Source organism: Mytilus galloprovincialis, chromosome 1 (assembly GCF_965363235.1).
Source record: "Mytilus galloprovincialis chromosome 1, xbMytGall1.hap1.1, whole genome shotgun sequence".
Lineage (NCBI taxonomy): Eukaryota > Metazoa > Mollusca > Bivalvia > Mytilida > Mytilidae > Mytilus > Mytilus galloprovincialis.
In genome coordinates, this window is record NC_134838.1 from 125,930,840 (window position 1) to 125,997,438 (window position 66,599).

At 32.9% G+C, this 66,599-nt stretch overlaps 3 protein-coding genes across 4 annotated transcripts; 2 read left to right on the forward strand and 1 right to left on the reverse strand.

Moving 5' to 3' along the window:
- The first annotated feature begins 4,510 nt into the window (after positions 1-4,510).
- Positions 4,511-12,179, forward strand: LOC143057871 (all-trans retinoic acid-induced differentiation factor-like). The gene is made up of 7 exons (XM_076231320.1): positions 4,511-4,618; positions 8,384-8,502; positions 8,935-9,006; positions 9,692-9,763; positions 10,366-10,481; positions 10,999-11,099; positions 11,681-12,179. Exons 1-7 carry the CDS (start codon positions 4,562-4,564, stop codon positions 11,786-11,788), a joined length of 645 nt encoding a protein of 214 aa, XP_076087435.1. The 5' UTR covers positions 4,511-4,561; the 3' UTR covers positions 11,789-12,179.
- A 6,986-nt stretch (positions 12,180-19,165) lies between these two features.
- On the reverse strand, positions 19,166-48,830 carry LOC143066338 (uncharacterized). The gene is made up of 9 exons (XM_076239323.1): positions 48,788-48,830; positions 47,910-47,990; positions 45,824-46,630; positions 42,340-42,369; positions 41,404-41,543; positions 38,426-38,707; positions 23,770-23,801; positions 21,478-21,580; positions 19,166-19,531 (listed from the first exon to the last, which is right to left on the reverse strand). Exons 3-9 carry the CDS (start codon positions 46,596-46,598, stop codon positions 19,352-19,354), a joined length of 1,542 nt encoding a protein of 513 aa, XP_076095438.1. The 5' UTR covers positions 46,599-46,630; positions 47,910-47,990; positions 48,788-48,830; the 3' UTR covers positions 19,166-19,351.
- A 44-nt stretch (positions 48,831-48,874) lies between these two features.
- Positions 48,875-59,804, forward strand: LOC143057876 (uncharacterized). 2 transcript variants are annotated; one of them, XR_012972848.1, is made up of 3 exons: positions 48,875-48,937; positions 54,166-57,252; positions 59,201-59,801. XR_012972848.1 is itself a non-coding variant. In XM_076231332.1 (3 exons), the coding sequence occupies exons 1-3, from the start codon at positions 48,893-48,895 to the stop codon at positions 59,351-59,353; spliced, it is 345 nt and encodes a 114-aa protein (XP_076087447.1). In that variant the 5' UTR covers positions 48,881-48,892; the 3' UTR covers positions 59,354-59,804. The 2 variants fall into 2 exon arrangements, 1 of the variants encoding a protein (XP_076087447.1); XM_076231332.1 differs by having other exon boundaries at positions 48,881-48,937; positions 54,166-54,312; positions 59,201-59,804.
- The last annotated feature ends 6,795 nt before the right edge of the window (positions 59,805-66,599 follow it).

Below are 66,599 nucleotides of genomic sequence, written 5' to 3' on the forward strand. Positions count from 1 at the left end.
TTGAACTTTAATAAAAAAAAAAAAGACGAAAAAAAATGACATCAAAAACGATTCAGACATAAAATTAAAAAAAAAACCCAGACGATTTATTACAGAAGAAATAAAAAACGGACATACCATTTATAAAAACCATACAACAGAGGATAAACACGGAAATAGACGCAAAGAACGAGAACAGACATAAAATCTATAAAAGGAGTGAAAAACAGACATAAAATTAAAAACCAGAAGTTTTAAAAAAAAACCAGACAACCGAGAGAATATGAAAATAGACTCAAAGAACGAAAACAGACATAAAATTTAAAAAAGTGTCAATTTAATATTGCTAACATAAAAAAAGGAAGCAGACATAAAATTAAAGACCACACGTTAAAATGCAAAACGAAACAAACATATTAAAAAAAAAAAAAAAAAAGACGATGAAAAAAAAAAGAGGTCAAAAACGGAAACGGACAACAGTGTACAAAAACGAAACCGACATAAATGAAAAAGGCATCAAAATAAAATTAAGCACACACCAAAAACCAAAACAGAAATTCTTTTTTTGGACATTAATTATGTCGTTTGTTTTCTCGTTTGAATAGTTTTACATTTGTCATTTCGGGGTCTTTTATAGTTGACTATTCGGTATGGACTTTGACTCATTGTTGAAGGCCGTACGTTGACTTATAGCTGTTATTTTCGGTGTCATTTTGTTTATTGTGGAGAGTTGTCTCATTGTCACTCGTACGTACCTCTTTTTCTTTTTTTTTCATGTAAAAAATTGTTTTATGTAAAAAAAAACAAAAAAAAAAAAAAAAAAAAAAAGATTTAAAGAACGAAAAGTTAAACAGACATGAAATTAAAATTTAGATGTTAAAAAGTCTAAAGCAAAGGTAAAAAACGAAAACAGAAAATATACAAGAACTAGTGTCTATGTCAACTTGTAGCTTTATCATGGCAAACAGGGAGTCGTGACACACTTATTGATTTAAAACACTGTCATGTTCATTAATTTCAAAAAAAAATCTATTTATATATGTTCTAAAAGGTTGTTATGATTCACTAGCGAACACCCTTCATTTCTCCCCAACCGAAAAAATAAAATACGTTACTGCGGTCTCACTAATTAGCGACAAGAAGAATTTTAGCGACAAGAAGCGACAAGAAGCAACAAGAAGAATAATTTTAGCGACAAGAAGCGACAAGAAACTATTTAGCGACAAGAAAACATTTTTTTTATTAGAATTACTTATTCCAAATAAATATTAAAAGAATATATGCAAAACAGTTTTAGTGACAAGAAAGTTAATATTGATAGAAAAAAAAAAAAAAATGAAACATAGATCTAATTGCAACATTTATTTACATGATATTTTATTATTTATGTATAACAGCAAGTATTACGTGTAACATGTCGTATTATGATAGTACTTTTACTTGTGTTTTAGAACAATAATATATCTATCTGAAAATTTGTTTTTTAAAACTCTCTTTGTACAATATATAATAAACTTGCAAAATGCATTATTTGTGCATCATTGTCCAGAAAATACAGACACAAATTGTGAAATACAAAGAACTGAAATCAAACAAGAGGAAACAAAATTAAAATGTGAATATTTTTCATCATTTTATTGTGTGTATTGCATCATTTAACGATATTTGTAATGTTTATGCATATTGATTGAAGATTAAAGGAAATTAATGACAATCTTGAGTTTTCAACAGAGTGATAATTTACCATGATTGTATATTATGGCGCGTGTAATTATATAGTCTGACGCGTGTACAAAGTTGAAGGTGTTAATTGGATGTTAACGTTATTGTAGCAATAAATCAATGGGACACGCGCCTCGTCAGTAATCTCATTTGATGTTCCACATTGTGTGTACCTTAGGGTGAAGCAAGGACTTATAACTAACATAATATACGTCCTTTGGTGAAGCCACATATAATGTTGTTCCTATCAAGAACAATGTATTGTAAGATAGGAAATCAATATTTCATGTTTTTGTTTCAATATATCCTTCAAATGAAAGTGCATTTCCTTTGCTCTACCAAGCTGACTGAAGCCATCAACTTTTATGTTTTGTATAAAGTAAATTGTCAGCATTTCAGTCTTATATGTGCTCTGTGCAATTGCTTCTTGGTTTACCTTTAATTAATAGAGTTCTATAAATAAAGCATCGCATTGACATAACAACAGTACAGTTAGAGCATAGCATTAAGCAATTGAAACAAGAGAGTATATTCTATAATGCCCACTCTATATTTATCTCCATTCGTTTATTCATACTCTGACTTTGCTGAAAACAGATATACATTATGATATCTTAAACATATTCTTTATATTTAATAAAAACTACACAATCCCTTTCTTCCTTTATACAAATGTTTAATTTCTTCACCTATCAATATAATAATGAGGGCCCTCATGGGGTTTTTGATTATGTGATTACTTGGCCGTTTTTTTAATGATTATTTGATTATTAAGCCAAATATTTCATGATTATTTGATTACCTAGGACTGTATTTTTAGTTTATGATTATTTGATTACTAAAGATAAGCAAATATTTAATGATTATGTGATTATATTGGCAAAAAAATGGTGATTATGTGATTACTAGGACCCCCCCATGAGGGGCCTCAATAATAAGAACTACACAATCCCTTTCTTTTACACCCAGCACAGTCTGGGTTTCGACAAGAACACTCTTGCCAAACTGCCCTTATCAATATCATAGATAAATGGATACAGGATATGAATGATGGTAATATCAACTTAGCATACTGTACGTTAGTGTACAGGTATCCGGTCGTTCCGGCCCCAAACCGATCCGGCCTCAAGTCAATCCGGCCCAAAGTCGATCCGGCCCAAGTCGATCCGGCCCCATAATAAAATAAGAAATAACTATATTGATCTTGGAGGAATTTGTGACACAGTATACATGGAATTTGCAAAAAGTGTCCGATGATGGATGACAACAGGTAAGTGAAGTATTGGAGTACCAGTTAAAGAACTATTTTAAATCGATACGAAAGTGATTGTTATTAATTGTGTCGTTGGTTGTATAGCAGCTTCAAAATATTTTAAAATATGAAGTTATTTTCCATGATAACTTTAACTTTAACTCATGGCGATTTCATTTTCTTTTTGTTCATACACAGAATATCTAAATAAATATTTACAGTCCACTGGAACCTATTAAATTTAACTCATCATAATGACTTGATTAATCAAATCATTAGTCTATAATTGGTTTATTTATTCAACAGTTGTCTGATGATTGTGAACTAAGGTAATGCCACTTGTAATCACTTAATTAAATCAAATCCTGATTAATTGATCTTCTGGTTTAGGTTGGTGTATATAATAATTATAAATTGTATTTTTTTCAGGGAACATCACAGGCTTCTATTTACTTGTTTTTTTTTTATAATATCAACAGGGTCTTTATAGATTGATATTTTGTTTGGTGTATATAATAATAACCTATAATGGTTTACTTTTATAAACTGTTATTTGGATGGAGAGTTTTCTCATTGGCAATCACACCACATCTTCCTATATCGATATATTTTTCATAAATTTGACAGTATTTTGAATAGTTGTGTGTAGAAAAAACACAAGTTATATGAGTATCCATTATTCTTTATTGCAAGAAAATAACAAAACAATGACACTGAATGCACGTTTTCACACTCTAAAATGTAATATCAGCACTACTAAAATATAACAATAACATCATACATACTAACTATCTCTGACTCTCACATAAATATATATAACTTTTAAATCATTTACACTAACAGTTTTACACTGTCACTTACTTAAAGGGGTCACACTTGCAGCACTACAATAACATGATATACAGCAACTTTCATACGCCGTACAAATGTAATATTTGCTCATCAAAAAACAAATGCACTATATCATTCTACAAATATACATGTATAATATTGCTCATCAAGAATAATAAATAAATGTTATAAAAACATATAGACAAAAGACATATAGGTATGGTAGGGCTAACACCTTCTTGATGAACACGTTGACGGCTTTGTCTGCAGAGTATGCTGTCTTTAATCCAAGGCTTGTACCGTTGTGTATGTAACTATTTGTTATTACACAAGATGAAAGACTTGTTAGGATCACAGTCAATTGAAAGAAAACGCTAATTACTGCTGATTAATGTTGATGTCTGAATTGTTTTAATATAATTATACCCAATAATCTTGAAAACTTGTAATAAAAACATAATCAACCTGGATGTTTTATACTCATCTGAAGAAACTATTTTGTTTTTTGTTTTTTACCGTACACCTTTAACATTATAATAAAAATCATAAACATTTATGAATTACTTCAATATATATCTTTATTTTTATTCCTTATAAAAATATTTTTTTATTGGGGCCGGATCGACGTGGGACGGATCGACTTGGGCCGGATCGACGTGGGGCCGGATCGACGCGAAAGCGCTGTACACATTTTTTATAGGTTTATGTTGGTTTTAGGTCATATTACTAGAATAGAGTTATTTCCCTTCTCACCAGGAAGAAAATCAACATTGAACGATGTTGGTCTACATAATAATCACATGTATGATAATACCGTTGTTTGAGAGTGAAAAGGTAACGATGAATATTATGTATATAGTTTCAATAACTCCCATAACATCATGAACTCCGAGGAAAATTCAACCGGAAAGTCCCTAATCAAATGGCAAAATCAAAGACACTTGGCTTCTTACGGAGAAATCTTGGTAGGTGTACTCCAGCAACAAAAGCCACAGCCTACTCTACGCTCGTAAGACCAACCCTGGAATATGCCTCCCCAGTATGGGATCCTCACCAAATCACCACCATACGCGACATAGAGCAGGTACAAAGACGAGCAGCTCGCTTTGTTTATAGTTGCTACCAGGACAACTCTCCTGGATGTGTAACTAAGCTACTGGACCAACTTCAATGGGAATCACTGCAACACAGACGATGGAAACAGAGTCTTGTGCTGTGTTACAAGACTCAACATCAGATGATTGCCATTGATCCAGCCAAATACTACACGACAGGAGACAGTAGGACCAGGGGCAACCACAAACTTAGACAAACTAGAGTGAAGAGGGACGTATACTACCACTCATTCTTCCCACGAACAACTAGAGAATGGAATAAACTCCCCGAATCTGTAGTGGAGTCCGGATCCCTAGAGGACTTCAGGGCCAGAGTGAATACCATCCCCAGGACCCAGCCACATCTGAAATAGACAGCAGGATAACCAGTGTACATAGATGTAATTAATATCATATTTTTATTGTAAATACTGTCCAGATTATTTCCTGGACTTTTACTTTTGGCCAGAGGAGTGGCCTCCTGTCTGTTTGAGATGCGCCCGAGTCAATTACACTTTACTACAGAGTTCGACTCGTAACGGGAAGAAGAAGAAGAAATGACAAAACACATCAAACGAATGGATAACAACTGTCATATTCCTGACTTGGTACATGCATTTTCAAATGTTTAATTCACTGGCAAATTTGGTTCTTTTTTCTAGTGATTGGCCACGATTTGCTTGGTAGAAGCCTTTTAAGAAGAAGAGGGAAACTTTTTTACCAGATTGATTTATTGGTGTATCAATATTTTTTATACGACCGCAAATTTTGAAAAAATTTTCGTCGTATATTGCTATCACGTTGGCGTCGTCGTCGTCGTCGTCGTCGTCGTCCGAATACTTTTAGTTTTCGCACTCTAACTTTAGTAAAAGTGCATAGAAATCTATGAAATTTTAACACAAGGTTTATGACCATAAAAGGAAGGTTGGTATTGATTATGGGAGTTTTGGTCCCAACATTTTAGGAATTAGGGACCAAAAAGGGCCCAAATAAGCATTTTCTTGGTTTTCGCACTATAACTTTAGTTTAAGTTAATAGAAATCTATGAAATTTTGACACAAGGTTTATGACCACAAAAGAAAGGTTGGGATTGATTTTGGGAGTTTTGGTTTCAACAGTTTAGGAATTAGGGGCCAAAAAAGGGCCCAAATAAGCATTATTCTTGGTTTTCGCACAATAACTTTAGTTTAAGTAAATAGAAATCAATGAAATTTAAACACAATGTTTATGACCACAAAAGGAAGGTTGGTATTGATTTTGGGAGTTAAGGTCCGAACAGTTTAGGAATTAGGGGCCAAAAAGGGACCCAAATATGCATTTATCTTGGTTTTCGCACCATAACGTTAGTATAAGTAAATAGAAATCTATGAAATTTAAACACAAGGTTTATGACCATAAAAGGAAGGTTGGTATTGTTTTTGGGAGTTTAGGTCCCAACAGTTTCGGAATAAGGGGCCCAAAGGGTCCAAAATTAAACTTTGTTTGATTTCATCAAAATTGAATAATTGGGGTTCTTTGATATACCGAATCTAACTGTGTATGTAGATTCTTAACTTTTGGTACCGTTTTCAAATTGGTCTACATTAAGGTCCAAAGGGTCCAAAATTAAACTTAGTTTGATTTTGACAAAAAATGAATCGGTTGGGTTCTTTGATATGTTGAATCTAAAAATGTACTTAGATTCTTGATTATTGGCCCAGTTTTCAAGTTGGTCCAAATCGGGGTCCAAAATTAAACTTTGTTTGATTTCATCAAAAATTGAATAAATGGGGTTCTTTGATATGCCAAATCTTTTAACTGTGTATGTAGATTCTTCATTTTTGGTCCTGTTTTCAAATTGGTCTACGCGCATTAAAGTCCAAAGGGTCCAATATTAAACTAAGTTTGATTTTAACAAAAATTGAATTCTTGGGCCTCTTTGATATGCTGAATCTAAACATGTACTTAGATTTTTGATTATGGGCCCAGTTTTCAAGTTGGTCCAAATCAGGATCTAAAATTATTATATTAAATATTGTGCAATAGCAAGTCTTTTCAATTGCACAGTATTGCGCAATGGCAAGAAATATCTAATTGCACAATATTGTGAAATAGCAAAAATTTTTTTAATTAGAGTTATCTTTCTTTGTCCAGAATAGTAAGCAAGAAATATCTTATTGCACAATATTGTGCAATAGCAAGATTTTTTTTTAATTGGAGTTATCTTTCTTTGTCCAGAATCAACTTAAATCTTTGTTATATACAATATACAATGTATATTCACTTTTTACTACCAACTGATAAATTAAAATAATCTTTACCATTCAGTGATAACAAGCAGTTTTTTTACATCTTAATATTTTATGATGTATTTAAATGAGTAGTTATTGTTGCAAACTCCATTAGAATATTTTAATTGAGATTAGTTTTGGAATAATGGAAAGGGGGATGTGATTAAAAAAATTGGGTTCAATTTTTCTCATTTGAAATTTCATAAATAAAAAGAAAATTTCTTCAAACATTTTTTTGAGAGGATTACTATTCAACAGCATAGTGAATTGCTCTAAGAGAAAACAAAAAATTTAAGTTCATTAGAACACATTCATTCTGTGTCAGAAACCTATGCTGTGTCAACTATTTAATCACAATCCAAATTTAGAGCTGAATCCAGCTTGAATGTTGTGTCCATACTTGCCCCAACCGTTCAGGGTTCAACCTCTGCGGTCGTATAAAGCTACGCCCTGCGGAGCATCTGGTTATCAATGTCCAGTGACAAATATTTCAAGTCAGAATATAAACAATCAATATTTTATATATAATTACAGGTTATATAAGAATGCCAGCTTTTGATTGGTTGGTAGCCAGTGTATTTTTTGCATATTCTAAAAAAAAATCCTCATTTCAAACATATTTGCCTGTTTCGAATTTCACCATTGCCGATGAATATTCCTGAAATACCTTGGTTCAGCATCCTCCTGACAAAATTTAACATAGCAAAAGCGAGCTAACGCACATAACTACATGTATAATTCCCTACGGTTCTATGATAATATCCACTTTGTCTCAAAATTATGCATTTAAACATGTGTAATACAAGTTATTTTTTTTTTAACTGTACCTGTACAGAGAGATTCTATCCAAATTTATTCGATGTAATTAAACAGAAATATAATGTTATGGTGAGGTTTGCCAAAAATACCGGTCTTGAGACAGAATTTCACTGGACTTACAGCTTGTGAAATTTAACAGTCCCTTGACTCGTATTACCCTCCATAACATTATATATCTGTTCAAAATAAATTCAGGGGGTAAGTTCTGTGAAATAGGTTGACCATGACTAAGGATTTATGACACTTGGTTCCTTTACCTTTTCCCCATCAGTTTCATGCATTCTGGAAGCTTTCGTCATCATGAATGTTATATTTCATTTTGAAATGAAGGTTAATTTCAGAATGACACAAGATTGCTGTTGACCAATCAAAATAACGTATTATAATGAAGCATTTATGTAATGTAATTATTTCAGATAGAATTATGTCAGAAGAATTGTTCCTATCCTATGTCATTAAACTGCTCTATACTCAACACTGAAGAATTGGGAAGATGTTGTGTTAATAAAGGAAAAACAGAATCATCAGTTGTTGGGTAAGATTTCTAACACTAGTAAGTAAAACATTTATGAAAAAAAAGTAGATTTGCGAGGTACTGTAATGAGACCGCCAGTGGCAGATCCAAAGGGGGGAAAGGGGGGGGGGGGGGGGGGGGGGGGGGTCCCAGGTCAGCAACAAATTACTAAAAAGATCAACATATATAAGGACATATAAAAAATTGCTAGTGATAAAGTTCTTTGGACTTGCTCGAATAATGGTTATGTGAATAGACAAGGATACATAACCTGAGTTTATAATTTTTTTTTAGAAAAAATGAAATAAAGAACAATGTAATGAAAAAAAATTCACCAGCATTCCTGAATAGCAGGCTTAGTGTTACATGTAATGTTTTTTTCCAGCTTAGATTTGTCAAGATTTATGACTATTGTGACTCTACTCATTTTATAGTTATTTTACTGTATTTCAGCTTAGATTTGTCCAGTTGTCATATCACTTCTATTGAAGATATGTTCATCAGTTTCAATAACTTAAAGTTTTTGTAAGTATTATAATCTGCCTTATAACATATTGTTCATACATCAGTTTCAGTTTAATTTACTACCAAACAGTACGTTTCATACTAAATTTGCAATATTGGTTGTTTTAAAAATGTTTAAGGTAAAAATTAAGGAGCAGTTCACAATAAAGTGTATATGATCATCCAGTAGAATAGGAAAACTGGATCAGACAAGTATATGACAATGTATGCTTATCCAATGGGACTTGAATGACTAGTGAAATATTATCATGATGAATATTATGAAAATGTATATAATATATAATTATACATTGTATGATAAAAACAGGCACAAAATTAATAGAAAAAATGAAAAAATAATGCAAAGTAAAACTAATGGTTTGTGAAATTGTAATCTTTCAATATCAGATAATGGTTCATCACATTGGACAGAACAGATTTGAAACCAATATTAGGCACACTGATCTAAATCTTCACAGAATAAGATTTTTCTAATGCAGGAAAATTGATTTCATGATTTTTATTGAATGTTTTCTGCAGCATTGGAAAGAACAAGACTATTATTTTTAATATGTATTCACATGAGATTCTCCTAACATTTTAAGAGGTTCATCATTTTTAAGTTTCTTAAATCTAAATTGTAAAATTTGATCATTCATTGATTGCCTACTGATGAGGTATAAACAGTGTTATTTTTTATTTTCAGATATTTACAAAATAATTCCATACAAGTGCCAACTATAGAAGCATTCCATGGTTTAACACAGTTACAAACTTTGTGAGTTTGTATTTGATAGGTCTTGTTAGTTTATATTCTAAATCAGATGTGGTATGCTGACACAACTAAAAACCAAATCTTTTGAAGACCAGAATACATACAAGAACATGCATTAACCTGGTTATGAAAACAAAAATTTTACAAAAAGAAATCAGTATAAGATAGGTGGTAAAAAGGAACTTTGTTTTGTTGATCAGTTGCAAGAAATATACACAAAAAAAAAGAAAACAAATTAGGTTTTCCAAATTCTTTAACGTGATGGTTAAAAATGGCATTCCAATGTCCTAAATAAATAGAAATTATTTGTTTTCAGGGGGGTAGGGGGTAGGGTTTACCTGAATCCCTTTATTTGTTTTCAGGGGGGTAGGGTTGAGTTTACCTGAATCCCTTTGTTTTCAGGGGGGGTAGGGTTGAGTTTACCTGAATCCCTTGGCTACTATTGTGTACCAAATGTAAAACATATGAAGTAGAGTGTTTTGTACATCGTTGAAATGAAGTTTAGTATTTTTGTTGTACTGAATCCCCTGGCTACTGTTGTATACTATATGTACAACATATGAAGAAGAATGTTTTGTACATCTTTTTAAATTTTTGTTATACAGAAAATTGCCTCCCAAGATAGATTGTCCAGGAGGGAGTGAGTTATGGAATGAAACAAAACATACAGAAGATGCTGTTATTTGTACGGGTGAACTAAGTTCATGTACTGTTTATAATGGTAGGTAAAACAATTCAGTGCAATTTGTCAAATCAAGTGCTAAACCATGCTATAAATAAATCTGTAAATATCAATTTAGGCCTTGTTATATTGAATAGAAAACCATTTCTTGATGCAGGTTGTAAATGAAAGTGATGTTTTGCCAATTGGTAAATACTTGAAAAAAAAATTGGAAATGTTTTCTTTAGATAATATTCTGAAACAAATAGTAACTGGGGATTCATTATTGGGATGCTAATTTTTCGTGGATTTTGTGGTTACAATTAAACCACGAAATTCAATCTTCAAGAAATGACGAATTTTCTTAAGGTTTGTATACAGACTTCAGCAAAACCACGAAATTAAATATCCACAAATATGCAAGTTTTCCTTAATCCAAGAAAACTAGTAACCACAAAAATTAATGAATCCACAGTATATTTTATTTTTTTTTAAAGAATTTAACTAAAGGTATTAGAATTAATAAATAACTTGTTAATTATTATGGTATTTTCAGGAAATTTTCTTTTAATTTCAGTAACCTGTCCTAATGTTAACAGTTATTGTGTTGATGTTGGACCACAAGTAACAGAATGTTTATGTAAACCTGGTTACCATGGTTATAAATGTTTACGTCAGGTAAGATGTTTTTGTCTCACATGACAACAACAGCATTACTTAATGATTTCCTTGAGTATATGTTAATTATACTCTAGTATTGCCTCAAAATTCTAGGCTTTATTTATTTTGATTTATGTCATGAAACATTTTTTTTCATGGACAAAATGTTTAAATTTAATGAATTGTTGTATATTAGTTCTGATTTTTGATATTTGGTTAAAGTTAAGAAAGGACAACACTTGCTGTTATTTAAGATTGACAGTCAAATGATTGATTTAACAGTTTCCATTATGAATATGATATTAAAGATTATCAAATTAGATTATAACTATTAAAAAGAGGAGGGAAAAGCACCTGTTTCAATCCTTCATTAACCTCTTTTTAAGGCAAAAGAGGATTTATAGTTGCAAGCTACATTTATTATAAAGTGTCAGATTTTTTATCCATCCTAGGTATTATTTAGGTTTCAAATGTATCCATACTGGATTATATAATGTTACCTTTATATGAAATGTTCTACTTTCATAATATATGTCTTTGTTAAAATAATATTGATAAAACACACTAATAGTTAAAGCATGTTATTTGTTGTTTTCCAGGGTACATTTCCAACAATGACTTTTGTAATAGGACTTGGAGTAAGTACAGTGGTGATATCAGGACTTTTATGGGTTACACAGAGAAGAAAGGCTAAAAAACAAGTGTAGAATTTATATATTGTCTTGAAATGTCTTGAAATTCTCCACAACAGAGGCTAGTTTTCCCTTGTGAAATCCTACGATTATATATTTAAAGTTACTTATTATTGGGTATGTTCTACTTAGTAGTAGCAACCAAGAGACAACCTAATGTTAAATATGGGCTGTTAAATAGTAAACCTATTTTTCTCAATACATTATATAACTTGCTTCATACCAGCTAACATTAACATTATTTTATTAATTTTGACTTTTCAACGTTGAACTGAAAAGTTTATGTTTTTGTTGCTGCCTGAATTTACTGACAGTAATTTATATTACTTAATAATGCAACACTTATTTATATTACTTTATAATGCAACATTTTGATAGAATCATAATTAATGATCTGATATAAGATTATTAGCTCACCTGGCCTAAAAGGCCATGTGAGCTTTTCTCATCACTTGGCGTCCGTCGTCGTCGTCGTCGTTAACAATTTTTCAAACATCTTCTCCTCTGAAACTACTGAATGGATTTGAATGAAACTTAGCATGATTGTTCCTTAGATTATCCTGCACAAATTGTGTGTGCTTCGATTTTTGATCCGTCAAAAAACATGGCCGCCGTTACTTAAAATAGAACATAGGGGTCAAATGCAGTTTTTGGCTTATATCTCAAAAACGAAAGCATTTAGAGCAAATCTGACATGGGGTAAAAATGTTCATTAGGTCAAGATCTATCAGCCCTGAAATTTTCAGATGAATCAAACAAACCATTGTTGGGTTGCTGCCACTTAATTGGTAATTTTAAGGAAATTTTGCAGTTTTTGGTCATTATCTTGAATATTATTATAGATAAAGATAAACTGTACACAGCAAAAATGATCAGCAAAGTAAGATCTACAAATAAGTTAATATGACCAAAATTGTCAATTGACCCCTTAAGGGGTTATTGTCCTTTAATGACAATTTTTCACAATTTGTTCATCACATTTGCTAACTTTAAAAAATCTTCTCCTCTGAAACTACTGAATGGACTTGGATGAAACTTAGCATGATTGTTCCTTAGATTATCCTGCACAAAGTGTGTGCTTCGATTTTTGATCCGTCAAAAAACATGGCCGCTGTTACTTAAAATAGAACATAGGGGTCAAATGCAGTTTTTGGCTTATATCTCAAAAACGAAAGCATTTAGAGCAAATCTGACATGGGGTAAAAATGTTCATTAGGTCAAGATCTATCAGCCCTGAAATTTTCAGATGAATCAAACAAACCATTGTTGGGTTGCTGCCACTTAATTGGTAATTTTAAGGAAATTTTGCAGTTTTTGGTCATTATCTTGAATATTATTATAGATAAAGATAAACTGTAAACAGCAAAAATGATCAGCAAAGTAAGATCTACAAATAAGTTAATATGACCAAAATTGTCAATTGACCCCTTAAGGGGTTATTGTCCTTTAATGACAATTTTTCACAATTTGTTCATCATATTTGCTAACTTTAAAAAATCTTCTCCTCTGAAACTACTAAACCAAATTCAACCAAACTTCAACTGAATGATCAGTAGGGTGTATAAAATAAAGTTTGTGCTTTATTTTTTATTTCATCAAAAAACATGGCCGTCATGGCTAAAAATAGAACACAGGGTAAAATGCAGTTTTTGGCTTATATCTCAAAAACTCCAGCATTTAGAGCAAATAAGACAAGAAGTTAAAGTGTTTATTAGGTCAAGGTCTACCTGTCCTGAAATTTTCAGCCGAATTGGGTAACTGGTTTTTCAGGTATAATGCCCCTGAATTGATGATTTTAAAGAAATTTTGCAGTTTTTGGTTATTATCTTGAATATTATTATAGATACAGATAAACTGTTAATAGCAAAAATGTAAAGCAAAGTAAGATCTACAAATAAGTCAATTTGACCAAAATTGTCAATTGACCCCTTAAGGAGTTATTGCCCTTTAAAGACTTTTTTCACAATTTGTTCATCATGTTGACTTACTTTAAAAAATCTTCTCCTTTGAAACTGCTGTATCAATTTCAGCCAAACTTAGGCTAAATGAGTTTCAGAGTATCTAGTATAAATTTTATATTTCATTTCCTTGTATGGCTAAAATAGAACATAGGAGAAAATGATTTTTTTTTTGCTTTTGAAGAAAATAGGACGATTCAAAGAACATTTAAATAAATTGAAAAGCCAAAATAATCATTGATGAGAGATTTAACCAAAAAGATTAAGGTGAGCGATTCAGGCTCCTGAGAGCCTCTTGTATAAACTATTTTCACTTCAAATGACTTTATGTTAGATCAGTAAAAAGTATTTTTCTCTATGATGATTTATTGTCTAGAATTGACAAAGTCGAAAGAGCAAGACTTGAGTGTGCTGTTTCTGTTGTCTTTTGCAGCAGCGTCAACTATGTATGTTTTTATGGGTACCATTAGTTGTAGGTCAATGGTTAATGATACTTGGTATGCTTTTGTATTGGTGCATCTCATTTTCATGGTGATTATTTGCCTCAGTCCTTCACTCATGGCCTATTGTCTTTGAAACTTTTGCTAAGTTTACATTTATTAGTTTGTGATAAGGTCAGTTTGAGGGGAACCATTAATGGTAGGTCAATGATATATTTGGTATGAAGATGTATAAGAATATCCCCATTTGTTAATTTAACTTTTCCCTAATGCTTTCTAAATAATTTCGTGTTTTTAGTATGTTCTTTAAGAATCAGTTATTAATTTTTACCTTCAAGTGCATGTTTTGGTTCCATTCTTTCCTGAAAGTTGTGCCCTTTGCACTTCATGGTGATTTGCACTGTTTATTCTTTAGTTACAAGTATGTCCAATTGTGTACACAAACTCACAGTGGTATGCTAACTTTCTTTGCATCTTACTCCTAACTCAGATTGTGTATTGAAGAATGAGTTAAAATTTGGCCTGGATCTGGATACTGTTGTGTTTTATAGAGTTAGACATTTTCAATACTACCAGGCAGTCACATCCAATTTGTTGATACTTTGAGTTTTTATTTTACCTACTGAACATGGAAGGGTTTTCCAATTTACCTGCAACTTCTTCATTACATCTACAAATTCTATATGAAGCATTTGGTTTAGAAAGGATGATGGGAAGTTTTTGATTTCAACCATCAGAATTATGATTTATGGATCTTATTGTTTAAGACAACTTGTATGCAAAATACTTCAGAGCTTTCATTAGTATGTACAAAGGTAAAACAAGACAAATCAGCATATAGAGGTGTAATTTAAATGCAACAAACATAAAGTTGTATTTTTCATAAGTATTTATAATATTGTTAGTTTGTTATATATATTAATTTTCTTAAAATACTCATTTTACCTAAATCAGGTTAATTTGTTAATAAAAGCATTACCTTCTTTGAATTGATTATTGTTTATTAGTTTGATCTAATATGCCAAATTTTATTGTATTTCTCTGAGTAAAATAAAACACTAATGTTTGATATTTGAGCCTCACAATATAAAATATTTGACGTCTCAGATGAAAAATAATTGTTAAAGGTCATTTGGACAATTTTGAGGTCTCATAGTAAAATTGTGGAATTTAAATTGTATATTACGACCAAGGACCGTAGAAGCCTACATTAGTGCCATCACTTGAGTTTGTTACCATCATCGTTAGAAATTTTGATTTCATAACATTTTAAACAACAAAAATATTACATCAGGGAACATTCTCTAAATGTCAATAATCACCAAAATTGTTATGCAAGGAATTGTTGTCCCCTGTAGAAGACGATTTTGGTTGAATTCCATCTTTTTGTCTATTATATCAAATACTATGTAGAAATATTACTTGCACACATCCAATAGGACTACAACTTTGGGATGACTCCTTAAATATGTTCTTATGATTTGGATTTTTGTCAAATTTTACCGGTTTCGTCTATTATCTGTATAAAAGATAGATGGAAACTAAACAGCGAAGATAATCAGCAATACAAGATCTACAAAATGACTAATATAACCTTATCCGAATTTGAAAAAATGCAAATTTTATTTATCATTAAGGTACTAATAATAGATAAAATGTTACCCCTGTCAGCATTTTGTAAGCCATTTTAAGGAAAGTAATGGAGATGGAAGCGGATGAGATTCTCGTGCACCGCTTGGCCGATTCAGTCTTTGTTTCGAAAACACACTACACATATTAGTTGATTGTACGACGATTTTGCGAATAATAAAAGGACTCTTTACCATCTGACAGCTTTCAAATCATCGGGTAATTATTCAAAAGTAGAGTATTGTCAGAAGATGTTATTGAATAATTATGCCTTGATGACACGGTTCTACAAGAAAACAATATTGGAATAATATAAAAAAGGCTGCCTTTTTTTCGCAGATAGACAAATTGGAACCATGCCATGGAACAGTTAATTCATCTCTTGTTATAGCTGAGTTATAGTTATTGAGCTGGTAGGACGTAAATTTTAAGAGACCCCTTGCAAACCGTCCTCTATGTAAATAAAGGCAATAGTAGTATACCACTGTACAAAAATCGTAAATCGATTGAGAAAAAACAAATCTGTGTTGTAAGCTAAAAATCGAGGAAACACATCTGCTATAAGAGGAAAACAACGGAATGACAGATACACCTAATTACAACAAAACCAGACGCCAATACAACTTGCATATAAACGAACGATTTGATAACAACTGCAATTTTCCTGACTTGGGGATAGGACATTTTAAGAAGAAATGGTGGGTTGAACCTAGTTAAACCACCCGCTTTTATGATATTGTGAGATAATATCGCTAAAATGACATCACTACGTGACAGAAATACAGCAAAAACATTCAGCATAGAGAAACGCACAAATAAATAACATTATAGTCGTTACAACATGTTATACGCAGAATAACAACGAACATCTTCCATTAACGACAGCACAGGACATCAAAAACAGCGATGTATTTTTGAAACGAATATGTAATGGATATAATTATTTGCAGAATACTAGTCCAAAAATTATGATTATGAAGGTATCGAAAAGCTATTTTGAATAAATGCTGTGACGACGTCATAATTTTTAAGACTAACAATAATTTATCCATGAAAAATTGAAATTAATTCGTCTGTGAATAAGACGTGAAATGTTCGAAAATACAGAATTCAAAGCTCAAACGATTAGCAATAATACACTATACAACAAAAATCACAACAGAAACAACATAAATAAACACATGAACTATAGATGCTATACCGAGACACGTCGTATAGCTATGCAAATTCACACTCGGCTAAACAGTGATATTCGGGAATAGGTCACGTTTGGTACATAGAAGACAGAGAAATAGAAGTAAAACTACGATCTACGACGTGGAAAAAATGTAATTAGTTAGTTTAGAAACAGACACATCGTATAAATCAACTAATTCGTGATGGTGTATATTAAATTTACGGAGTGTCATAATAGATTTTTCTTCCTCATAACTCTTTTGGAGCAGTTTCTGGTTAAGAAGCACATTCCTTTCAATGAATCCGTATAGTGACTGAGAACATGCACGAGCAGAACGTATGAATTGAGATATGTAAACACCATACGACAGAACAGAGGGTATGTTACTGCTGGGAAATGGAAAGTTGATAATTGGAAAGTTGAAATCATCCAGTTTGTCATATATTTTAGTGTGACGTCGTCCATCTGTGTCAATACTCAATTGATATAACAGGAGCCAAATGATCAGACTGTATATTATGATTATCCAATATATTTTCCTTGGTAAGTATGGTGGGCATTTTTGTTGGGTTTCAAATGAATCACCAACACCTAATTAGTTAATAATACAACAGATTATATAATGTGATATACAAACAAAAACGATGTTGTTTGTGGATCATCCGTCGACTGTTTGTGTTATTTCCCTTCGATAACGATTTTACTAACCTTTTGAATTTTACAAAATCTATACTAGGTAAAAACATGTATAAGATTATAAACAAGTCGACACAGTAATCGACCGTGTTTATTATTTTTGACGTAATTTGTTACTTTCTGGACAACTGTATAGCTAGAGAGAAACTGTAAACAATTAAAAACATTGAGGGTTCCAACGTACATAACGCCTCCCCTCCAATTGCTTATATCAGTTAAAAACGAATGTTGAAAATTGTAATGACTCCACCGCATTTTGCGTCCCGACACCGATTGCTGCTGTCAATTTAAGATGTTTAGATATTTTTTCTTGATCACAAAAAACCTTCTATCCTAGTTTTACAACATTGCATGAAGGTTGGACTAAGTTATTGAAGTCTTTGATTTAAAAAAAAAAACTATATGCTGACTGCAAATAAAGATTGGATGAAAGATGCGAAAAGGACATTGAAAAGACGAAAATGAACGAAGAGGAAAAGATAAAAGGATAATAAACAATATAAAAAAAACTCATTATAGAAAGGACAGTAGGTACGACGATTGGAACATATCCGTCGTCATCTGTGAAGCAGATATTCCATAACGGTCATGGTTTTCAAAATATCTATTGACAGCGAAAAAAATTCTGTCAAAGTTTCACGATTTTCATGTACATCCAGGTATTATTAAGCTAGTAACTTTATATGACATATTATATACGAGTTCTTGATCTTCTTCCCTTATTTCATATAGAAAATTTATAATAGACCCATCGACGTTATAAGCACGAAATTGATATCATTCCGCTCGTTTAGCAACATCTTCCAATTTGTCGAATCGGCCACAAAACAGTCTGAACTTTTATTCAGAGCTAGTAACTTTATATCATAAATTTTTTATCAAAATTTTACATAGTTGTCTAGTTATTATCATTATAAGTATTATCAAGATTCGCTTGCCTTTTTATATGATCCAATATAACTAAAAAAGGACCAAAGCTGCAGATATTGATTATGAATTTGAATTCACTCCGATTGACTGCTTGATTCACGGAGCACAATCTTTACTACGAATTGGTTCGTGTCTTTTCATTTTCATTGTTCTGTTTTCTATCCTTGTTGCCCCCATTTCCCCGCCTTAATATATCTTGTTGTTTTTCCATGAAAGTCTTTTCCCATATTTTCCCCCCAGATAAATTTCTAAATAAGTATAGAGAAAAGACCTGGACATTTTGAGTGTCACTGGTGCTTACTCTTCCGGATGTTCATCTGATTTCATCTTCGGGTTTTAGAGGGAGTCGTTTTGTGTACTGATTTATGTGGTCTGTCTTTTGTTAGCCATGTTGTGTTGTTTTTTTCGTTTTATAATGTTTGTTAGATTTATAGTATCATCTTATCATCTATTCTTTGTAATGCTAATTTTAAAATAGACCTATCAAATATTTAGGAACGACCAAAAAAAATAAAATGAAAATAAATTTTTGAATGTCAAAGCTAATACATCTAATGACGTATTTATTAATAATGATAATTTTATTATTTGACTAAATATACAGAATATTTGAGAACAATCCTTCCAGCTTATTGGTCCATTTTTTTTTCTCTATGAGTAAACTGCAATTTTGCTTCAGACTGCCATGTTTAGTCTCCATTTAAATTTTTGTCCGAAAAAAAAATAGTGCATTTTGATTTAACGTTTTTCAAATCGTGATAACCTTAGGATTTATGAGGTGTTCTTCCAATATTTGACAGACGCACTTCTTGCAAAGCCATGTATTGTGACGATTGTAGTCGGCATCCTCTATTGAAGCCCATTTACTCAGAAATCCTTTCTCTTGCAAATAAGATATCTTTTCTTTTACAATCAAATCAGTTATCTCCTAAAAAAATGGGAAAAAAATGTATTTTTTTTCAATAATGTTTTCTGTAGAATTAAATGTGGTAAAATATACTTACAGGCCGTACGGTGACCTATAGTTGTAAATTTATGTGACTTTGTTCTCTTGTGGAGAGTTGGCAATCATATCACATATCTCCTTTTTTCCCCCCATATCAACCGAACAATGTTGCCAATAAAAAAACCACCAATAAGTGCAATGGTTTCGAACAACTATCCTCCACCACAGTTCAATTGACGTAGATGTATGCAAATATTTATCACTGCAAAACATTCAACAAATGAGCAAAACATATATGATATTTTCGAAGAAATCACACAAGTGACTTAACAATCTACATTAAACATTAAGTATCGCCTATCGACTCTACATAAGTAGTGATATAAGGATATAAAACGTTAAATAACAAGAAAAAATAAAGAAATAAATCTCCCACGAAAATTCAAAACGAAAAGTTCCTTTTAACATGGCAAAATAAAAATCTCAAACACTGTAACGAATTGAAAACAACAGTCATACTTCAGACGTCACTTGGGACAGGCATTTCCGTACGGTCGATTAAACCTGTTTTATAGCTAGTTAACCTTCTAAATTGCATGACATTCAAATATATCTACAACATATACAGTTTAGACTGTCCTTTTGGTGTATTCTTATTGACAAGATATGATTTGTACATTAGGAGGACGTGCTACTCTACTTATCGACTTGTACCTTTATTCGCATGAGGCTGGACTTCATATTGAAGCTTCTTATGCACTTTTTAAATTTTATGTTACAAAATTTGAGCAGCGCCCGCAAACGTAGTAAATAATTTCCAGTTGATTATTTCATGGTTGCTAGACGTCCAGTGGCATTTATTTCATAGATGTTCTTGACGAGAAAAGAAACCAAACCAATAAATGCAATAGACCGATCCTGTAACAGCGGAGGTTCACGGATGAAAGTCGGAAAAGTTTAGACTGCCACTGAAATGAGGACAAATAGGATAGGGACAGACATTGTGTCCTGCAACATGCTACCATAGGAAACTACAAAGAATTTAATGGGAGAGCCGTGGTGTAGTGGTAAATAAAGGCAACAGTAGTATACTGATGTTCAAAGCTCATAAATCGATAGAAAAAAACAAATCCAAAACAAGTACAAAGTTGAAGAGCATTGAGGATCCAAAATTTCCAAAAAAGTTGTGCCAAATACGGCTAAGGTAATCTGTTCCTGGGACGAGAAAATCCTTAGTTTTTCGAAAAATTCAAAGTTTTGTAAACAGGAAATTTATAAAAGTGACCACATAATTGATATTGATGTCAACACTGAAGTGCTGACTACTAGGCTGGTGATACCCTCGGGGACAAAACGTCCACCAGCAGTGGCATCGACCCAGTGGTGTAAATAGTTATCAAAAGTACCAGGATAAATCATAACTTAGATGGAGAGTCTCATTGGCACTCATAACACATTTTTTTTATTTATATTTATAGGATAATAGCCAATTAAGTTAAAACACTTAACTTTATAATAAGACCAAGAAATGTCCCATACCAAGTCAGGAATATGGCAGTTTTTATCACACACACCATATCTATGTATGTTGGCGTTTGTTTTTGTAGCAGTTTAGTGTTTCTGTTGTTCTTTTTTTTTATTTATTATGATGTGTTTCACTCAGTTTTGGTTTGTGACCTGAATATGTTTCTGTTAAATCGATTATGACTATTGAACAGTGGTATACTACTATTGCCTTTATTCATATAGTACATGAATACAATATATTCTCATTTCGCAATAAACGAAATGCTAATTTTCCGATATACAAAAATTTAAATTGTCTTACGATATTTGCTCCATTTTATTATCTTTTCTTACACATAGGTCTTTTTTATAATTATTTTACAATGTACTACGTTACACTAGATATTTTAAATTTAACCTACTTTTAGTCTTTCTTTAGCATAATCCATAAATCTTTTGTTTTTCTCCAACAAATTTGATACTTCTTCCTGTAATAACAGACAGCGGTTATTCAAGATGAAATCGCTTTAAATATATTTTAATTTGACAAAGAACATCTCATAGTCTGATTATATTCAAAATGTAAGGCGAGCTTAGCGTAATAACCAGACATAAGTGAAAAAAAAAGTAAAATCACAAAAATACTGAACTCCGATGAAAATTCAAAACGGAAAGTCCCTAATCAAATGGCAAAATCAAATGACAAAAAACCCACATCAAACGAATGGACAACACCTGTCATATTCCTGACTTGGTACAGGCATTTTCAAATGTAGAAAATGGTAGATTGAACCTGGTTTTAAAGCGCTAAACCTCTCACTTGTACGACAGTCGCAAATGAGAGTGAATTGTATAGTTGTTAAAAATTAAATTTGCATTTATAGTTCTGCAAAAAAGTGAAATAGAAAAAATACCGAACTCTAAGGAAAATTCATACGTAAAGTACTTTAAAAACAAAACAAACGAATGGGAAAACAACCGTAATATTCCTGACTTGGTACAGGCATTTCTTCATGTAGAAAATGGTGGATTAAATCTGATAGCCGAACCTCTCACTTGTATGACAGTAGCTTAGAATATCATTGTATTGGTCCATCTAACAATTCTTTAAAACTGTTTGGAGTAGTTACAATTCTTTCTCACTTCTTTTAAAAATGGTCTAAGGCTTTTCTACCTCAGGCATAGATTACCTTAGCTGTATTTGGCAAAACTTTTAGGAATTTTGTTCCATAATGCTCTTCAACTTCGTACTTTATTTGGTGTTTTTAACTTTTTTGGATTCGAGCGTCACTGATGAGTCTTTTGTAGACGAAACGCGCGTCTGACGTATATGCAAAATTTAGTCCTGGTATCTATGATGAGTTTATTAACAATGTCCTTGATGTTGGGCATCAATTTTGATATGGTCATACTTATAAATTAACTGTTTACAAGGCTTAGAATTTTTGAAATACTAAGGCTTTTCTCCCTCAGGAATAGATCACCTTAGTTGTATTTAGCAAAACATTAATAAGAAATTTAGGTCCTCAATGCTCTTGAACTACGTACTTTATTTGGCCGTTAACATTTTTTGATTCGAGCGTCACTGATGAGTCTTTTGTAGACGAAATGCGCGGCCCAAATATAAAACTACAATCCTGGCCTTGAAGGCATAAAACTTTGCTCAGTGCTCAGAACACAAAAATCATGCTCGAAACATGAAAGCCAGCAATTTGATTGTTTGATTTTCGAGTATGAGTACAAAAAACTGACTCGAAAGTGTTATGACGGCAAGGCCTGGTATGATGAGTTATCGCTTAAATAGGATGTCCGTTTAGTAATGTTGGGATGTATAACTACTTCCATGCCTGGTTGGAAAAGGGTTAATAAATCAGGTGCCTCGTGAAAAGTGAGTGTCACGATCCAGAAACCTTTGAGGAATCCATCTTACAATTTCTGCAAACGATAGGTGGCATGGTGCAGCACACAATGTTTGCCCTATCCAATATATCTACATTTTCCAGTTGCAATATAAAGATTATAACCCTTCATCCCGGTCGACATATATGAAAGGCCGATCATGTCAAAAACCCGATAAAGTAACGCGTTATCAATTAACGCGATAAAATCACATTTAACGCGATAAATACAGTTTTAACGCGTTAAAACAAGATTTTAACGCGTTTAGAAATCAATATATTTATTGCGTTAAACTTTTCAATTATCAAGTTTGGGATTTAACCCGTAGGTGAAAAAAGACGTTTATCGCGTAAAAATACCCGTCGCACTGGCCACATGTGTCATAATGAATCGCATTAACGCGTTAAATTCAACACAATTACGTTGCTACGATACATTACTTTAACGCGTTCAAACATCATTTAACGCGTTAAAATATCATTTAACGCGTTAAAACATCATTTAACGCGTTAAAACATCGTTTAACGCGATAAAACATCGTTTAACGTGATAAAACATCCTTTAACGCGTTAAAACATCGTTTAACGCGATAAAACATCCTTTAACGCGTTAAAACATCGTTTAACGTGTTAAAACATCGTTTAACACGTTAAAACATCGTTGGATGGAGTTATGGAATAATGTTGCTAACGAATACAATGATCTGTTCGCATTTTTTGGAGTATCGTGGTGTCCTGGACATTATAGACGAGGAGGATAATGAAGATATTACATTTCGTCTTCCTCTCACGATTAAACCATTCTCTTTCACAAACCAGATTTCAAAATAGCAAACACGGTTTGTTACCTGAAAACCATACAAGTTCTAATGTCCTATTTGTAACAGGTATCTTGAACAACATACTATCAAAAACAAGTGCTGCAAATGAAAAAAAAAACCACCACAAACACAAGAAGATGACACGAATGAAGACGATAACATTTTAGCACACTTGGGAATGAATTACAGCCTTCAACGTGTAGCCTTGGTTCACACCGAACAGCAAGGTATAAAGGGTCTTAAAAAAGACTAGTGTAAAACCATTCAAACAGGAAAGCCAACGGTCTAATCTATAAAAAGAAAATGAGAAACACTTATGAAGCACATCAACAAACGACAACCACGGTACCAGGTACCTGACTTAGGACAAGTGCAAACAAATGCAGTGGGTTAAAACGTTTTAATAGGCACCAACCTTTATCCAGCTTGAAACAATAGTGTGATATCACAACGTAGAAAGACACACTTTAAAATATCAACTGAAATGGCTTTACTCAAACAAATGACATATTAAAATAACTAATGAAGATACACTGATTGAATAAATTTGATCTATGACTCAATGTAAATACAAAATAAAACAATGGGGTTAGAGTCAAACAATATCAGAAAGAAAATCATAACCTTGAACAAAATTCAGGACTGATAACGGACAGAGAAACGGACGGACAGTCAGAGAGAGTCTCTTTCAGCTTACATGTAGGGCATTAATTATAGCGCCCATTTTAAGGGGGGGGATAAATAATCTGTTCTCCATACATGCCATATTACAGAACAACGCAGTATTTAGAGGTATAAATGTCGAAAATGAATGATTGCGCCGCAAAAAAAAACCGTACTTAGTAAGTAGTAAAAATAAAGAATAACATCCTCTTTCCCCAATGGATATCAAATGGTCATCCTCTTACTTTTGGCACATATTCATTATCTTATTGGGCATGGTTTACTAGATACTGGATGCCTGCTCTTAAAAGCCTCTTGTTTTAAATATGTTCACAATTCACACACGATTGCTAGCTGATAAATTCATAATGGATACCAGGTTTGAAATTTTGTATTTGCGCCAGACGAGCGTTTGGTCTACATAAGACTCATCAATGACGCTCGAATGAAAAACTAGAGACTCTCAAGAGCCTGTATCGCTCACCTGACTCTACTTGAGTTTTTGAAAACGCATAAAAAAAGATTTTTTGGTTTAATATTGCATTCTGTTCTGTGGTTTTCTAAAAGAAGACATTTGTATGAATTTCCCTTGGGTCCTGTGTTAAACTAAGTCCCTCGCTTGCGGCCATCTTGGATGATGGATCGGCTACAAAGTAACAACACTTGGTCAGCACCTCATCAGGAACATTCATACCATGTTTGGTTCTATTCCATTCCGTGGTTCTCTAGAAGAAGTACACATGTAAAAAGTTAACGACGACGACGACGGACTCCAGACGACGGACACCAAGTGATGAGAAAAGTTAACTTGGCCCTTCGCGCCAGGTGAGCTAAAAATTAAAAAAGGGCGGTTATCTGACTGACAGCCGTGTAACAATATCCGATTGTAATGTTTAACTGAGGTATGGTTGATAGATATATTAAAGATATGTCATGTTTTCACCATCTGCAGCAAAAAAACTTCACTTGTAGAGACGTATGTAAGTATACGTCAAATACGGAAGCGTATATGTGCCGTGTCTTTGTGAGTTATTTTCTCCGTTTCACGAGTAAGAAATAACGAGTTGCAGAGTTACTTCTCAACAACCCGACTTTTAAAATCACCCGTTAGTGTCTTAGAACGCAATATTACAAGTTGATATGATACGTAATGAGTTTGGTTTCTTAAACTTCGTGCGATATCAAAATCGTGTTACTCATAACGATCGCGTTTTGCGAGTTTTACTCTGCCAGTTTGTGTGTTCTTATTACCCGATAACGAGTTGTAGAACTCGTGTTTGTTTAGCCAATATCACTAGCACAAGTTCATTAACTCGCCTCAATGCAATGTTTCGCGCCCTTTTCATTATCAAACTGGAGAAGAAATGGCGGAGGTGTGTATACAATATTATGTTCTTATTTAACATTATTCATGCTTGTAGTATGCTAGGAATGTTAAATAAAATGCTATAAGAACTTTCAAATTGAACTGATTTAAATGAGAACTAATTGAGACACATGTTTTGATAGGGAAAATAACATTGCTCCGGATGTTTAGCAAAATATTTCCTTCTCTAAAGTCAGTTTATATGTATGGCAATATGATCAGTGTCAGTTCCTAAATAAATATGGACCTTGCTTTGTTAAGAGGAAGACCGTTTGAGCGAACTTCAGTACGGGTTTCCTCTATTCAATATTTTCCGAAAAAGGGGTTGAACACCTTTAGTGACCCATAATCTGCCAATGAATTTAATATCTTTTATTGTACAATGAAAACTTAATGAGTGACCATCAAAGGGCTCTATCTTCAAACTATCGCAATGACTCAAATTTGAATCATAGTATTTCTTTTAATTGTTTATCATTGCATCGCCTCCGAACTTGCTATATGTGAAAATAAAACGGTACCGTCTGTCAGTATAATTCTTGTGAACACTTCTGAGTCAGCATGGTTTTTAACCAAATATTGATTTGTAGTTAGTTAGTCTGCAACAAAATCTAGAAACTACTTGTTGGTACCCTACACTTTATCAATTATTAATTATTTCCTATTGATAATTAAGATCAAAGGTCAAGATCACAACGAGACAAATCTTGTGAGCTCAAAAGTCTTGTGAACACTTTAGTGTCAACATCGTTTTTGAGGGATACTTTCAAAACTTTTATTTTTCATAGACTAAGTCCTTTGAAACATCTAGATCCAGCTGCCATTTGTTTTTCAAGGTCAAAGATGAAAGTTCAAGGTCACAATTGGATATAACATATTTCTTTAAGATATATACATGACGAGGATATGTTTTGTCTGGCGATGTCCTTTTTATGTCCAACCTTAATTTACACGAAATGGGGGCTAAACGTTTAAATGAGAAACTTGGACATTACTTCATAGGATTGAATGCAATAGTTTGTGCAATTTGACTAGTTTTTAACTATGTATTTTTTTTGTATTTATAACTATTTTAAATACTAAGGAATGTAAACCTCCAAGAACAGATGGCCAAATTTTTCTGAACTTTTCAATGCTCTTAAACTTTGTACTTTATTTGGCCTCAGAGCTATTTAGATCCTAGCGTCACTGATGAGCATTGAACAGACGAAACGCGCGTCTTGCGAAGAAAAAAAAACCTGTTTTGGTACCTTTGACAATTCAGTGGTTTTTAGGATTTCAGAAATAACCATGACTTTTGGTTCAGTAAACCATTTTTTTTTACCAAACCGGATTCTGTTATACAGGAAATCTACACAAATCATTTGCAGAAAATCAATAAAATTCTACTGGTCATTTGGCTACAACTTAACTGGACCAAACCATTTTCTTCCTTATGTCTAGTGACCTTGGGAATAATGCAATTTGATAATTATTTCCATATATTTTAAACGAAACTACCTTTTAATTTGAAATTTAACCTTGCGTTTTTTATTAGTCCGATGTGACCCCAGGAGATTCATTGATATTAAAAGCCGCACAAAATACACAAAATACCCGCATAGCACAACAACAAAGGTAGTAAAAGAAAATTTCAGCAAGCAAATGGAAATAGAAGATAGATGTAGCCCCTAGTCATATATTATCGGACTGTAATTGAGAGCATAGTAAAGCTTTGTTTTTTTATATACTTTTAGGTAGATGTATTTCCTGATGTACCTCAACACGCAACCGTCGAAGAAATTATTGAGTATTACTTTAAAAAAATGTATACTGCTCATGAAATTTTAGGATTTCTTACTTTCTTGCATGGCATTGTTATCAGTAGAAGAACGTTTTTCAGAATAACAAAGAAACTATAGGCTTAAAGAGGAATCGTGCGTCAAATAGCGGAATGGACATTTATCGGCAGATGAAATATTTGCTGAGAGAAATATATTCCAATCTAGGGTAAAGGTCATTTTGGAAACTTTTGAACACGCAGTGTGGTATTCGGGTTACACAAAAAGCGGTCAGAATTATGCTAGGAGTGTTGGACCCTGTAGGTGTGTCATTGCGTTCATCACATCGATTGAGGAGCAGGAGATATTGCAGTAAAGGTCCGAGTTTCACAACTCAAATTGACGGGTACAATAAATTAAAACCTTGTGGGATAAACATTTATGGTGCTGTTGATGGATTTTCAAGAAAGATACTTTGGCTCAAAGCGATGCCTTCCAACAAAAACCCGCGTGTTGTAGCTAGCTTTTATATCGACTACAACAAATAATTGAAAGGAGTGTCGCGGGTAGTTCGATGCGATACCGAAACTGAAAATGTTGTTATTCGAGACATTCATATGGCTCTCCGTTCTTCACATGTAGATCATATGTCTGAGAGTAATAGTTTTTCTGTTGGACGATCAACCGCCAACCAACGGATAGAAATGCTTTAGATTTTGTTGAAAACGTATTTTACCCAATTTTGGAGAAATTTCTTTCATGATCTCATAGACGATGGATTGTTAAACAATGCAATTCCTATTCATCTTGAATGTATAAGATTCTGTTTTTTAGATATCATCCAAACTCGTTTGAATATTTTTACAGATTACTGGAATTCTCACAGAATCCGTTCACAAAGAAACCTGGAGGGAGTTACTGGAATTCCAGATGTTTTGTTCCATCAACCATTGTTTATTGATTATTCTTACCCCTTACCGTGTAGCAACATAAGCATAGATAGGATTTCAGAGGTGTATACAGAAACAGTGCCGATGAAAGGGTGTTCTGAAGAGTTTCTTAATTTGGTCGAACTTGCAACTGACACTAACAGAATTGAATTCCCAGAATTTACAACAATACAAAATGCTTTGATTATGTACCGTTCTATAATACACTTGTTGAATGAAATAAATTAAAATGAGATATACCTGTATATCAAGCCTATCATTAACAAAATCAGTTAAAAAGTGTTCGAGTGCTTAGAAACTCTGTTGTCCGTCAGTCCACCAACCCTCAAGTTATTGTCCATCTTTGTCTGCTAATCACACCCTACAAGTAAATTGTGGCGCCGATTAGGAGAAAAATCTACACACTTTATTGCATGCAAAAACGTTTTATATATATATGCACGAATGCGTGTATAGTCCCAACCATGATTTAGATTAGGACCAATGCTTCGAAGATATAGTTTAAATATTTCAAATCATACCGACTTTCCGACCTAAATACAAATCTGAGGATTAAAGAGAAACAAATACGTTTGTCTCATTGTGACCTACACGAATATTAGCTCAATTGTGTTCATCCGCGTAGAAAGTTCTTGTTTAAAATAGTTTAACATTTAACCTCAGTCTAATTACAAGGATATTTTTTTTGTGTGTGTACAAGGGGGGATTTAATTGACATCTATGAAATGGATGGTTTTTATTTCGGTCTTGAGCTTGATAATTTCGATTTGTAATGTTTAAGAAAATTTTAGTTCATATGTTTTGCCACTTCCTGTTTCCCGATAGTTTAAAATGTATCACCACATTGTACTTTAAATGGAAAATTATTTTTCAAAAGTTTTGGCTTCTTCGAAAGCGTTTAATCATAATTTATTTTATAAATATTTTTAACAACTATATGCATGCAGTGACCCAGGTCCAGACACGATTTTGGTCTATCCACGCTGGTCTATGTCCATAGTTGCTTTAAAATATTTTAGAAACATGAGCCCCCTAAATAATTATGCGTGTAAAGTAGAAAAAATCACTCATGACACCCAGTGCACGAATTTATTTTGTAATTGAAATTTACACTTATGTCCTTGGCAAGCCTAAGCTTGATTTAGAAAAAAAGTATTATTATCTGACACAAAAGTTACGAAACCAAAATTCTCCAATGTCTTAGAAAACCTCAAAGAGAAGTAGGTAAGTATCGTTGGAAGTATACTTGGTCGTCGTTGTTTCTGGTAAAGGGCAACTACATGGGATATATACTCATGCACTTTGTAGACATATGTTATGTTTTATGACGTTTTTATCTGCTGCTACTGAAAGGAAATATCCTTTGGAAAAAAATCTTCCTGCATGTAACCATATGCTTTAAGTAGTAAATATAACGGAATTTGATGAGACTGTCATACAAAGTGAGAGGTTTAGCGCTACAAAACCAGGTTTCATCCCCCATTTTCTACATTTGAAAATGCCTGTACCAAGTCAAGAATATGACAGTTGTTGTCCATTCGTTTTTTTATGTGTTTTGTCATATGATTTTGCCATGTGATTAGGGACTTTCAGATTTGATTTTCCTCTGAGTTCAGTATTATTGTGATTTTATTTTTTAATGTTTATGATATTTCATTCTGAGTGAATTATTATAAAGGATATATTAACTTACTGATCTTGATTTCATTTTGGATAACCCAATAAAAGACTTGATTGACTGATTATTAGTGTTTGAACGCCACTTTTAAGTGCCATTTCTGGGCTTTTCCGTGGCGGTCAGTTTTTATGAGTGGAGGAAGCCGAAATGCTCGAAGAAAACCACCGATCTTCGATAGGAAAACTGACAATCCTAGGCAATTAAGATTGAAGTCGAGTGCACCCGCACGAGTGGAGTTCGAACTCACAGCCTCAGTGTTGACTGGCTAGTGATTACAGTAGTAGAACTACTTAGACCACTTGAACACCGAGGCAATCCCCTAAAAAAAGATTTGATCGATATATTTACAATCGAGCAGATATCGCTAGGCTGTATCCTTATAGTATAAATATTATGTCGTTCAAGGAGCTGCAGCAAGTGTCAGTCGTTGTACTTGTTCAAATATAATCATGTGCATGATAAGGATAACAGTTGCCCTGTACGGTGACCAATGTCAATATCTCTTTGGTGACCAACTTTAACCAATATCAATATATGTGTTAGCTGACCAGGGTAACCTGAATGTCAATATATCTGTAAGGTGGCCCGAGGTAACAATATCAATATATACAGTCCGCCAAAAGTTAAGCACCATCTATTTTGTATAGTTTTTTTTTTTCATTCAAAAAAATCAGTTTATCCTCGAAAAATAGAAAATATTCATGTAGCAATATTGCTAACATATACCATAAACAAACCATAGACTTCAGTTTAGTCACTTATGTAGGTTTTATGCATTTCAATTTTGCGTTGATGAAAATATTGAAAATTACACAAATCAGAAACGGAATTTAAGTTTCACTATGATTTTATTTTTTAACCACTATTAATACGGTCCAATCATTAAAAGTCTCTACAATTAATCTTTGGTATGTTCGGCAAATTTAATGTCAATATTTGAGTCAATAGGATATGTAATCATCTCTCTTCCAGTACAGTTCCAAAACACGGCGTCTCACATTCTGTACAAGCCTTCTGAACTTTAGTTAAGCAGATTAATTCCATTCAGCAACAATTGCCCCTCCAAATCGCTACGATTTTGCAAAGGTGGATCACTGAGATTGAGATTTCTGCCAATGGTATCCCAGACATGTTCGATAGGGTTCATGTCTAGAGACGACATAGAAGGCCAAAAAGAGTGTGCCAATGGCTTCTTGCTCTTTGTACTCGGTTACAATCCTTGCCCTGTGTGGTCTAGCATTGTTGTACATGTACAAGGGTCTTGACGCAAGTGGAGGATTATCAAAATGAGGGACTGCAATGTTTCTAACCACCAAATCCCTGTTTGTGTGTCCGTTCATGCTACCCTGCAGATTATGCATACTCACCTTACAACAGTATGAGAAAAAACCTCAAACTGTATCACCACCAGCAACGTATGTAGTCGTTGGTCAAATGTTGTTTTGGTTATAAGAAGTTTTATTTTCCCGCCAACTCGTATTCTGCCGTCTACTGGTCGTTACAGAAACCTCCTCTCATTTGACCAATGAACATTTTGCTAGCTTCTCAGGTTCCAGCGTCGATGGTCATTAGCCCTTTGAAACCTGATTATACGGTGCCTGGTTGTTAATATCACGTTGTAAAAATCATGCGTTACCGTTAAAATCAACCCAAATTAATTATTACTATGATAGAAATATTTTTTCCCAACAGTAATACAGCATTCCTATAAAATTGTTTCGTTTTTGCATTTGTTTTGACTCGATTTTTCTACTGGAAGTATCCGTGAAATGAAATTGCACCCATGACCTTTGACAACGATTTAGAAAAAAAAGAAACCATAATTTCTTTTGACGACCGAGATATTTTGAAAGTACACATTTTTAGCTTTCCAGTGTTATTTAATTTGGCCGTGTGTTAGGTAGGTGCATTTAAAATGTAAATTTGTCTCTCATATCACTGATAAAAAGTTGTTGCAGGGGCGGATGCAGGAATTTTCGAAAGGGGGGGGTGCTAACCCAGGGCACCCAGGGCAAAGGGGGGGTGCAAAACAGATGTCCCGATACAAATGCATTGATCGGCAAAAATAAAGGGGGGGGGTGCGCACCCCCGGAACCCCCCCCCCCCCTGGATCCGCCACTGTGTTGCTTGGCGTGTTTATCGGAGTTTAATTTTTTTGGTCGTAATGTATTTTCTTAGTGTATATTATAGGCAATTCTTAACACAAAACATAAATATTTTTTTTGCAATAGTTAAAAACATATTGCGATTTATATTTAGGTGGTGCTTAACTTTTGGCGGATTGTATATCTAAAAGTCAACCAGAGGTAACCGATGTAAGGTAAACAGCTCTGTAAAGTGATCAGCGGTTACCAATATTAATATCTCTTTAAGGTGACCAGAGGTAACCAGTGTAAATATATATGTAAATGACCACAGGTAACCATTGACAATATATATGTAAGGTGACCAGTGTCAATATCTGTTTGAGGTAGCCAGAGGTAACCAAAACAAATAAGAAGACGTGTTATGAGCGCAAATTAGATAATTTTCCATTCATGTAACAATGTAGTTAAATTAAGCAATTAAAGATTACAGTAGGACGTCTACACGGATACTTGATTTACACCGAACGGCAAGCTATAGAGGTCCCAAAAATGACTAGTAGTGTAAACAATGACAACGGAAAAAACAACGGTCCAATCTATAAACAAAACAAGAAAAGAAAAACACCCATGATCTACCCCAACAGACGACAACCCTTAAACAACAGGCTCCTGACTAAGGACAGGTGATACAAAGCAGCGTGTGTAAACGTTTTAATAGGCATCAACCTTCATTCTAACCTGAGATTGTAGTGTAACATGACGACAAAAAAAACACAATTAATATAAAAAACCAATTGCTCAGAGAACAATTGAAGTCTTTCTACATCAATTTTCTAAATTATTGATGAGAAGCTACTTTCGGTTTACTCAAAGCTACTATTGGCATCCAATCATTGGTTTCTTCATAATGATTCAATGAATATGTTTCTATATATTTGTGCCTAAAATAAAGGAGATAATTGTAAACTCCTGGTTTGAAAAATGTCACTTCCGGTTTCACATGATAGCATTGTTCACACTGATTCCAAAAGTATATATGGTTTATATATACTTTTGCCTGTAATAAGAGAGATATTAGGTACTTCGGTTTCAAATGATAGGTTTATGTTCGCATACCTAAATAAATAGCTTCGCCATGAGCGCATTATACACCCGACGTCTGGGTGAAGTTTAATGCAATAATCATAAATCTTTTTTGAGATACGGCGCGTCTGTAAAAAAAAACCCTCCCCCTTTTTTACCAAATACTCAATAAATCAACTAGAGGCTCTTTAGAGCCTATGTCGCTCACTTTGGTCTATGTGAATATTAAACAGAGGAAGCAGATGGATTTATGACAAAATTGTCGTTTGTTGAAGGTGATGTTTTTGTACATCTTACTTTACTGAACATTCTTGCTACTTACAACATTTTTTGTACAATTATCTATATCTATAATGAACTTGGCCCAGTATTTTCAGTAGAAAATGTTAGTAAAAATTTACAAATTTTATGAAAATTGTTAAAAATTGACTACAAGGGGCAATAACGCCTTAGGGGGTCAATGGACCATTTCGGTCAGGTTGACTTATGGAAAATCTTACTTTGAATTTTTCGAAAAACTAAGGATTTTCTTATCCCAGACATAGATTACCTTAGCCGTATTTGGCACAACGTTTTTGGAATTTTGGACACTCAATGCTCTTCAACTTTGTATTTGTTTGGGTTATAACTATTTTGATATGAGCGTCACTGATGAGTCTTATGTAGATGAAACGCGCGTCTGGCGTACTAAATTATAATCCTGGTACCTTTAATAACTATTTCTGTTTACAGTTTATCTTAATCTATAATAATATTCAAGATGATAACCGAAAACGACAAAATTTCCTTAAAATAATCAATTCAGGGGCAGCAACCCAACAAAGGGTTGTCTGATTCATCTGAAAATTTCAGGACAAATGATCTTGATCTGATAATATCAGATTATTACATGACATTTTTCATATCGCATGTATTATCAGCCCTAGGTTCAATATCAGCCCAAGAGCCGCATGGCTCGAGGGCTGATATTGACCGAGGGCTGATAATACATGCGATATGAAAAATGACATGTTATGATCTTTTTATCATATGCTTCAACAGTAGAGAAAAATAACAGATTCATATATTGATCCTTTTACGTGGTTCCCGAAGTTTAAAGAGTTAAAAAGTTCACGGCCGTCGGACCCAAAATTTGATACATTCAATATGAAATCTTTCTATCATATGCCCCAACAGAGAGAGAGAAAAAAAAACCATTTTAATATGGACGAATCTACAAAAAATAATTCAACAATACACATAATGATCATTGTTTGGAAAAGTCAACTTTTTAAGAAACTTTCTAAATTATGTTTCAGAAAAACTTTTAAAAATGCATTTATTAAATAATTTGTTTGGTTTGGTTTTTTTTTTATTATTATTATTTTAAACAATATACTTTCCAGTATTCAAGTAATTGTTTTGTACACTACTTTGTAATGTTTTTCACTGAAAACGTAGCACTGAGATGTATTTTCCGGAATTGGCCGAGTATTACCGGAATGCCATGTGATAACGTTACGGAAAGGCATGTGATAACAATCGAAGCATGTGATAAACTTTTCATATCAGCCCGCTAAGCACCAATTAAAAAAATATGGAATTTACGTCAATTTAATGCTATTATCATACGGTAAAATTTATATGTTATTTAGTCTAAGTATATGATAAACATATTTACTCCTTGTCAGATTTGCTCTAAATGCTTTGGTTTTTGAGTTATAAGCCCAAAACTGCATTTTACCCCTATGTTCTATTTTTAGCCATGGCGGCTATCTTGGTTGGTTGGCCGGGTCACCGGACACCTTTTTTAAACAAGATAACCAAATGATGATTGTGGCCAAGTTTGGTTTAATTTGACCCAGTAGGTTCAGAGGAGAAGATTTTTGTAAAATTTAACGACGACAGACGACGGACTTAAAGTGATGGGAAAAGCTCACTTGTCCCTTCGGGCGAGGTGAGCTAAAAATGAAATTTTGAATCATCACCAAAAAGTATACAGATCTTAAGATTAATCTATCTAATACATTCAAGATGAAAAGAAATTGCATTGTTTAACAATCCATCGTCCATGAGATCATGAAAGAAATTTCTCCAAAATTGAGTAAAATACGTTTTCAAAAAACTCCAAAGCATTTCTATCCGTTGGTTGGCGATTGATCGTCCAACAGAAAAACTATTACTCTCAGACATATGATCTCCATGTGAAGAACAGAGAGCCCTTTGAATGTCTCGAATAACAACATTTTTAGTTTCGGCTTCACATCGAGCTACCTGCGGCACTCCTTTCAATTATTTGTTGTAGTCGATATAAAAGCTAGCTACAACACGCGGGTTTTTGTTGGAAGGCATCGCTTTGAGCCAAAGTATCTTTCTTGAAAATCCATCAACAGCACCATAAATGCTTATCCCACAAGGTTTTAATGTATCGTACCAGTTATTATGAGTTGTGAAACTCGGACCTGTACTGCAATATCTCCTCCTCCTCAATCGATGTGATGAACGCAATGACACACCTTCAGGGTCCAACACTCCTAGCATAAGTCTGAGCGCTTTTTGTATAACCTGAATACCACACTGCGTGTTCAAAATTTCCACAATGACCTTTACCCTAGATTGGAATATCCTTCTCTCAGCAAATATTTCATCTGCCGATAAATGTCCATTCCGCTATTTGACGCACGATTCCTCTTTAAGCCTAGTTTCTTTGTTCTTCTGAAAAACGTTCTTCTACTGATAACAATGCCATGCAAGAAAGTAAGAAATCCTAAAATTTCATGAGCAGTATACATTTTTTTAAAGTAATACTCAATAATATCTTCGACGGTTGGGTGTTGAGGTACATCAGAAAATATATCTACCTAAAAGTATAAAAAAAAAAACTAAGCTGAACTATGCTCTCAATTACAGTCCGATAATATATGACTAAGGGCTACATCTATCTTCTATTTCCATTTGCTTGCTGAAATTTTCTTTTTACTACCTTTGTCGTGTATTTTTTGTATTTTGTACTGCTTTTAATAATGAGTCTCCTGGGGCCACATCGGACTAATAAAAAACACAAGGTTAAATTTCAAATTAAAAGGTAGTTTCGTATAAAATATATGTAAATAATTATCAAATTTCAGTTATTCCCAAGGTAACTAGACGTAAGGAAGAAAATGGTTTGGTCCAGTTAAGTTGTAGACAAATGGCCAGTATAATTTTATTGATTTTGTGCAAATCATTAGTGTAGATTTCCTGTATAACAGAATCCGTTTCGGTAAAGAAAAATGGTTTACTGAACCAAAAGTCATGGTTATTTCTGAAATCCTAAAAACCACTGAATTGTCAAAGGTACCAAAACAGGCTTTTTTTTCTACGAAAGACGCGCGTTTCGTCTATTCAGTGACGCTAGAATCTAAATAGCTCTGAGGCCAAATAAAGTACAAAGTTTAAGAGCATTTAAAAGTTCAGAAAAATTTGGCCATCTGCTCTTGGAGGAATCAATTCCTTAGCTATTCAAAACGTTATAAGTACAAAAATAACATAGTTAAAAACTAGTCAAATTGCACAAAATATTGCTTTCAATCCTATGAAGTAATGTCCAAGTATCTCATTTAAACATTTAGCCCCCATTTCGTGTAAATTAAGGATGGACATAACAAGGACATCGCAAGACATAACATATCCTCGCCATGTATATACCTTAAAGATATTTTCCCTATCAAAACATATGTCTTAATTAGTTCTCTTTTAAATCAGTTCAATTTGAAAGTTCTTATAGCATTTTATTTAACATTCCAAGCATACTATAAGCATGAATAATGTTAAATAAGTACAGAAATATTGTATACACACCTCCGCCATTTCTTCTCCAGTTTGATAATGAAAAGGGCGCGAAACATTGCATTAAGGCGAGTTAAGGAACTTGTGTTAGTGTTATTGGCTAAACAAACACGAGTTATACGGGTAATACGAACACACAAACTGGCAGAGTAAAACTCGCATAACGCGAGCGTAATGAGTAACACGATTTTGAGATCGCACGAAGTTTAAGAAACCAAACTCATTACGTGCCATATCAACTTGTAATATTGCGTTTTAAGACACTAACGGGTGATTTTAAAAGTCGGGTTGTTGAGAAGTAACTCTGCAACTCGTTATTTCTTACTCGTGAAACGGAGAAAATAACTCACAAAGACACGGCACATATACGCTTCCGTAGTAAAGTTGCTTTTAACCCGTTAAAGTTTTATTTAACACGCAAAGTGTCATTTAACGCGTTAAAGTGGCATTTAACGCGTTAAAGTTGTTTTTAACACGTTAAAGTTGCATTTAACGCGTTAAAGATGCATTTAACGCGTTAAAGTGGCATTTAACGTGTTAAAGTTGTTTTTAACGCGTTAAAGTTGCATTTAACGCGTTAAAGATGCATTTAACGCGTTAAAGTTGCATTGAACGCGTTAAAGTTGTTTTTAACGCGTTAAAAAGTCATTTAACGCGTTCAAGTTGCATTCAACGCGTTAAAGTTGTTTTTAACGCGTTAAACTTGCTTTTAACGCGTTAAAATTGTATTTAACGCGTGAAAGTTGTTTTTAACGCGTTAAAGTTGCATTTAACGCGTTAAACTTGCTTTTAACGCGTTAAAGTTGCATTTAACGCGTTAAAGTGTCATTTAACGCGTTAAAGTTGCTTTTAACTCGTTAAAATTGCATTTAACGCGTTAAAGTTGCATTTAACGCGTTAAAGTTGCATTTAACGCGTTCAAGTTGCATTTAACGCGTTAAAGTTGTTTTTAACGCGTTAAACTTGCTTTTAACGCGTTAAAATTGCATTTAACGCGATTAAGTTGTTTGTAACGCATTAAGTTGCATTTAACGCGTTAAAGTTGCATTTAACGCGTTAAAGCTGCATTTAACCAGACCAAAGCGGGAATGATTCTCCAATGTGCAAATAGTAGGTTACCTAAAATAGGAAGTCAATTATTGCAATGCAGTATAGATTTTTAATCATTATTGGAGGATTTTTGGTAACATCTACAAGTCAATACAAAATTTTGGTCTTCATTTTTTTTCTTCTATAAAAATCTAAACCAATACTTACATATTGCCTTATACCAATAATAATTGCAAATGTCAACACCCACACAGCAACAGCTCCTCCAACTACTAATAACAGAGCTAAAAAAGAAATTCCATGTGTGCTCTTCTTTATAATGACGACGAGTGAACCGATTCCTATACAGATGAGAAAAGTTAATATTGCTAGCAATGTACTTGCAACCAACGTGAACATCCCACCAATGAAAACACGGTAATACTTCATCAAAGCCCGACTGTTGACATATGCGATAGCTGCTTTAGTTTGTTGCACACACTGAACATGCTGAAATAAGAATATGCATACACGCATTTATAGACTCTTAAAAGTTTTATTTCATTTTGAAATTATACTGTACGTTTGAAGGAATATTTAAAACGAATGTAGCGTGCAACCGGGAGAGGGCGTTTTAATATTTCTATTATCCGATCCGTACCAGTTTCCTGGGAATTGAATAGCAATGCAAAGCTTGAAAAGCCCCGTAAGTCGTCATTTTAGATCACCTGGGCACGCCCAAGATGATCTAAAAAAACTTACCATCACCATCATAGATCACAACGAGGATTGGTCAAAGGCCGATAGACTTGCTCGGGAAAGTTTTTGGATAAGAAAGCTCAAGACAGTTTCCTCAGAGGGCATTAATGAAAAAACATAGAAGAGTCACTTATTTTCTCTACCATCACTAATTTTCCTGCCATCACTTGTGTCCAGTAACTCCGGCTTCCATACTGGACTCTTACACTTTTCAGGAATTTTTGAATTACTAGTATACTAGTTTTAATTACAGTTGGCAGGGATGTGTAAATACGCAGCCACGTTCAATTACTTATCCTTAGTAAAAATTTACTACTAATTTTTCTTATCATCAAATTACTATATATTTGGGATGTTTAAACACGCAGTCTCTGTTGCAATTGCTCTACCGTTGTCATATTTTAAATATTATACCAGCTTAGGTCGGTCAGGACTGTTTATTGGGACAGTATTTCCACGAAGTTATTTTACATTTCAACTGTCACCACCTTTGAAAATTTAGAGTTGTGCCAGTTCACATCGCAAATAACTCTTTATATTTTGCATATCTTTGTAGTCTTTGCGCCGTGTTTGGTGTTTGGAAATTTTAAAATTGTACCAGCGTCTGTGATGTTCGCTTTAATTGTATAAATTTCAAGATCTTAATTTGAATATATTGACACATAATTCATTTGACATCGTGCTATTACCTATGAAGAATATCTGTTATCCGAAATATCTAACATATTATTCGTTTTATTGTGTTTTTTGGTGATGTTGTACCCTTTTAGACTTGATATATATTATATTTTTTAGTGTACTGAATCATAATTATATGATCCATCGCCCCGTAAGATGTATCGTTGACTATTTAGTTAGTCATTTTATATAAATATAAGTATATATTCAAATAATTGTTTCTGTGACTGCATCCTGCATTGATTTGTAAGATCATCTACGATAGATAATTCAGCTGATCTGTAATATTCAACCCTCATGCCTTATACAGCATGTACTGTGTTACGACACTAGATAAAAACTGACAAGAAAAGGTAACACCCTGCTACCGAAAGCTTTAAGATGAAGAGCCTTGGTGGTCGAGTGGTCTGGCACGCCCGGCATAATAAAAGGCAATTTGGTGCCACGATATCTTAGTGGCATGAGTTCGTATCCCAATCAGGGACACAACCATCACTTGTGATCCGATGGATTAAATCTGTCGTACTTATGATATAAATATTTCTGTGACTGATCCTACACTAATTTGAGATTCTCTACGTTAGATAACTCTGTAGAATTCCATCTTCATGTCTTAATGTATAATATTTTCAGATCTAACATTGTTGAGCTGATATTGAGACGAATTATATATATATATATCCCTAACATCACTGAAGAGACACAATCCCTAACATCACTGAAGAGACAAGTTTGGGCTTGTATCATATTTTCCCTCCGATTTATATGATTTGTTTATTCTATATTGACTCTTAAAATTCAAGAGTCTATCTAAAAATGAGGTTACATTTTATATGGCCTTCCAAATACCGTTTCGATCCCTAACATCACTGAAGAGACATTTATTGTCGAAATCCGGATCTGGTGTACAAAAAAATATTAACACCTTATGTTTGTGGCATAACATCGTGGCCACAATTTAACTGTTTTCTGTTTAGTATTAAATTTATATTAAGATCCATTTCGTTACATCTTGTGATCAATTTTATTTGGCAATCGCCAATGGCAGTCAGCAGGGTTAAAGAACATCAGTTGTTCGACCTGTTAGTCAAATGCGTTTTGTTTAAATATACTTTTTCACTTTTTAGGTCTTTTAGAAAATGTTATTTGTGCTGTATTAAAACCCTTCTACAACGAAATTTGTTTTACATGCACACGTATAAAAATTGCGGTTTTTATCCAACGCAATCATAGGTTTGAACGTAGTTTTCAATTTAGACTCGTTTATATTTTTTCGTTTTTTTCATTTTCCAAAAGACCAAAAAAGTGAAGAAGTATATTTAAACAAAACGCATTTGACTAACAGGTCGAACAACTGATGTTCTTTAACCCTGCTGACTGCCATTGGCGATTACCAAATAAAATTGATCACAAGATGTAACAAAATGGATCTTAATATAAATTTAATACTAAACAGAAGAAAACAAATTAATTAACTTGTGACCATATATATATATAAACTCATCATAGATAACAGGATTAAATTTCGTTTTTACGCCGGACGCCCGTTTCGTCTACATAAGACTCATCAGTAATCAACTAACAATCTTACCCGGACCTAGAAAATAAAACTGTTTAAAACCCTTTCAGTCAGATCCAGGTTAAAAACCAAATAGCAAATTCCGACTTAAATCGGAGAAAACATAACTATCCAATATTTAAATACTAAAATACTAATCATAATAAGACCAATGATCAAATACCAATAGCTGAAAGCGACATGTACTTACATGAATATTTTGTGACTTCAGAGTGAGGAGATCATCAGCATTAAAAGGCGAAAATTTGTAGACGAAGCCTCGTCTAAAAAATGGCGATAACCGTATGACTGGTTTGGACAATAACCGAAATCCATTTTGGTTGCTTTCAGCTGCAAGTATTAAGATACAGTTGAACGTTTTAACAACATGCACTATTCTAATGGAATTGAGTTCATTTTTTTGTGGTGAGTTTAAAAAATATGGTTTATTAATTTTCTATCAATATTTGGTCGTTTTATTTATATTTTTCATGTATGTCAATGTAGATTCCGAAAACACTTGATTGCATTAATTTCTCGTTATGTCATCCTCTTAATCGTCAGTTTTCTGTTGCAAATATACGGTAGAAAAACGGTAGAAGAAAAAAAATCATTTACGAAATAATAAATAGTAAGGATATAATAATATTACAAAAAGCTAAGATACCTACTTCAACATGTGAGGTAATCAAAATATGAATTAAAATATATACTTCAATAAGCATTAGAAAAGGGGGTTATCACTGTTCAGTCAAAACATAATTGTAGAAAAAATCTTTTCGTTCTTCATAAAATGTAAACATCGTGAGTGTTTTCACCAATATTACATACTGCTTCATGTTTCTATAATCTGAAATTTTCAACATCTTGACATAGCATGACTTATGAGACATGTATAAACAGTATGATATATTATTGAACAGTGTATAGAAAGTAAAATCACAAATGTCATAGTCCTGACTTGGAACAGACAGTCGCATCAAATTTTGTTGTTTGTGTGAACCAGAAATAATAGGTAAAAATGTCAAAAAAGGGGAACAGCCGCAACATTGTGTTATAATCTTAATTACTATTTAATCACTATGTATGTTTCCGGTTATATCGTTTTATTTGGATGTTGTGTTACATTATCCAAAAATAATTTTACCTGTATCATCAAAACTAATTTCAACTGCCGCTGAAATAAAAGATGAAATTACTATTTGTAAAATTTTGGAAATCATACTACATCTCTTATTTTTATCATTATTAACAAAACGTAATAAATGTATGTGTGTATGTTTATTAACCTGGAACGTGGAATCCATTTTTGTTCAATGTCAAAGTTTATACAGTCTTATGAAGGTGTGACTAATTCATCGATGACTCTTAACTTAAAAACAAACTTAATCTTACTGTTAGACTTGAAAACGTTAAAAGATTTAAGTAGATGTGGTCTGAAAGCAAATTACAATTTGGAAAAGTAAACCATTACTAGAACATACCCGCGAAATCGCGGGAATTTGGAACCTGCTTAAAAGTATGTAATATGTTGTAGGATGATTTTTTGTAAAAGAAGGAAAGGTAACAAAAGTATCTTAAACATGAACTGGTATCAATATAACGTTTTGAATTTTTCTTCACTTAAGTTTTGTCATGAACTTCATTGTGTAAAAATGTGTCGTTAAATCTTTAATAAAACATGATAATATAGGCTATTGTGATAAAACTGTATATAATTCAATAGTGTGATCGTTTTTGCTTTTTTATATATAGTTGACTTTTTACTCCTATTGTGGAGGTGTGCCTAGATTGGCAGAAGATAGACAATACAGATACAGTCACTCGAAATAGATTCCACTAATAAAATAAAGTTTACCTAAAAATCAAAATAATTCATGCATTCTGTAGATTTTTTTTATTCATTTTCATAGGGCCTGTGTCGTTAAATCTTAAATAAAACATGATAATATAGGCTATGCCTGTGTCGTTATTTACGTGACGATAAGTGAATGACAAAAATGATTGTGTTTATTTTCACACGGCCTGGGTCGTTGCTTACACTTGGGACAACATATAACGATTCAGTCAATGTGAAAATGGCTTGCATGAATCTTAAATAAAACATGATAATATAGGCTATGCCTGTGTCGTTATTTACGTGACTAATAAAACATGATAATTTAGGTTATGCCTGTGTCGTTATTTGCGTGACGATAAGTGAATGACAAAAATAATTGTGTTTATTTTCACACAGCCTGGGTCGTTGCTTACACTTGCATGCGCGTAGCTACGTTTACGTCAAAACGCCCGGGCGTACACTTGAATTTTGAAAATAAAACAAAAAATCGACATAGAATAAGAAAAACTGGTCAAAAACACATCAACCTTGTGCTTCTTTTTTCAATGGATTGTAATTTTGAATAAAAAGGGACTAAATTTACTCAAATAGATCATTTAATATATTTGTTGTTCGAATTTTTGTAAAAGTCTGAATCTACTATGAATTCTACGTACTTTTCTTATATTTAAAGCAATTCACTATCAGCTCAGGTTCGATATGCTGTTTGTATTTTTGTCGAGCCTGTGATTAATGTCCCAAAAGCGAGACAAAGCGGCGTCAATATTTAGGTTCCGAATGTGGATAAAGTCTTTTGAATGACTCTCCGTGAAATTTTACGAAGGTTGGACAGAATCTGTTTATAATCGAAAGAGTATATTCAGAGCAATATAATAATGCAATTATATGAAAATGCCGAAGAAGCTTTTTTCTATGACGAATGTCTAAAGCTAAAATTTTGAAAGCATTTGTTTTCGTTCATTTTTATGTTCTTTTCTGATAGACAGATAGCCGGACTCTTCTTTACGCAATTAATTGTTTTACATGCTCAATTTATAAACCTTCATAGATTGTGAAATATTCCAGATCAAGAAAAAAATATCAAAAGAAAGTTTTAGACTTTTTTTTTAAATCCCTTTAAATGAATGATAAATTGATTCACTTTTTGTGGGAAGAATTCCTAGGTGTTCCAAATTTTTTTTATATTGCATCTCTTAGAAATATATTTTTTCGTGTTCATTAAAAGGTGCTTTTGTCGATTGTATGCTCACTCACGGCACCCTTTAAACTTATTTAAAAGTAATATTGGTTTGGACGTTTTTCTCTCAAACCAATGACCATTAGGCTACCTTCCAGTTTAACACGATAAATAAGTTAACATATTACAAAATTTAACTAAAACAAATAAACCATTTAGATTCAAAAGTATGTTGCTATCAATTATTTTTTACTGACAGGAATCATTACGGTATCTCATTCTCGATAGCTTTCGGGGGCTTCGTCCCTTTCGAACCCACTACCAGCAGGTGCTTTAACATTGAGCGGTTGGCACCCCTCATATCCCTCGCCAAGGTTCGAGCGTACACATAAAAATGACCAAGCTACGCCACTGACTTGGGACAACATATAACGATTCAGTCAATGTGAAAATGGCTTGCATGAATCTTAAATAAAACATGATAATATAGGCTATGCCTGTGTCGTTATTTACGTGACAAATAAAACATGATAATTTAGGCTATGCCTGTGTCGTTATTTACGTGACGATAAGTGAATGACAAAAATAATTGTGTTTATTTTCACACAGCCTGGGTCGTTGCTTACACTTGGGACAACATATAACGATTGCATGAATCTTAAATAAAACATGATAATATAGGCTATGCATGTGTCGTTATTTACGTGACGATAAGTGAATGACAAAAATGATTGTGTTTATTTTCACACGGCCTGGGTCGTTGCTTACACTTGGGACAACATTCTTATATAACGATTCAGGCAATGAATCTTAAATAAAACATGATAATATAGGGTATGTAATGTAAATTTGCCAAACTTCTGGAAATATAAACGGAAGAGGAAGTTGTCTAAGAATAAAAGCCGGGGTGATGACGGACACATATCCGGACTTCTTTTTTTCCGTTTTTCTCCCAAAATAACCGAAACTGAATAATCATAAGAATGGATGACAAATGCGACTATTCATGGTACCTACAGGACATACAGTCACAATGATCAATTTATTGTGGAAGGAGGAGAAGCGACACCAAAAATGATGTCTTCTCGTTTAATAGTATAGATGGGTGTGAGTACGGTCTTCAACACGAAGCATTGGCTCACACTGAACTGCAGGCTATGAAGAGCCCCAAAAATGACTAGTGTAAAGCAATTCAAACAGGAAACCCAACTCTAATCTGTATATAAAAAAAAATGAAACGAGAGACACTTACTAACCACATCAACAAACGACAACCACTAAACATCAGGTTCCTGAATTAGGACAGTTGCAAACAAGTGCAGCGGATTTAACTGTTTTAATTGGTACTTACCTTTACTCTTACATGAGACAATATTGTAACATCACAACATAGAAAGACGAACTATAAAACTATTTTGATTTGAGTGCCATTTATGAATGTTATGTAAACGAACCTCGCGTCAGGCTACCCAAATTAGATGGCGGTTTTGTAATTGAATTCCTTCGAGCCAGTACTGAAGATTTAACACCTAGGGTGGTGATGTATGATTGTATTAGTCGTACTAGGTTGGGAAATCTTACTCTAATCATGATAATATATTCAAATTGCAATACCTGAGTGATAAAAGGCGTCACGTATTTTTGCTGCCACATCATTTTCTTTGACGGCATCAATATAGCGATACCGTTTTAGAATAGTTGGTAATTGGATGTCTAAAGGTCTCAGCATTATTGGGATGACATTGTTGTTTCGTCTTCTTGTTGACATATCCATTGCTTCATGTGCCTCGCCCATACACCAAAGACTACCTAGGTAACTCGAACTCAAAACAAGCAATACTTTAACACTCTTGCACATTTCATTCTTAATATTATCATCAATTGTTTGTCCAGCGACGAAATCTCTCTCAAAATTTGAACACTTCAAGAAGAATCTTTTCTCAAGCTCTTCACAAATTTTGTATACTTCATCTGTATCATCCGACGAGTAAGATACGAATAAGTGATACTTTTTACCAGGAGGTAAGTTAAAATTATTGTCACTATTATGTTGTCTCTCGGGCTGTAATTGATTGTTAGTCGGGTCTGATCCTGTTATCAGTTGTAATACTGGTGTCTTTACACACGTTTGGTCTATACTTTCTTGAACGTTAGTCTCGTATGTTGAATTTGGGCTGATCTCATTATGATTTTTACAAATAACTGTGCTTTCAAAGTCACTGTATTCTTCTGTCGGTAATAAGGCCGTCTTATCTTTTACTTTATTACTCACAACTGAACTGCTAATATGTGATTCCGATATATTTTGTGTTAGTAATGTAGACAATTCTGTTTCATCCTCTGTTTCATTCAAACATTTGTATTGTACAGTCGATCTTCCATGAGCCATTATAGAGATGATTGAGGTATTGGAAGCTGCATCTAATTTTGAAAATGCCAAAAGAAATGTTATCTTACATACAATATCTGAACGTAAAGGGATTGTATTGGTATGCGAAACTTTTGTTTTCTTATAAATAAACATTGAAAACTGTATCGAATATTTAACACATAATAGAAATGTTGTGTTGAATCTTTCGGTTTCATTTGAAAAGTAGGTATCGACTTGTGTATGATGCTCGTGCAGATTCAACAATGTCTATATAAGCATGGTTTGTCTATCTGGGATATATCATATTTTGAATTTTGAATTTAGAAATGACATATTCATAACCATATGACACTAAACCGAATATGAAAAAGAAAGAAAAATTGTTTAATAAAAATTAACAGTCCTGAGTGTATAAGATTTGTGAATGAATTTATCAGAAACAAATACTGACCGGTTTCTCAATATGAAGAAAAAAATATGGATGTGATACACGACAATATTTTCGAAGCCCCTGACTTTGGTACTAACAGGTGATATCAGCCAGAGATACAAAAGACAAAAACAAATATGTACCCAAATTATATAATTTGATTATTTTATTAATTGACGGACGAGTTTCTTTTCATAGCAGTGGTTGTTACAACATTCATAATTTATAAGTACTTTTAGTTTGTTTAATACTTTTTATTACATAGGAAATCTCGAACCAATGAGAACAACTTCATTGAATTTTGGTGGATCGTTGTCTCATTAGCATCATACCACAACTCCATTTTTATAATTTTCTTTTACTCCATATTATAGTTTGAACAGTTCCCGTTTACAATCAATTTTCAAATAGTTAGATGTAGAATTGAGAATGGAAACGTGGAATGTGTCAACTAGACAACAACCCGACCAAATAGTAGAAATCAGCACAAAGCCACCAATTGGACTTCAATGCAGCGAGCAAATCCAGCACCCGGAGGTATTTATATTCTTCAATTTCTTATAAGAAACAAATATATAAACAGCGATCCTATCTTATTTCCATACCAGTTATAAGTTACTATCGAGATTAGCCATGATTTGCCGTGGTACTTATAAACATTGTGGTTGATTTATTAAATTAATTTATAAGACTAGAACATCAGTCATTTTGATATACGGGAAAACATCGTCACTTTGTAAAATGATTATTGTGTAGCACCATCACCGACAATACTTTCACCGAAGTGGTTGAAAGAAAATGTGAAGTCAGGTAAAGTCAAATTCTTCTGAATTTCATTGTATTCTATGTTTTACAGAAACGTAAAATGTTGTAATACTGATTCCTAGTAATATAGCTACCATTTTATATAATAGGGTTGATAGTGATCCTCTACTGGCTTTTCTTTCTCGTCAAATCGTCCGAATCGGACCGGGTGGCACCTGTTTGAAGAAGCATGTGAGTCAAAATTGTAGAACAAAGTTATATCTAATTAGGCATGTTTTCCGAAATAAACTAATTATTTTCAAAGAGAAATTCGTGTAAACAAAACGGATACAGAACGGCAAATATTTTTCAACTGTACTTGAGAAAGATTCTTCTTACCTTTCATCGATTTCGGGGTACTTTTACCTGGTAATGATGATACACTGCAGTGATGGCACTAGTGCGCGTAAAATGAATGCAACAGAATTGGGACGCTCTAAGTAAAATGTCAAGCTTCATTATTCCTATCATGTAAATGCTTACAAAGTATTATCTTTTTTAAATGAATTTAAATATACAGATACAGATGAGCTCATTCTACTTTTACTTTCTCGTTGATTTCGGAAAATAGGAAATTTACCTGTGTTGAATATATATCTGATTTCAAAACAATTATGAAGTATTTGAAAATGAGAATGTTTTAAGCTCAGGTTTAAAGTGGGTTTTTATTCAGTTTGAATAGATCTATTATAAGTAAAATCATTTGCGTACAAATGATCTTGCAACGTTTTCTATTTTGTTATTAAAGCTTCCCCCTCATAAGGCATTTCATCGTTACGAGGCATAGAAATATACATTTTTAAAGTTCAATATCAACGAAGGACAACACACATATAATCTATGACATGCTTACAGATACTGAAAGTAATAACTGTGGACCATCGTCACCAGGACAGTGGTATATACAGTTATTACTTTCAGTGACCGGTTAAAAAGAATTCTAAGTTAATATTTCTTAAACAGACATACTTACCTTTTTGATCAGTTCACTGTTGGATACCGACACACATATTTTTAGATATAGAAATTTATAAAGCTTAATATAGATTATGGGAATCCCAACAAAACAAAGTTGAGAATGGCATGGCTACGACATATATTGTGGTTAGCTACAAATGTTACTGTAAGTATATTTCAAATATTTTATTGTATGGAATAAATAGATGTTGTAGCATTGCAAATGAAACGCTTTGAACCAAATTCTAAATGATGTGGATATATGGATTTCTACTGACCTCTACGGATACATAGAGTGTTGGTAAAATCAAGAGAGGATCCCAGATGGAATTTTCGTTCCCCCTATGGATTCGTAGAACCTGTGGGCAGTTGCGAACGTATTTTACACTAGATTTCTCCTGTTTTGTATACAAAAAAACATTGAAAACAATAACAAAAGTGTTACAAACCGTTTTACTATTTATTCTAACTTCAAGATATCTCAGATAATAAATGACATATCTCATATAATATAAGATATCTTATATGTCTTATATAATCTAGTTTTTATAAGATATCTTATATACTTACATAGTCAACAAACTTGTTACCTATACTTTTATGTATAAGGAGATAATATTTTTGCGAAAAGTAAAAGGAAAAGGACTATGTCTGCTTTTGGTCCTTTTTTGTTTTTGTTTTTGCATCGACTATGAGTTTGAATATCCTTTGGTATCTTCCGCATTTCTAATAACAAGTCAATCAATCTCTGGATTTTTTAATTTTCCTCTCAGTCTCAATACGACTCAAATATCCATTGGCTATTCATAGGAGTTATTGCTCTTTGTGTTTCTTTGTTACATAAGATCTAGGTCTATACTGATACATCCCGTCATTGTGTTATAGTGCCATGGTTAATTTTCGTATTTTTGTCTTTTATGTTTGCTAATGAGGTTTGTCTTTATGCGTTTTTGTTTTCCTTTGTTACATATGACCTGGCTCTATACTCAATACATGGCGTCATTGTATTATTTTGCTATGGTAAATTTTTGTATTCTTGTCTTTCATTTTGCTAAGGTGCTTTGTCTATATGCCTTTTGTGTTTCTTTGTTACATATTTAAAATTGAGAATAGAAATTGGGAATGTGTCAAAGAGACAACAGCCCGACCACAGAAGAATCAACAACAGAAGGTCACCAATAGGTCTTCAATGCAGTGAGATTTTTTTTTTATAGTGATTAAGATTATAACACAATGATGACTGCGGTACCCCATTTTGTTTTTACATTTTTACATATTATGTCGGTTCTTTGTTCACGCATCGTTGTTAAAACAATGGAATTTAATTCAGCTTTCATACAAGTGAGAGGTTTTGCTAGCTATACAACCAGGTTTAATCCACCATGTTTTACATAAGAAAATGCTTGTCCCAAGTCACGAATATGACAGTTATTATCTGTGTGTTTGATGTGTTTGAGGTTTTGATTTTTCTATTTGATTACAGACTTTCCTTTTTAAAATTTCCAAGGAGTTCGTTATTGTTTTTAACTTTTTTTCTTACTTCTAATGGAACAAAATGCAGGAACGGACTGTTAGGTTCATGCTTAGTTCAAAATATAAAAGATACATAATATGATACTTAAACGGCTTGTCATACTTTTGTTACTGTTTTCAATGTATATTGTTATACAAAACTTGATTTGGCATAAAATTTCGGACCTCTCCCCTCTGAATGTCAAAATTATTTCGTACTTAACATTTTGACATGTTTTGCATGTAAGTAAATAGTATGTATATTTGTGGCATTCCAATGTGTATACAAAAATGAAGTTGGAATTAAACGCGACGAAAAATGCAAGACTATATCTGTTACTTCGTGAACAGCAGGTACAATTTAAAAAAGATATATATTTTTCATTTTGAACTAAGCATGAACCTAACAGCCAGTTCCTGCATTGCGTTCCATTAGTAGTAAGAAAGAATAATAATAATTAAAAACCAATTGTTCAGAGAACAATTGAAAGTCTTTCCACATCAACGAAATTTTGATAAGATAGTTTCTATATACATTTGTATGTAGAATGGGAGATAATTGGCCACTTCCGGTTTGTTGGAAGTCATTTTAGTCTTCAGTAATCAGTTAATGTATTTATATGTAGAATGGGAGATAATTGGCCACTTCCGGTTTGTTGGAAGTCATTTTAGTCTTCAGTAATCAGTTAATGTATTTATATGACAAAATATATTAATTCTGAGTACTTTTATATGAAAAACTTGCAAAAAAGGCTACTTCCGGTTTTCTCAAGGTCACTTCCGGTAGTCATTTTTCAAGGTCATATGTCACCTAACCTTTGTACAAGGTCAAATGGCTTTATAATGAAGTTAGTTGAAGTTATATTCAAATAACCTCATATCAAGACATTTCAGGGGCACTAACTCCTATAAGATGCAATTAAATTGTATAAGACTAAATGTAGCATATCTTCATTACAATAAAGCAGACATTTTGCACTTGTTCTTTTATTTGTATCTTTCAAAGTGTCAGAGAAAATGCAAAAACAAGCAAAAGTCACAATTGAGAACTTGACCTTGACCTTTGACCTTGACCTCATTTTCTAAGTTAGGACCTAGGGGACTCAAATAAAAATATCCCAGGCTTATACGGTTAACGGTTGATGAGTTGAAAATACATACCGATAAATTTATTGTGTAAGGGTAGATAACTCCTATAAAATTTCATCGAATCTCTTCGATCTTAATTAGCCAAAAATTCCTGAGGATGTAACAAACAATTTGTAAAAAGAATTTTGTCGATATCTTTTTTTGTTACGAAGGCGATGCACTCTGATGATAAACAGTGAATAGGGAGATAACTCTAACAAAGAAAATGGTTCGCCTTAGCAGGGTGAAATTTAAAAGCGCATAAACTATACGATACCATATGAGAAATATCTAAGCAACATATTGCGAAACAAACATTTACCGCAAGAACAAAATTTGGCGGAAAAAAAAATAAAATAATAATAATTAAAAACCAATTGTTCAGAGAACAATTGAAGGTCTTTCCACCAGTTAATATCTATTTTGATATTAAAATATTAAAAATCAGTCTAAAATGTCAGTTCATATGGGTTTATGATGTATAGATATGAATTTAAAGCAAAGGTCAAAATCTAGAACGTCAAATAAACCTATGACCTTGACCTCAATTTCAAAGTCACAAACTGAGGATCTCAAATCAAAAGACCCTAGGTCTCTAATATGTATGGTTAATAAGTTATATCACTTTACACATAATTTTAGATATGATAGGGGCAAAAACTCCCATTCATTGTCTACGCACCCTTTCAACTAAAATTATTAAGTTACGACATGTCGCAACTAACAATTTAGTCAAAATAATTTGTCGATATCTTATACAGTTTCTGGAAATGAGTGGAAATAAGCCTAATTCAAAAATTAGAAAATGACCTTGACCTTTGACCTTGACCTAATTTTCATTTTTTTGGACCAAGGACCTCAAATCAAAAGATCCTAGGTTTCTATCACTTATGGTGTTCCATTTTAAAATACATTTCAAAATTTCAAATACAAAAGGGGAAATAACTCTCATATGGAGCGTTCATATTGCTTCGGTCGAAATTGGACAAATCATGCGTAGGATATAACAAGCAATTTTATAAAATAAATTTGTCGTAATCTTTTACGGTTGCGAAGGAGTCGTGATCACAAGGAAAACAGTGTTTGGGGAGATAACTCCTACAAAGAAAAGTATTCGGTTACGCAGGGTAAATTTCAAAAGCGCATAAACTGTTCGATATCATATACCAAATATCTAAGCGACATATTGCCAAACAAATATTTATCGCAAGAACAAAATTAGGCGGAAGAAAAAAAAAATAATCAGAAGAAAAACAATAGGTCTTTCCACAGAAAAGTGGAAAGACCTAATAATAATAATAATCAGAAGAAATACAATAAGTCTTTTCACAAAAAAGTGAAAAGACTTAATAATAATAATCAGATCAAAAACAATAAGTCTTTCCACAGAAAAGTGGAAAGACTTAATAATCAGAACAAATACAATAGGTCTTTCCACAGAAAAGTGGAAAGACTTAATAATCAGAAGAAATACAATAAGTCTTTTCACAAAAAAGTGAAAAAACTTAATAATCAGAAGAAATACAATTAGTCTTTCCACATAAAAGTGGAAAGACTTAATAATCAGAAGAAATACAATTAGTCTTTCCACAGAAAAGTGGAAAGACTTAATAATAATCAGAAGAAATACAATAAGTCTTTCCACAGAAAAGTGGAAAGACTTAATAATCAGAAGAAAAACAATAAGTCTTTCCACAGAAAAGTGGAAAGACTTAGTTACTATAAACTAGAGATATAGGATACAACAGATACAGTTAAGTCGGCCTCATAGCTTGACTTACATCTAAACATTGACAATGAGGGTCAGTTGAAAACAAAACTTTACGACAAAAGAGAGATGATTTCAGCTTCCCAATTGTGAACATTCAATTTCTAAGTAGCAACATTCCAGCAGCGCCTGCAAACGTAGTATATATCTCCCAAGTGATACGTTATTCCCATGCTTGTATTTTCTATCATGATTTTCTTGACAGATGATTGGTGCTCACAAGGAAGCTATTTAAACCAATAGTTCAAAATGGTGAAGTTGAAATCATCCCTTCGTAAATTTTACAAATTTTATCAAGAGTTGGATGACCGTTCTGTAATAACCGTTTCACTGATGATATCGGATATGTTCCTTACGTCGTTACAACAAAACCCTTACCTTTTATGAATGTGACCTACCGAATTAGACTATTTACCTGATTTGTATTAACTTAAGCAACACGACGGGTGCAACATGTGTAGCAGGATCTGCGTACCCTTCCAGAGCACCTGTGATTACCCCCAGTTTTAAGTGGGGTTCTAGTTGCTTATTCTTTAGTTGTCTATGTTGTGTCATGTGTATAATTATTTGTCTGTTTGTCTTTTTTATTTGTAGCCGTGCGTTGTCAATTTATTAGTTTGACAGTCCCTCTGGTATCATTCGCCCCTTTTTCATTGAAAACTGTATATACAATTTTTTCTTCTAAATCTTTTTTTCACGATACATATATTTGCCATCTTTTAGGAATACATTTCAAGACAAAAGCTTTTGCTCATATAAGAAAATGTATGAACAATTAATAGGATGAGTTTGTTTGAAATTTTGCAGTTTTCCTTTCATTAATGAAGGTCTTAAGCACATACATAAAATAATTGTCAAATGGATGAATAAATTGTACTGTAAGATATTAGATTTATGATACTTTTTTATTTTGAAAAATGGTGATGCCAAGTTATGTCGTTTAAACCGTCGTTTTTTTTATTGTTGATATTTATTTTCAATTTTAGATTGCTTGGATGGCGTGCTTACCTTCTGAATTATTGTTCAAATCAAGGTGTTTAAGATCATGTCCTAAAGACACATTTATTTCTCAACAAAAATGTGTTGATAAGTGCCCACCGAATACTGAACAACTAGATACGGAGATGTCTAAGGTTTGTTATTTTGAAGATGAATTTACTTGTCAACCAAATTTCTGTGACGATGACTATCCGTTTTGTTACAGAATGAATTGCCTGAAGACATGTCCGGAATATACTGTAGAGTTTAATCATACATGTTTGATAAAATGTCCAATGGATGCTTCATTCTTAACATCTAAAAGCTGTGAGGGACTTTGTTGGATTGGAGACAAATCATGTTCAAAAACGTGCCCAAAGTCACATCCCTTTGTTTTTCAGACAAAGACATTGAAACGTTGTTTAAAATCTTGTCCAAAATACACAGAAGCATCGTTGGAAAATATGACTTGTAATTTACATTGTCCGTTAATGAAGCCATTTTTACTCAATAATACATGCATCAAAAAATGCCCAAGAAATCAAATGTATATATCAATTTATAAATCAGATTATAACGAAATCTACGTCTGTACATCGATATGTCCGGATAGCACTGTTAACGATAATTACAGATGTGTTCCAGCATGTCCAAAAGGAAAACATTTATTCAACGGTACTTGTGTATTGGCATGTCCAAAATCTTTCATCTATTTGTATCCAAAAACTGCAAGATACCAGCGAACAGATATCGCGAAGTTTGGTTTAGCTGATTTTATTTGTGTTGCCTCATGTAACAGTAATAATACAATTGACTATTATGGTAAACCTTCCCAACTTGTTTTCGGTAATATGTGTTGTGAAAATTGTCCAAAAAATGCAACCTATGAATTTAATGGATTCTGTTTGTCATCGTGTCCACTAGACCATCCATACGAAAAGTCATCGTTGCGCAGTGTTTTGTGCGTTAACAAATGTGAAAATTTGTATTACAAGAAGAAATGTGTAACAAACTGTCCTAATGAAGCAAGATACACTCAAAATGTGTCTTGTGTTGATATCTGTGGAGGACCATTTCCGTTTTCTTATGAGAAGATTTTGGAAAATTACTTCAGTTTTAATGAAGAAACTCACAAAATGGAAAATGAACGAGAATTTCATTGTTTAGAGAGTTGTCCAGTTAACACTTTTATTTACAATGATACAAATTGTGTGACTTCGTGTCCTTTGGATAAAAACTATGAAATGAATAATTCCTGCATTGAGAGCTGTCCCGATTCTCATGATAAATATTTGCCACACGGTTCTCATTTTAAATGCGTCGAGAAATGTACCGTATTAACACATGAAAAAGTGTGTGTATCACAATGTCCAACTCATGCAAGGTATGTTTACAACAGTTCATGCGTAACGAATTGCTACGACGATCTTCCATACAAATTTAATGAAGTTATTACAATAAAAACTAGATACCATACTTCAACAAAAGACAACTATAAATGTATTGAAAATTGTCCCACAAATTCATTTTTATACAATAATACACAATGCGTCACGCTGTGTCCGTTAGATGCTAAATATCAAATGAACTTTACATGTGTCAGTGAATGCAATTTCAAATTTCCATTGGAAAGAGAAGATATAATCCGATTTAAAATATCGGACTGGCCATTGAAGTATAAAACCAACCATATACATGAATGTTTAGATGAATGTCCTTCTAATAATGTTATTTATAATGCCAGTAAATGTTTATCTGCATGTCCATTGGAAGCAAACTTTGAGATTAATGGTTCATGCCATGAAAATTGTCCGGCTTATTATGACTACAAACTTCCAGTAGGTTCCTACTTCAAATGTCAGAATGAATGCTCAGAAATGTTAATATTTAATAAAACATGCGTAGACTCATGCCCTAGTGAGGCTAAGTACGAATCGAATGGAGCATGTGTACCTTCTTGTGATGTATTCAGTCTCTATCGATTGACTTATTCCAAAAAACTGAGAGGGAAAATGACTCATTATTGTCTTGATAGATGTCCTTCCAATACTTTTGAATTCAATAGATCATGCTTAACATCGTGTCCGGAGAATAGTTTTACAGTAAATTCCACATGTTTAGTTGACTGCCCAACAACCATGTCAACGAACTACACTAAAAATAGTAACGGGTACGGTTTGTACACATGTGTTGAAAGTTGTCCTAAAAATACCGTCTTTTATAACAAAACATGTTTTGACAAATGCCCAGGAAACTTACGAAACCATTTGTCAACCTACACAAATACGTGTCCATCGACACATCCCTATACAGACAGTCACACTCATTGTGTAAAGCAATGTGAAAATGTTTATGTAGTTAGTAAAGATAACTTTTGTGAAGAAAAGTGTCCGAAACTTATAAATTTCATTGAAGAGAATGTTTGCACTGAAACCTGCAATAGTCGGAAAGCCGTTTATGAAATAACTGCACAAGGAAAAAAGTGTTACAAAAGCTGTCCAAATCACTTACTATTAATGGAGGGTAGAACTATATGTGTTGATAAATGTTCAACGAAAATGCTTATAATTGACGGTATTTGCAGAAAACTTGATAAATGTCCTGACCACAAGTTTATCTAACATTCTGATATAGGAAGACGCTGTACGAACCGATGTTCTGATAAATTCTACCTTGATGGTTCAAACTGTGTAAATGAGTGTCCTAAACAGAAAGTAATAGCAGGACTAGAATGTGCTGATTCCTGTCCACCATCATTTCCCCTTAGTTATAAAGGATATAGTTATAGAAATGCTAGAGTTATATGTTACAAGCAATGTCCTTCTGGATTTGTAGCGAATGATTCAAAATGTATAGATGAATATGACTGCAAGAAAAGCTTTTTCTCTTACAACCATGTTTGTTACAAGCGCTGTCCGTATCTAACAGTTGAAGATCAAGATCATACTTGCCAATCGATGATTCAATATCTATTTACTACTGTCTTTTGCCTGATTTGTGTGGTGGTTATATTGACATTGTTTTATCTCAATTCTTGTTATACCGGAAAATCATCGGTAGCAGATAATGATGCTTTACAAGAAGACGAAATTGAGGTAAGTCAAACTAGATTGCACTTTAGATCTATCTATTTTAAAAATGAATGAGGAATAAGATGCCCTAAAAAGTCTAGGTTCGCTAACCTGATAAAAATAAGTCATTTTGATATTCATTTGTTCACTTTAGTTGCAATCAGTTATTCAATTTGTAATAATAATAATAATAATAATAATAAATACAGTATTTATAAAGCGCATTATATAATAAGAAAAATTGCTCTGAGCGCTTCACATTTAAACATATATAAAATACAAAAATACATAAAACATAAATTACAAAGCACTATCTTAAAAGAATCAAACAAGCATATAAAAATGTATAAGATACTTAAGAAAAAGAAATAAAGAAATAAAAGAAATGAAAAATGCATGTACCCTAAAATATACAAAACTGTCTAAAACTAATGCAGTCAATTAAAAGTATATAAAATCTACAAGAAATCCTTAAAAGCAGTCCAAAATAAATGAGTCTTGAGTTGCTTTTTAAAAACATCTTAAGAATTTACACTCCGTTAAGACGATGGCAAATTGTTCCAGAGTGTAGGTACAGCCTTGTCAAAACGCCTTTCACCGTAGCTTTTCGTTCGAACGTCATTTGGAGGATGTAGGAGCATACTATTTTCCGACCTGAGGGATCTACTTGGCTTGTATGGCGTAATTAAATTTTGAAGGTAACTAGGAGCCTATGCTGACTTGCTAGTAGATGTTTTTTGCTGACTACTTTGGCTTCCAAGTTCTCTCAACTATTTGTTTCTTTCGAAGGGTAAACATAACTTTCGGGGTTGAGTTCTCTCTTTAAGGGTCAATTGACAATTTCGGTCACATAGTTTATTTGAAAATCGTTATTTGCTTACAACCTGTGCGATTTGCAAATTCTCTACAAATGATATAGAAATGCATTTTAAGAAATGGATGAAAATTGTCATTTATGTACAATAAAATATATAAGAAGTCAGTTGACAGTTTAGACCATGTTACTAAATTCTAAATCTTATTTTCCTGAACATCTTTCCTATTTACAGCTGTTCAATATCCAGTATGTTTTCTGTAAAAACTTTTAACAATCATTTTAAAAATCAATAATTCCTCCATGGTTTCAATTAACATGTCAGGATTTTCATAGTCTTTGAAAAAGATAATTTCCTGACATTTTTAAAATCAAAGTTTCTCTATCCATCTATAGTATTTTGAAAGATAATTATTTTGAAATATTTTCAAATGACTCATCACAGGAATAACACTAGTATAATTCTAAAATGTTTATGACGTAGATTAAATATTCATAACAGAGACCTGCATAGATATGCATCTAACAAAAATAGGGAAGTGTGATTTGAACTGGTTCATTTTTTAAATTTCACAAGTACATAGCACTGACTCATTTGAGTTTGTATAATATATAATTAATATAGATTAATAGGGTTCTAATTTTTGGGGTTTCATATGGAATTGAAAATATATTTGGTTGAACCCATTACGAATCATTCATTTTATAATTATGAGAATTATATGGTTTCGGGTGCATCACTCAATAGTAGCAATAATTTGCACTCTTTCTCTATTTGTCTTGATGTTTTAATTTAAACCTGGCAAATGATCACTTTCAAACAATGCTCATTCACCCCGAAATTAGACTAATATTGAATAATCTGGGCTCTCGGTCTTTAATTCAGTCTATTTATATTGATGCTTGCAAAGATTTTATGTATTTGACCTTATGTTTCGACTCCGGCAGCCTGGTATAGCTTTTCTAGAAACACATGTTGAGATCAATAGAATATGTAAATTATTTTTTATATCAACACACTTGGGTCAGTTCCACTGGTAAAATATCGGTATATATGCGTACCTTCTGCCAAGTAGCAAGGCATCGTGTATTGGCAAGATTTGAATGATACATTTTAATTTTATTTTTTGTGTATGAATTATAGATTATTTTCTTCAGATACTAAATCATGAAATGGATAGTCCCCATATCAACGTATTAATGCAGAATGATTCGTTAACAGAAAATGTAACCGAAAACAATACAGAATGTCTACTGAAAGAAGATGCTGTGGCCGAAATTGACGACGGATACACAATTCACAATCAATAAAAACAAAATAACAAAATAAAAAGACATAAGTTCCATGCTAGTGTAAAGCTTGCAAACGATTAAAGCCAGTGTACTACTCACAACATCAATGCAATGCTGGACGATGTTTATAAAAGTAGACAATACAACCGTATGATTCAAATGTTAAAAGAAACTTTGTATTTATTTCTTATAAATGTAAAAGTATATATTATATCCATTTTGATATTATTTCTAATATATTTCATGTTATTAAAGTGATTTATTATGAGTGACAGTATCGATTGAAGCGTTTATAAGGGTCACTAGAATCACACAAGGGCCATCATGGTTGGTACATAAGCATGGAAAGTATTAATCGAGAATAGATTCCATTTAGGCAAAGAGATAACCTTCAGTTTAAAATTTCTTAATCTGTATTTAAAAGTGGCAAATGAGGAGCAGATTTCCATTCAGGAACAACAAACATGCATTTTGCTTTGTCATGTATTATCGTGTTTATAGTCATGGCAACTAACGATGGAGATTGCATTAGCCAATAAATGTCACCCCCTTCACACGACTCATCAGTGACGCTCATATCAAAATATTTATAAAGCCAAACAAGTACGAAGTTGAAGAGCATTGAGGATCCAAAATTTCAAAAAGTTGTGCCAAATACGGCTGAGGTAATCTATGCCTGGAATAAGAAAATTCTTAGTTTTTCGAAAAATTCAAAGTTTTGTAAAACAGGAAATTTATAAAAATGACCACATTATTAAACATTAGTTTCAGTTCTGCAATCATCGGGATCAATGTCACTACTTATTTGATCAGCATGCTAAATATCAGTTCTCGATACCGAATTCATTTGTAAACCCATGCTCTTCTTCGATCAATATTTTTGAATATATATGTTAACTTACGACTTTCTGTAATTTTTAAGTTTTGCTCCCAACCTCCAATATATGTGTACAATTTTTATTGTCAGCATTATTTTTAACTTTTTTCAAGACAAGAATCATATGTGTTCAAAACTTTTCTTACCGTCCCTAACTCACAGGTAGAACTTTTAAACTGTCTGCTCGCAATGTGATTTCCATAAATATCATAATCTACATTCTGAAAATCCAAAATTTTGATGAAATATCTTCATCTGAGGCATCACAAAATAACTCAAAATTATAAATTTCAGTTTAGTTAACCAAACAAATATTAACACCTACTACATTATTCATCCTTAGTGTCCATAATATAACCTAACAACCTCGCATTCTGTGAGGGGAACCAGCTACATAGTTCGTTTGCAACAAAAATTCGAAAGAAATTTCAACTTCTATTTCATCTAGTATCTAGTTATAAGACACTAGCCCGAATCTCGATCACCACCTAAACCATCGTTTATAAACATGATGAACCTTTTACCTACCAATCTCAAATGTTCAAATTATTTTCGTAGTACATTGAAAAAAACTACTACTTCCGTAGCCAAACCTAAATGGCAGTAAATTGAAAACAAAGTATCTTATTTGACTTCAACATCTCTAGAAAACTTCTATGTGTTTGACGAACTTCAATGTGATGATAAGCTGACAATCGATCTAGAACTAATAAAATCTAAACAGAAAAAAAAAAATCTGTCGAAACATGAAGTCTTCATACTTAAATCTGAATCTCAACAAATGATTATTTATATGTCTACCATTTAGTGCAAGTCTAGGTTTGTGACAATTCAAGGGTTAGCTACATGTGGAACCTATTGTACTTTAGAAATAAATTTCTGTTCAGAAAGATCTCCGCTTGAGCAAATACTTTAATGAAGATCTGGTTTTTTTTATAAGAGCTGGTTGAGACTCAGTTCTAATGATATCTTATAACCATTTTCAATTACGTCTATAATTTATACTTAATAGTAATATGTCAAATACAATTTGACATATCAGATTACTTAAGAGTTCAATGAAATAATTGTTCTTTATATATTGTCAACAGAGTTGAATGACAAAATCTGACATTTGTAAACACTTACGGTCTTACATTCTGTCAATTGTCAATTTTGATATTACAAGTAAACTAAACATAGATACAAAATGTTAAACATTTCGCAGAATGCCTATGAACCCATTGTAGAGATTGACATTTTAGTTATTTAAACCATAATTAGCTATATGCTGAAATTGAGCCTTGAAATAGCGTGTAAACTCATTAACTGAGAGTAAACTGAGATCATAACTTTTGTGTCATTTTGTTTGTTGTAACTGTGCCTTCTAACGTGCACACACAGTTTACAACAGGTTTTGGGCTCCAGCAAAAATCTACATCTAGTGCAGTAAGATTGAAACTAGCTTTATTAGTTAGCACTTTCTTTTTGTATTGTTAATAGTTTAGTCGTATGGTCTGATGTTTCATGTGAAAAAGGAGAGATGATAGATAACAAAGGGATAATCATAAGTTGAAGACAAAATGACAACAATCTACAAAACACATAAAAAACGGGCGTAAACTTAGGTACTCAAGAATAATAAGTTCCACGATTTGACATCAGTTATGCTACTGTTAATAAATACTTTGTATACAAAAATGTATACCAAGCGATTAAGCATCAAACACTAACGGATTTGTAAAAGACTTTTATCTAACCGTAAGAACAACAATTACATATTCCAAACTGATAATTATGAACGAGTTTCACATACAAAACAATCTTCTGGGACGCTAAAAAAAGTAAATATATTTAATTAAATGCAAAGTGGAGATCATTAAGGACCCCAGACGTCGGAAAGGTTTTACCAAAGACATATAAAGTAATTTATTCCTGGGAAAAACGTCCATAGTTTTGCGGACAATTCAATGATTTGTAACCTCGCCAAATCTGTAAACCATCGATCATGTAAAAAGTAAAATCACTTATCGAACGCCGAGGAAAATTCAAAACGGAAAGTGCCTTGTCAAATGACAAAATTAAAAACTCAAACACATCAAGCGAATGGATAAAAAATATCATATTCCTCACTTGGTACAGGAATGTTCTTATGTAAAGATGGTGTATAAAACCTGATTTAATATCTAGCCAAACCTCTCACCTGTATGACAGTCGCATACCATACACCTTATCGCTATTTAGTCCAAATCGAAAGAAAAAAAAACCAGTCATTCAGGCAACTTCCTGTTTGGGTCAATAGTTAACAAAACAAAGGTCATAAGTAACGAGCAGAGAGAGGAAATGTTTAGAAAGTGATCACTAAGAAACTTTGATAGATTATGATCCACTTTTCCGAAACTAAAATTATTGTCAAAGAAATGTTTTGTTTGAAGTATTTACGATAGTTTAAACAGGTCACTATAAAAAGTACCATGCATGGTGCATTGTTTAAACAAAGTCCCAGATAGCTTTAACTAGATGAAAAAAAAGTTGTGTAATTTAAGAACTTACCCGGAATGGAATAAATAGCGATAAGGTGTATTCCATTATATTGACAACGATGTGTGAACAAAATGAACAGACCAAATAGGTACAAATGTCAAAAATTGAGGTACAGAGGTCAACATTGTGTTATCTTTATCACTCAAAAAATAAAAAAAATGTAACAAAATAAAAAAGACACACTGACAATGCACACTAGTAAAACGAAAGACAAGAATACAAAAATTCACCATAGCACAACGACGGGATGGATAAGTACAGAGCCATGCCATATGTAACAGAGAAACACAAAAAAGCATATACACAAAGCACATTAGGAATAATGAAAACAAGACTAAAACAATTTATCATATCACAAAAACACAATGACAAGATGTACAAGTGTAAAGCCACGTCAAATGAATATCACGAACGAATAACCGATTAAACATTAACAGCAATATCCATAAAGACAAACAAAAGAACATTCAACCACGTTATTAAGATGATAAACAACGTCAGTAACCAGAGTCTATACTTCAAAATCATCGTGTATCATTTGTGAAGTTGATACGGAACCTGTTACTACAAGGTCTTAGTACCTTCCAATATACATTTTTTGAAAACGGACGATACGTAGCAGTTTCAAGCACTTGAATAGCGAATAAATTGGGAAATATATATCCCATATGCAGGTGAAGTTGGTGTATAACTACTAAGGTTCGGCAATTGATAATTTGTAAATTCAAATCGTCGCGTTTGTCATATATTCTGGTACTGAAATGGGGAAGAGGAAGCTGTTTGCGTTGTTTCGTTAATTTCTAGTTCTGGGGGATATAAATAAAGGCATCCAATCAGAAAAGTTTGGAAAGAACATTCATTATCAATGTATTTGAATGTGAAATTTAAAAAAAATGGCTTTCTTGATCTTTTTGATTATTTTACAAGTGTCACAAGGACACCAACTTATATGAAAATAAAAAGAGGTCGACAAGGAGAGGCGCACAGTCTGTTTCCATATGAATGTAGACAATTTGTTAAACAAGTCTACCTCCAAATTCAACAATTATGTTGTCAGTAAGAAACTCCAGCATACTTATCACTTGTTCATCTGTGTAACATGTATTACCTTTTTGTTCACTGTTAATAAAATAAACCGTTTTGTATCCCAAAGTAGTATATCTAAAGTGTATACTACCATTTTTATGGTGAAAAACATTGTGGAGTATTTCTTTTAGACGGGTTTTCAATTTCTAATGGGGAATGGTGGTAAAATGAGTTGAAAAATCAAATGTACGATCATTTCAGAAAATGCAGATTTGTTCAACAAGAAAACGGCTGTCATTTACCAGGCATTTCTTTCTATTCACGGTAGGAACATCGTCGAGTTATGATTGTGTTTGTTTGAGTACTAAGATATTTGTTCTCTGTTAACTTGTTGATATCATCTTTAACAAACAAACTATTTTTGCGCATTTAGTGCAGTAAAATTGGTACCGTTCATGTCATTCTAAATTAGTTCAGTTATCTCTTGAATAGGGAAATGAAGTTGCAGGATTTAAATGGATATTAAAATTGAGAATGGAAATGGGGAATGTACCAAAGAGATAACAACCCGACCATAGAAAAAAACAACAGCAGAAGGTCACCAACAGGTCTTCAATGTAGCGAGAAATTCCCGCACCCGGAGGCGTCCTTCAGCTGGCCCCTAAACAAATATATACTAGTTCAGTGATAATGAATGCCATACTAATTTCCAAATTGTATACAAGAAACTAAAATTAAAATAATACAAGACTAACAAAGGCCAGAGGCTCCTGACTTGGGACAGGCGCAAAAATGCGGCGGGGTTAAACATGTTTGGGAGATCTCAACCCTCCCCCTATACCTCTAGCCAATGTTGAAAAGTAAACGTATAACAATACGCACATTAAAATTCAGTCCAAGAGAAGTCCGAGTCTGATGTCAGAAGATGTAACCAAAGAAAATAAACAAAATGACAATAATACATAAATAACAACAGACTACTAGCAGTTAACTGACATGCCAGCTCCAGACTTCAATTAAACTGACTGCAAGATTAAGATTTCATCATATGAACATCAGGCACAATACTTCCCGTTAGGGGTTTAGTATCATACCATCATAACATATATGAGAAGAACTTAACCCGTGTCATGCCAACAACTGGTTTTTGAATAAATGTGTTTAGTTCCGATGCAAAGACCCTATAAGTGAATCAATATTAACGCCAAAATATGCAATCTTTAATGACCTGACAACAGTATCGTAACTATATCCCTTCTTAATAAGTTTATTCAAAGGTTTTGTTAGTTTTTGAGGTGAATACTGACACCTTTGTGCTTTATACAGAATATTTCCATAAAAAATTGGATGTGAAATACCTGAACGTATAAGAAGTCTGCATGTTGAGCTATATTTACGAATGATGTCCTTATACCGATGATAAAATTTAGTAAATGTTTTGACTAGTTTGTGATATCGAAAACCCTGGTGTACTAATTTTTCAGTAATAAATAAATTTCTCTCGTTAAAATCTAAAACATTGTTACATATACGAGCGAATCGTACAAGTTGAGACATATAAACACCGTAAGATGGTGACAAGGGTACGTCACCATCTAAAAATGGATAATTAACGATAGGAAATGAAAAATCATCTCTTTTATCATAAATTTTAGTATTCAGCTTTCTGTTAGTGATATAGATATCAAGATCGAGGAAAGGACAGTGGTCATTGTTAGTATTAGCTTTATTTAAAGTAAGTTCAGCAGGATAAATTTCTTTAATATACATACTGAAGTCGTCATTATTGAGAGCCAAAATATCATCCAAATATCTAAAAGTTAAATTTGTTTATCAGATGTTGTTTCGATGGGTCTTTGCTCATTTTTGTCATAAATTGTAACTCATAGCAATACAAAAACAGGTCCGCAATAAGGGGTGCACAGTTAGTCCCCATTGGAATTCCGATAATCTGACGATATACGGAATTCCCAAAGCGAACAAAAATGTTATCTAGTAAAAATTCAAGGGCATATATAGTATCAAAGCATGTTCAATTGGCATAGTTTTTTTGTTTATTGCTACTAAAAAATGACCTAAAAGAGTTTGAACATATATTTTCACATTCTGACTTTTTAAATGCCCATTTAATTAGGTGTGTGAATTTCTTCTTAATGAGAATGTGAGGCAATGTGGTATATAGGGTAGAAAAATCAAAACTTTGAACAGATTCAAAATCACCAATGTAAGCATGCAATTTATCAAGTACTTCCAACGAGTTCTTGACACTCCAAAAGTATTTAATTCCACTATTTTCGAAGGCCTTATTTGAACAATTTATTATCAGATTTTTAATTGTACCAAGTGTGCTGGTAAGAAGAATAGACAATTAAGTAGTGGAACAATGGCTTGAAGACGAAATAAATCTATATTTGTAAGGTGTTTTGTGTAGCTTCGGAAGCCAGTACATAGTTGGGACTTTCATTGTATTTGGCTCTGCTTGTAAAGCGGTAGCTAAAAGTTTGTGTTTGTTACAGATGTCGTTTTCTGAAAATGGAGTCAGTTGGAATGTTGGTGAATTGGTGATTTTTTTTTTCAGAACCTTAATGTAAAATTTACGTCAAACAACAATAATGTTATTAGCAGATTTATCGGCCGGGACAAAAACAAATTTCATGGCTAGTTCTTTTAGTTTATGTTTGATACGAGAAATAGGTTTTTTGTGGTTATTGTTAATAATAAAATGTTCTTTAAAATGTTGAATACGTATATTAACTATCTTTATTACTGAATTAAAAAAAGAGTCTAAAGATTTTTTGTCAGCTTTTTCCCGTTTTATCCATTTCATACAGTAAGTAT

Coding starts and splice junctions, on each gene's coding strand:
- LOC143057871 (XM_076231320.1), top strand. CDS start 4,562: ATGTTGGTCTACATAATAATCACATGTATGATAATACCGTTGTTTGAG. Junction 4,619..8,383: donor CGTTGTTTGAGAGTGAAAAG/GTAACGATGAAT, acceptor TAATTATTTCAG/ATAGAATTATGTCAGAAGAA. Junction 10,482..10,998: donor TTCATGTACTGTTTATAATG/GTAGGTAAAACA, acceptor TTTTAATTTCAG/TAACCTGTCCTAATGTTAAC.
- LOC143066338 (XM_076239323.1), bottom strand. CDS start 46,598: ATGGCTCATGGAAGATCGACTGTACAATACAAATGTTTGAATGAAACA. Junction 38,708..41,403: donor TGAAGTCACAAAATATTCAT/GTAAGTACATGT, acceptor TTCTTATTTCAG/CATGTTCAGTGTGTGCAACA. Junction 21,581..23,769: donor GTTTGCTATTTTGAAATCTG/GTTTGTGAAAGA, acceptor ATATATTTAAAG/CGATTTCATCTTGAATAACC.
- LOC143057876 (XM_076231332.1), top strand. CDS start 48,893: ATGGCATGGCTACGACATATATTGTGGTTAGCTACAAATGTTACT. Junction 48,938..54,165: donor GGTTAGCTACAAATGTTACT/GTAAGTATATTT, acceptor TTTCAATTTTAG/ATTGCTTGGATGGCGTGCTT. Junction 54,313..59,200: donor TAGATACGGAGATGTCTAAG/GTTTGTTATTTT, acceptor TATTTTCTTCAG/ATACTAAATCATGAAATGGA.